This window comes from Coptis chinensis, unplaced genomic scaffold (assembly GCF_015680905.1).
Source record: "Coptis chinensis isolate HL-2020 unplaced genomic scaffold, ASM1568090v1 utg273_pilon_pilon, whole genome shotgun sequence".
NCBI lineage: Eukaryota > Viridiplantae > Streptophyta > Magnoliopsida > Ranunculales > Ranunculaceae > Coptis > Coptis chinensis.
Window position 1 is genome coordinate 31346 of NW_028238137.1, and position 72089 is coordinate 103434.

General features: G+C 36.2%; 4 protein-coding genes, 2 long non-coding RNA genes and 1 pseudogene across 7 annotated transcripts; 3 read left to right on the forward strand and 4 right to left on the reverse strand.

The window, feature by feature from the left end:
* Positions 1-26490: 26490 nt before the first annotated feature.
* On the forward strand, positions 26491-27796 carry LOC147473341 (uncharacterized; annotated as a pseudogene).
* Positions 27797-36046: 8250 nt separating this feature from the next.
* LOC147473342 (uncharacterized) lies at positions 36047-38745 on the reverse strand. Of its 2 annotated transcripts, XR_015210484.1 has the most exons (5): positions 38442-38745; positions 37916-37991; positions 36535-36695; positions 36301-36431; positions 36047-36203 (listed from the first exon to the last, which is right to left on the reverse strand). It is a non-coding gene; the product is annotated as an uncharacterized LOC147473342 (long non-coding RNA). The 2 variants fall into 2 exon arrangements; XR_015210483.1 differs by having other exon boundaries at positions 36301-36695.
* A 2816-nt stretch (positions 38746-41561) lies between these two features.
* LOC147473343 (uncharacterized) lies at positions 41562-43392 on the forward strand. Its single transcript, XM_086587567.1, has 6 exons — positions 41562-41975; positions 42060-42200; positions 42324-42847; positions 42936-43020; positions 43129-43209; positions 43291-43392. Exons 1-6 carry the CDS (start codon positions 41610-41612, stop codon positions 43390-43392), a joined length of 1299 nt encoding a protein of 432 aa, XP_086443693.1. The 5' UTR covers positions 41562-41609.
* Positions 43393-46395: 3003 nt separating this feature from the next.
* LOC147473344 (uncharacterized) lies at positions 46396-48887 on the reverse strand. The gene is made up of 4 exons (XM_086587568.1): positions 47807-48887; positions 47273-47675; positions 46974-47111; positions 46396-46823 (listed from the first exon to the last, which is right to left on the reverse strand). Exons 1-4 carry the CDS (start codon positions 48885-48887, stop codon positions 46475-46477), a joined length of 1971 nt encoding a protein of 656 aa, XP_086443694.1. The 3' UTR covers positions 46396-46474.
* Positions 48888-50312: 1425 nt separating this feature from the next.
* On the forward strand, positions 50313-51897 carry LOC147473345 (uncharacterized). Its single transcript, XM_086587569.1, has 4 exons — positions 50313-50636; positions 50731-51521; positions 51636-51715; positions 51808-51897. The coding sequence occupies exons 1-2, from the start codon at positions 50313-50315 to the stop codon at positions 51124-51126; spliced, it is 720 nt and encodes a 239-aa protein (XP_086443695.1). The 3' UTR covers positions 51127-51521; positions 51636-51715; positions 51808-51897.
* A 117-nt stretch (positions 51898-52014) lies between these two features.
* Positions 52015-52910, reverse strand: LOC147473346 (uncharacterized). The gene is made up of 3 exons (XR_015210485.1): positions 52775-52910; positions 52595-52681; positions 52015-52499 (listed from the first exon to the last, which is right to left on the reverse strand). It is a non-coding gene; the product is annotated as an uncharacterized LOC147473346 (long non-coding RNA).
* Positions 52911-63275: 10365 nt separating this feature from the next.
* LOC147473347 (cytochrome P450 71A1-like) lies at positions 63276-65358 on the reverse strand. Its single transcript, XM_086587570.1, is given in 3 exon segments — positions 63276-63663; positions 63666-64032; positions 64240-65358. Coding segments are annotated over 3 exon segments (1587 nt in total). The 5' UTR covers positions 65245-65358; the 3' UTR covers positions 63276-63448.
* Between the last annotated feature and the right edge of the window lie 6731 nt (positions 65359-72089).

Sequence of the window (72089 nt, forward strand, 5' to 3'; positions counted from 1 at the left end):
TGCCACGTATGTGGGGGTCGAAACATTTAGCATTGGTGGAGGTTTTGTATCTTGGAAGTCCAAGAAACATACCATAATAGCACAGTTTGCTATGGAGTCTGAGATTATTGCTTTGGCTAGTACGAGTGAAGAAGCTAGTTGAATACAAGGTCTTCTTACTCATATACTAGTCTAAGATAGACGGTATTAGTTACAATGATACTTTGTTGATAGCATTACAGCTATTACTGGGAGAGTCCACATTATTTTGATTTTGTGAGATCTGAAGATAACCTTGCAGATTCACAAACCAAAGCTCTAGCCAGAGATACAATGTGGATTGCTCTACTAACATGGGACTGAAGCCAATTGAAAGATGAACATCTATGATGGTAACCCAACCTAGGGACTGGATATCCCAAGAACTAGGTTCAAATGGAAGGACAAGTCATAGAATGTTGGTTGTGAGACATGCATTGTTACTTATCTGTCTTGTAGTTGGATAGTAAAATGTATGAAATCCTACAGCGATAAATAAAGATTGAGGTTTTCTGGGAAAAACTCTTAATGAAGTTCTATGGTCCTTATGGGCGGAGTGCATAGCTACAAGAACACTCTTGATAGACTCACCTAGTGAATGTGAAAGTAGAGGCCGCTTTCTATGAGAATGAGGGCTGATTCTCTAGATCATTCACGAATCCATGAGAGCACAGGGACTTTAATGTGCAGAACATGAAAGGAGAACACTAGATATGTTGTGCGTGATTATAACTTATTGTATACTCAAAACCTAAGTTTAAAACTTAGTCACTTATGACTCTTATACTTTGAGTAATTTTCACTACGTAAAGGTTTAAGTCGTGGACACCTTCATCTATACATAACATGTTGATACTGATATTGATTGCCCTTAAGTATATTTTCTATTTTGTTTTTATCAAAAATAAGTGGGGGATTATTGTGTTATTTTGAATAAAACAAGAGGTGAACTTGGGCTTGGGCTTGGACTCTCTTTGATCCCTTATCTTCTTTTTGGTAAACCATTTTCCTTAAATTGTTTCTGAATAAGTTTGGAAACAGAATTGGATATGGATTGGGAAACAGAAACGTGATAGACTTGTAGAATCCAATACTTATCGGGAAACTGAAGCAATTCCCTATAATCCGGATCTACTAAGTGCTCCACGTTTTTCCTCTATAAATACTCCTATAACAGCAACCTATGAGATATGCGAAAAACTATTTTCTATACTAAGTTGAGGGCTATTATAAGATCAGTATTGTGATTCTTCTTTTCTTCTTTGGTTTATCTGTAGTAAACAAAGGAGAGTCTATCTCGCTGTTGTATCCTGGAGGTTGACGCGCTTTGTCTGCATAAAGAGGAATAGATGTGAAACAACCTTAAAGAAAGTGTTTGATCCGTGCGTCAGTCAGCCTTCTTATTCATAGTTTGTTCTTGTTGCAGCAATTATTACTAACATTTCCATTAAAAACTCAACCTTTTATGCAGTCTTTCTTTTGTTTCTCTAGCTGCAGCTTCAAGTTTATCTTTCCTGGAGGTTCTGGTTTGATGCGTTTCTTTGCTGGATTTTCATTTAAAAATCTGAGATCATATAAAATCTTTGAAACTCTAAGATAAAAGTTGAAATTTATGTTGAAGTACCAGTGAAGAATTTGAATTGAGATGAATCTCATGGTTACTTGTGTATAAGCAGAATCGCGTCATCTGCCCCTACCCAACTAGGCTATTTGAATATGTCCATTTTCCTTGATGACACATTGGCACTGCCTTCTTCAAGCACATTCAACCCTAGGAAGCATTCCAGCCATTGGTATAGACTCCCGAACCCGGCACCCAAGAGAAAGGGAGCATAAACAAGCTAAGGAGCAAAATAAATTATAATGGAATTGTAAAGAACAAATACATAAGTCAATATTTTATAATGAAGAAGATTACAAAGTTTCCTAAATACTAGAATATCCTATATTACAAATATTGAAAGAACAACCAATGAAATCAAAGAGAATATCTCATTTATTCTTTAACACCTCCCCTCAAAAGCTGGAGCGAAGGTATCCATCAAACCCAGCTTGACAATGGAAGGCTTGAGCAACGAGAGTCCAACTGGTTTGGTGAACATATATGATGTCTGGTCTACCGATCGAACAAACGCAGGAACAATAACACTAGCTTTGACCTTCGCTCATAAAGCATAGTACAGAATCGGAAGCAAGCATTATGGCTGAGTTATTATCACATAACAATTTGGAAGAAGGTCCTACTGGAAAACCTAACTCATTATAGAGTGAACCTAGCCAAATAAGCTCACAAGTCCCCTCAGCCATCGCACGATATTCGGCCTTTGCAGAAGATCTAGAACTAACATTATGTTTCTTATTCTTCCAAAATATCAAGTGTGACCCAAAGAAAATACATAAACCAGATGTTAAATTGTCTATTTAACAAAAGAAGGGTACTTAAATTAAATTTTGTCTCTAGACTCTAGTACATCTCTAAACATACAAACTTGCCTTGTAACACTAAATATATAACAATAACCATTTTAAGACACACACAAATTAGATCTTCAACCAACAACACAAAGGTATCACCACAAACACCTTAATAATTTAAAATTGAGAAGAAATCACAAGAAGTAATTTGAGATTCTGGCAGACAATAGCGGGGCCTGCCACTAATGTTGTAAAGTGACCTTTTCTGAGAATCATTTTCATCGTTAGATACTTGTTTAGTTTTTTGCTTCTCAGCGCTTCAATCAAACTTCTGAAGTAGGAAAACAGTGAGTTCCACCTTCTCCTCAAAATTAATATTTATAGCAAACATCTGTATACTTGGTTAAGCGATAAGCCAGATGTCCAACCTCATCACCTTGTTTTTTATGAGTGGTAAGGTGTTATGTTTTGCAAGTACATTCATAGTTGATGGGGACTGGTTTTTAGTTGTAGTTCATTGTTTTTTATGAGTGGTAAGGTGTTATGTTTTGCAAGTACATTCATAGTTGATGGGGACTGGTTTTTAGTTGTAGTTCATTGAGGTATTTCATTGTGGTTTAAAACACGTGCTTAATAGAAATAGGACATATGTGGTGCGTGTGTTTCAAATATCTTTAATATAAAGAAAAACGAGGGGTCGAGTGAGTAGGGAATGTGCGTGGACGTAGGGGTATTTTGGTCATTTCATATTTTATTATTATTTTTTTAACTTTTTAAGGGCAAAATAGTAATTTAATGTTTATAAATTTTAAAAAAAATTAAAAAAAAAGTTTGTGGATCCCACGTGGGTACCACGTGCACAGTAGCTAGTGATAAGTAAAGATGTAATTGCCATGCACATAATTTTTTTATTTTCGGGCCTCAATTTAATTAAAATATTGGAAAGATGAAACATAACAAACTTTTACAGGACCAAAAACGTAACTTACCATTAAACAAAGAAATAAACTTGGAAAAAACAAATTAATTTTCTTTCTCAATCAGAAAAAAGAAATTAGAACGCCACCAATAATATAATTTGACTGTGTCTGGACATCAGCTAGGAAATAGCTTCCCCATTCGAGGTTGGTGACTTTGGTAAGTCGAAAGGTCAAACAACGTATAACACCCCGTGTTTTTATTATTTTATTTTCCTAATAATAATAATAATAAAGATAATAATAATGAAAATAGATAAAATGGATAGATGATAACTATCAGATACGGACAAAAGCCCGTAGGTAAATGGATAAGTGTTGTCCTTATTTTTCGGGGAGTTTTCTCACGTAGAGTTTTTGGAAAAAGAACACAGCGAGTGTTTTAGAAAAAAAAAATGGGAGTTTTACTGAAGGAAGGAAAGGAAGGTTTTTCTGGTATTTGGTTGATAATCGGGAGGCTTCCAGGTGAGTAGAGTTAACTCTCACCACTACTAGAACTATGATTTTCGCTGTTTAGAATTTATGAATTCTTGTCCATATAAACTGTTATTGTGAGTATTTTAGTTTTCTTTTTCTAGATATCGTCTATCTGAGTTTATTCAGAGATAACGTTTCACGGGAGTATAACAGTTTTGCGAGAATGCACGATGTTTTTCGTGATTTTTCTGTTCGTTTCTCGTCCATGATTTGTTCTATTTTTTTGTATTAGTAAAAGTCGGTTATAATTTAGGCTGTTTTGGAGAGCCTTAAATGAGCATCAATCGGCCGACAAGAACTTCGCCGATTTTATTTAAGAAAACTTTCTTTGTTGGTGGTGTGGGTTAGGTAGTGGGATTTCGATTGGTGGTGGTTGGAGGTTTTCGTAGGTCTTTGTCCGAAGCTTTTAGAGGCGTCAATGGTGTACGCCCATCCTCCGATAATTTTAGTTTGAACCGTTAGTATTAGATTTCTTGTGTTATGATGTTGGTCGAACTTCGTGATGTTTTATATTTATTTAATCGGCTTGAATGGATGGTTTTGGTGGTGGTTGTGGAATTTTGGACATGGGTGGTGTTGGCGCTTGAAGGTCGATACTTGGCGTCAAAAGCAGCGTTTTTGAAGAGTGATGACATTGGAGTTAGGTGGTATTGGCGTGTTGGATTTTTGGGAGGATTCAAATCATTTGGAATGGAAGAAAGGATGTGGATGGGAACATTGAAGGTTGGGGAAGCCATTAATGGCGGTCGAAATTGAACTAGATCTAGTTTTGGGTAAATCTAGATTTAAGCATTTGAGGTTTTCGGTGTTAATTAAAGTAGTGGGGTTTGTGTATAGGAGTCGAACCGACTTGATGAAATGGGAGATGGTGGTGGGAGGCTGTTGGAGAATATGACGATTTAATTCGGTTTTCTTTGGGCCAAAACCCTTATTGTTAATTTGGACGAAATGTTTAAGTTCTTTGGGCCAAGTTCTATTTCTTGTTGGGCCCGATTTTATGTTATTTGTGGACTAGTTTAAATTAAAGTTTTTTGGGGTGGGTTTGAGGTTAAATTTTTGGACCGAACCAACTTAAGCTATTTTGGACGTTTCTAATATTGCTTAGGGGCGATCCATTGGACTTAAAATAGATCTAATTGGGTCTTTAAATGTTTAGACTTAGGGTTCTAAGGTTTGGGTTTGGCGGTTAAGGTCGAACCATGGGCCTTAACCATGAGCCCATGAGTAAATACACCTTTGACCTTAGTCATGAACCATGGCTATGACCCGAACTTGTCGAACATGGAAGCAGCGGTTTGACTTTGACAACAATGACAGTTTGACCCGACCATGGCGTGTTGATTTTGGCGTTGACCATGATGTGTTGACTTTGACAAGGGTTGACTTTGACCCGAGTTGTTATTTGACGGGGAGTTGACTTTGACCCGATTGACCCAATTTGACCTTTTAACTTTCGGATTATGATTTGGGTTATTAAGATAGGTCTAGGGCTATTAGCATACTTGACTTTTAGGCTAATACCCTATATATATCGTGTGTATGTGTATTAACTACTATGTGATTTTGCGATTATTTTTTATGATATGCAGCGTTATGACACTTAGACATCCATGAAATTAATAGCGCGTAAACAAAAAAAATACAGTTATCAAGATACTCATTCGTTCTCGAAATGATATATAAAATAAAGTTCAATAATCGTAAACAAATTTACCACCTCTTTGAGAACTCTTGGCGCCTCAAGTTTTGGAATTTAGTTTTATATTTGTTGATGTCATAGGTTAGGTGGGCATTTATTGAATGTGCCATAAATGGCCGTTAAGCGTTATCTATGGGTATTCATTTGAATGTGCCATGAATGACGGGTATTCATTGAATAATGCCATGAATGACCAGATTCTTTGGACTGCCCTAGAGAGGAACTAAGGTATTCGCCTTGCGGGTTAGTTGTATTTCTTGAGTGTACGGGAATGTAGGGTTGGGTATTCCTTGAATGTTGCAGGAATGACCTAAGGTACATAGATTGTGAAATATGTGTATAAGAAAAGTAATTAATAAGAGAAATTAAGTTGATTGTGCGAGTGTGTTTGGGTTTACTTTTGAATGCCTAATATAATATCTACAAAGGTTATATAGAAGTTCTAACTTTCTTTGCGGGAGGAGGGTAGGACTTAATAACATTTTGTCGCGAGGGGCGAGTCCTACCACTTATCTGTGGCGGATATCGGTAAGTGTAATTCAATTATTTAGATATTAAAAGCGAGTGATTTGAATGAGTTAAGATAATATAAGTTTTGCTTAGGAAGAACTATACGGTTGAGATGGCGGAACTACACTGTCTTCAAAAGGTGAGAATGATTAGGTTATGATAGAGTTAAAGTGTTGTTTGGATAATTAAAAGTATGATAATGTTTATATGTGGTTAGTCTACTTTCATACCATCAAATTCAATTTCTTTGACCCATGTTTGCTTTGTTTTGTAGCGTGGGTGTGTTCTTAAGGAACATAGGTGGAAAGCGATTGGAATCGCGGCGTCGATTGGGATTCTCGCTGGAAGCGATCAGGGAGTTTAGTTTATTAGGTATGATCTTTTGGAAGGATGTAATAACGTATGTTACATTTTTTTATATGACATGAGAATACGATGTTGGAAATTGTTATTCTTAAAGTTGTTTATGTTTGTATTGGGATGGAATAAAGTTTTTAATAAAGTGATAGTTGAGGAATTTGGAGATTTTTGTTGTTAAGTTGATCCTGTTGTGATGTGGGTTTTAGGCTCCGATACCAAAATGTCACAGCCCGATTTTCTAAACAATTAAAAATAATGAATATTTGAACTATAAATATCTCAAACATCATTATGTTCAATTGTCTAAAAACCCAGGCTATGACGGGGTGATACAACACATGTCAAAACCTAAAACCCACATCACAACAGGATCAACTTAACAACAAAAATCTCCAAATTCCTCAACTTTCACTTTATTAAAAACTTTATTCCATCCCAATACAAACATAAACAACTTTAAGAATAACAATTTCCAACATCGTATTCTCATGTCATATAAAAAAATGTAACCTACGTTATTACATCCTTCCAAAAGATCATACCTAATAAACTAAACTCCCAGACTGCTCCAGGCGAGAATCCCAATCACACGCCGCGATTCCACTGCCTTCCACCTATGTTCCCAAGAACACACCCACGTTGCCAAAACAAAGCAAACATGGGTCAGCAAATTGAATTTGCTAGTATGAGTAGACTAACCACATATAAACATTATCATACTTTAATTATCCAAACAACACTTTAACTCTATCATAACCTAATCATTCTCAGCTTGGAAGACAGGTAGTTCCGTCATCTCAACCGGCATAGTTCTTCCCAAGCAAAACTTATATTATCTTAACTCATTCAAATCACTCGTTTTAATATCTAAATAATTGAATTACACTTACCAATATCCGCCGCTGTATAAGGGTAGGACCGCGTCCCTGCATAAAATGTTATTAAGTCCTACCCTCCTGCAAAAGAAAGTTAGAACTTCTATATAACCTTTGTAGATATTATATTAGGCATTCAAAAGTAAACCCAAACATTTCAAGACAATCAACTTAATTTCTCTTATTAATTACTTTTCTTATACACATATTTCACAATCTATGTACCTTAGGTCATTCCTGCAACATTCAAGGAATACCCAACCCTACATTCCCGTACACTCAAGAAATACAACTAACCCAGTAAGGCTTAATACCTTAGTTCCTCTCTAGGGTCAAAAGAATCCGGTCATTCATGGCACATTCAATGAATACCGGGTCATTCATGGCACATTCAATGAATACCCATAGATAACGCTAACGGGCCATTTATGGCACATTCAATAAATGCCCACCTAACCTATGACATCAACAGTCATAAAACTAAATTCCAAAACTTGAGGAGTGAAGAGTTCTCAAAGAGGTGGTAAATTTGTTTACGCATTATTGAACTTTATTTTATATATCATTTCGAGAACGAATGAGTATCTTGATAACCGTATTTTTTGTTTACGCGTTATTAATTTCATGGATGTCTAAGTGTCATAAGCGTTGCATATCATAAAATCTTTGCAAAATCACATAGTAGTTAATACACATACACACGTATATATAGAGGTATTAGCCTAAAGTCAAGTATGCTAATAGCCCTAGACCTATCTTAATAACCCAAATCATAATCCGAGTTAAAAGGTCAAATTGGGTCAACTGGTCAAAGTCAACCCTGGTCAACAGTCAACTCTGGTCAAAGTCAACCCTTGTCAAAGTCAACACATCATGGTCAACGTCAAAATCAACACGTCATGGTCGAAGTCAAACTGTCATTGTCAAAGTCAAACTGTCGTTTCCATGTTCGACAAGTTCGGGGTCATAGCCATGGTTCATGACTAAGGTCAAAGGTGTATGACTCATGGGCTCATGGTTAAGGCCATGGTTCGGACCCAACTGGCCAAACCCAAACCTTAGAACCCGGAAGTCTAAACATTTAAAGACCCAATTAGATCTATTTTAAGTCCAATGGAGTGGCCCCAAGCAATATTAGAAACTGGCCCAAAACAGTTAAGTGGTTCGGTCCAAAAATTTAATTGAAACCGGCCCAAAAACTTTAATTTAAACTAGTCCACAAATAACATAAAATCGGGCCCAACAAGAAATAGAACTTGGCCCAAAGAACTTAAACATTTATTGACTAACAATAAGGGTTTGGCCCAAAGAAAACCGACCCATGCCCAAGCCCAAATCGTCATCTTCTCCAACAGTTCTCCTCCACCACCATCTCCCATTTCATCAAGTCGGTTCGACTCCTATACACAAACCCCACTACTTTAATTAACACCGAAAACCTCAAATGCTTAAATCTAGATTTACCCAAAACTAGATCTAGTTCAATTTCGGACCGCCATTAATGGCTTCCCAACCTTTTCAATGACCCATCCACATCCTTCTTCCATTCCGGTGATTTGAATCCTCCCCAAAACCCAACACGCAATAATACCACCCAACTCCAATGTCATCACTCTTCAAAAGCGGCGTTTTGCGCCGTTCATTGGACCTTCAAGCGTCAACACCACCCATGTCCATGCCCACAACCACCACCAAACCATCCATTCAAGCCGACACATTAAATATAAAACATCACGAAGTTCGACCAACATCATAACACAATAAAATCTAATACTAACGGTTCAAACTAAAATTATGGATGATGGGCGTGCCACCATTGACGCCTCTAAAAAGCTTCGACAAAGACCTACGAAAACCTCCGCCACCACCACCAAAATCCCACTACCTAACCCACACCACCAACAACAAAGTTTTCTTTAAATAAAGCTGGCGAGTTCTTTGTCGGCACGCGATTGATGCTCATTCGAAGCTCCCAACAGCCTAAATTATAACCGACTTTACTAATACAAAAAAACAGAACAAATCATGGGCGAGAGCGAGCAGGAAAAATCACGAGAAAACATCGACTCTCAAGAAAACTGTTATACTCCGTAAAAACTGTTATCTCGAATAAATCAGTATAGGCGATATGCGAGAAAAGAAAACTAAAAATACTCAACAATAACAGTTTATATGGACAGTAAATTCATAAATTCTAAACAGGCGAAAATCATAGTTCTAGTAGTGGTGAGAGTTAACTCTACTCACCTGTAGCGCTCTCCGATTATCAACCAGCTACCAGGAAAAACCTTCCTTTCCTTCCTTCAGTAAAACTCCCATTTTTTTTTTCTAAAACCCTCGCTGTGTTCTTTTTCCAAAAACTCTACGTGAGAAAACTCCCCGAAAAATAATGACAACACTTATCCATTTACCTACGGGCTTTTGTCCGTATCTGATAGTTATCATCTATCCATTTTATCTATTTTCATTATTATTATCTTTATTATTATTATTATTAGGAAAATAAAATAATAAAAACATGGGGTGTTATACAACGAATGCAAATTTGTTCAAAATCTTCAGTTTCTTCATAGTTGTCGTACCAAAGCACAATAAACTTTCCATTTCCCAAGTGTAGAACACGTCCATCGTCAAGTTCGGACAACCATTTTTCGTTCGGTTAAATCGTAAGCAAACACATCACCCATGTAATAAGTAAACATTACATCATCAACAATGGGGTTTCTAGTACCCAACGTTTTGGTATGTAAAGAGCGGTGGAAATTTGAGTCCAATACGGTTCTTCCGCGTTGAAGCGGACTAAGCAATTAGTCCGATACGAGAAAAAGATCTCATCCCCATTAGCAACAACAGCCGAAAAGAATGGCATCGGTCGAACTATGGCCTCTTGACAAGGATCGGGAAGGGAAGCGGATGTGTTAAAATTTGGGTAAAAACCTCAGCCCAGGGTTCTAGATTCAAAAATTAGACCTAAACACATAGATTTGGCCATGTGTAACAACTAAGCCAGAAGTCGCACCTTTTGGCAAGCAAGTGCCCGTCCTCCTTTCGCCATTCAAAATTGTCATTGTCATTGCCTTTATTCGTATCAAACGAGAATACATCGGAAGATCCCTCATAATTAGGATCTTTACGATCTCCACGAGTAATACCACCCATCATAAAGATATTGGACCCAAGTGCGACGATGCATTACTTCTACGGATTTCAGGGTAAAAAATTGTGCAAACCGGAGTCAAAAGAGTGCTAGTACCGTCGCTGCTATTGCCAGGATCGATCATATACCAATTGACAGTAGGAGCTGTGCAACCGTCATTAAAACTGATAAACAACTTCTTCACTGGTTCATATTCCGAGTCAGAGTAGCGACGCACAGACACCTTTAAATCAGACAACTCTTTACCCTCTTTCTCTTCCTCCCCCATCTCCAACTTGAAACAACAATGAGGATGAAGACCGTAAAAGGCTCGTCTCCAAATAAGTCACCTCTTTCTCATCATCCATTATCTTTTGTTATGATGTTTTTTTTTTCGATAATATCTTTTGTTATGATGTGGAACCTAATCACATGGTTAGAAACGTTTGAGTTTCAAATTGGAAACTAGAAATAAGGAACCCGCCAGTACTGAATTGGAAACCAATAGGTTTCCTTGTCCAGCACGTATCCTATAATGGTTTAGGCTTGGTTTTGGAAACCAACTATTCTCACGGTTTCGGCAATTGGGAGTCTATAAATAATTAAATACCCCACGAGACTAGTGAATTAAACTAGGCACAACTAACAGAGCTCATAGTGTACGGCCGTGTTGGCGAGTATATTATTGGAGCAATATTAGTGTAAAGGCAATAGCCAAATTTGTAAGTGCATTGTGATTAGAGGTGTCTCTTTTTGCCGAATTTCCGATTTTGCTGAAATCTGACCCAAAATTGGTCTGGCTCTGGGTGTAATTTTCATGTTCCGATATCCGATTTCCGAAAAAAAAAATTAGATCGGATTCGGATATAACTCTAAAGACCGATCCGATCCGTAAGTTCTGATATATAGTCGATCCAAAATTTCTAATATTATTGCCGATTTATTCCGAAAATATGTACTTATAAACTAATAAATTTCCACTGTCCATTTCATTAGATCTCGACCGTTCATTCATTTTCTAGTTTTCGTACATCCAAAAACAAAACATACAACATAACCTAGCCACTACTTGACTCCCTCTTTTCTCCACTCCTCTCAAACACTTCTCTTCCTCACCATTTACAAGAGAATTTTTCATTTTTTTCGCCCTTGGTAAGTAGAAATCATTAGCTTTCCATAAGAACTATTAGTTTTCTATAATTGTTTAGTTTATTTTAGTTTTCATTAATGCAAATCTTATTTCTAATTATCTTACTGATTTGTTGCAAGTTGGAAGGAGATTATGATCAAGTAATGTGGTTTTCTATAGTTCGTAACATATTTAATTTCCTTTATCGAAAAAAAAAAATTCTAATGATTTTCCCATTTTGATCTTTTTGCAGTGGTATTATTATCCTTTTGCTATTGATGAGTTGATTTCATTCTCTTTCTTGAGTTTCAGTATTTAGTATAGAAGGTATTTTAGTTTATTTCTTTGTTTATTATAATATTTATGTGAAATATTGCTCGAAATTTTAGTATTTGTATGAAAATATGCAATTTTTTAAAATTCATGAGTGGCCAATTGAAATAATATATGCACGCTTGAATTGTGTAGGTATATTTGTCAGCCATGGATGAGAATGATACTCCCGTAGCTAGTAGTACGTGCTGATGTTATAAGTCATAAGAAGCAAAACTCTAGTCCAATAGCTAATAATGACGATGAAGTTATAAGTCAGAAGAAGCAGAAAACAGGTCTAAAATTTGGGTTAGTTGGACACCATGGACTTTCTGTCGTATGGAATCACTTTGCCAAGCAGCTATCAGAGGGAACCAACATATATAGTGGCACAAGTATTTGCAACTATTGTCATAAACCGGTTACTGCACCTTCATCTCATGGATCGGAACCAACAAATTATGGAATCATCTTAAGAAATGTAGAGAGTTTCCTCGTTATGAAGGAGACAAAACTCAAACAACACTTACTTTTACACAAGGTCAGCCTTGTACTTTGAGGTTTAACCAAGAAAAGTGTCGCAAAGCCCTTGCAGTAATGGTAATTGTTGATAAACTCCCTTTTAGTTTTGTAGAATATGAAGGTTTTAGGTTGTTTTGTGAAGAAACTCAGCCTAAGTTTCATGTGGTTGGTAGAACAGCCATAACTAAGGATTGCTTAAAGTTGTTTTATGAAGAAAGAATCAAGTTGAAAGTGTACGTGTATGAAGTTGGTGCCTTCTAGGATATGCATCACAACATATTTATGGACTTCGATTCAAAATCTAGGGTATATGGTCTTAACCGCTCACTTTATTGACAAAGAGTGGAAGCTTCACAAAAGGATTATATATCAATTTTCGAGAGCTTCCACACCCCCACACCGGGTGACGCCATTGCCAAGGCTATAGGAGATTATTACTTCTAAAAAGTCATTGTGTTTAGATGTCAAAACAAGATGGAATTCGACCTATTTAATGATAGATGTCGGTTAGGGCTGGCAATGGGTTGAATCGGTCTGGATATATGCAAATCCAAAACCGATCCGCTTTTCAACAATACAGACCCAAAACCGGACCCGACCTGAACAGATATTTGAGTTAGAGAACAAAAACCGAACCGAAAACTTTTTTTTGATTCCGGATCCAATCCGTTCCGAACCAATAAGCTCAATTTCAACCCGGTGTATCGAGTTTTTTATAATTGGATCCTAATTTTCGTTATATAAATATTAAATATTTTTTTTTTGCTAAATACAAAAATAAGGTACACAAATCCAAAAGACATAATAAATGATTTGAAATCCAAATTTGTAAGGGAGGATTTTCCTTTAGATAGAAACTATATTTTTATTATGTAAAAAACATATCGTAATATTACATATGTATTTTGTATATCTTATTTTGGAACTTTAAATATAGCAATGTTGCGGTAATAGAAATATATGGTGGAGGAAAATTAGGAAGAATAAGACTAGAGATTTTAATCGGATTAGGCCTATAATGGTTCGGTACATACTTAATCCAGAACCAATCCAATAGGAGTCTGGTTCTGATTTTTAAGATCCAGAACCGATCCAATATGCTAACTACCTGTTCCAGACCCGTTTTTATTGGTTAGGACCGGATCAGGTATCGGTTCTTACCCGACCCATTTCCAGCCCTAGATGCCGCAATGGATTTTGAAAAGGTTTTTGATGAGTGTGATCCAAATCATAGCTAGTAAATTCGTGGACGGCAAAAGTTCGATACGTCAATTATTCGCCTAAGATTCGAAATTTTCAACAATAATACTTTTAAATATTCGGTCCAATAAAACACTAACGGTAAAAATACGATATACGTGTTTTATATAGGTATAATACGAATATATTTCTTTAAAATTCGGCTATATATTTTACATTTAAAATTTTGATATATAAGTATATAATGTTTTTATTTTTATTTTTACAATTTTATTCATGAAAAAATAATACAAATATCATTTTATTCGCCAAACCTTATAATTCGTGAATAATTCGCGAATAATTCGGCAATTATAAGCCCAACCCAACCAATTCGCGAATTAAACCGTATCATTCAAAAATTCGCCAAATTATTCGTTTTATTCGCCAAACCTTATAATTCGCGAATAATTCGTGAATAATTCGGCGAATTACTAGCTATGATCCAAATTATAGATTTGATTGTAATCTAAATAAGCAGGGCGTAATGGGGGATATTGATTGGATGAAACTAAAAGCTTTGCACACTTTCTTGAAAAAATTTATGATCTAACAAAACGTGTTTCTGATTCCCAATATATTACTTTGAACACGTATTTTGATGAGTTAACACAATTTAAAATATCTGATCATGGATCATTTAGCTAAGCCCAAGAACGTGGTGATCCATGGCGTTCCAAATCCTACTTGGCAGTAATATGGATTAGGGATAAAATTATAATTCTAGTTTTCAAAGTCTCAAATAACCCGACATTTCCATTTGTATACTTTCATTGTCAAGGAGAAAATACAATAATAACTTTTCACAACAGGGCTATTTCAGTCCAAATATTTTAGTCCCACAGAAGAAAAAAAAATTGAACTTTCTCACGATTTTGATTCCCTGACCCACCAGCTAGTGGGAAGCAGACATTTGATACAGCAAAGGCATAGCAAATATTCTATATAACCCTCTTTCTTCACCACCACGTGGCCTAACTTTACAGTAAGTAGTAAATCAAGATGAAAAGAAAGAGGGTGCATCATTCTGCAACAAAACACTCAGTAGCAAAAACTAATTAGCCCACCGCTCTATTTCATTTAAGACAAAGCTTATGAAACAGCAAGTGTATGGAGGCCAATCAGATTTTCTTTTTCTTTTTATATATTTTTTTATGGCAAGTGAATCTCCAACCAATAAGGATTGGAAGGGCTGTACCTCAAATGCAAAGGCCATTGCCTGCTGCCTTAACATGAAAACACATGAAAACTCAAAACAGAAGTATACTGGAAGAGCTTATAGATTGCAACTATCGTCCCCTTCATAAAGAGCAACTATCGTCCGACTTGGATATTTTAGGCGTTGTCATGGACTTGAATATATATGTCTAGTTTGTGGTTTGGATATCCCAAATTGATTTTAAAAAACACAAAAAGTGAAAGTTAGTTGCCCTTTTTGATCGAAAATCCCATGGACTTGAAAAATATAATTTTTGGTAGGGTTAGAGACATGTTTTGATCGAAAATCCCATAGACTTCAAACAGTGTTATATGTCTAGATTGGTAACGCTACATGAAACATATTAATAGGAACTACTGAACTACCGGTTATAACTTAGGTAACGCGACTAACTAACCCGTACATAACAGGGCAATTAATAAACATATAAGAACTCTTTCATCCACTAAGACATTACCCAAAAATTTCTTTTATCAATCTAGAAAATTTGTCATCAGAATATCAGATGTATATCCAAGGCCATGCAAGGCGCAAATGCACCAAAACAAGATTGTAAGTTTTAAATGCAGACAAGAGACAAATGACAAAACAAAACCAAAATGCTAATATAGTATGTTATGAGAACAGAACATCAATTATAACATGATAATAGTGTGCTCCAAGGTACCTTTATAACAAAATGCTCCAAGGTAATAGATTCAGGAATAACTGGTGTGCCTAGTCGGATGTCGACAAAGCCACCACTCCCTTTCATACAAAAACACTCATTAGGGTCTCCGGAACTTGTCTCCAAAATCTTTCGTGGGTCAGTAAATAAAATGCCCTTCTGAATAGTGTCCCTATCAGAAAACCACCGTTCTGAATGCGCAACTACCATACCACCACTGGAGACAGACGCATAGTCCCCGCCTTGAAATTTTTCCATCATTCCTCCAATAACCTCTAATGAAGAGGCCTGAATTTCATCATGTGTCATACCACTATCATTCATGAACCCAGTATTACTATGCCAAACGTTGTAGTTTCCATCAGTTGTTAAAAACTTCTCCAAAAGAGATTCTAGAAACAGACATCTCTTTCGAACTTGTTCCAATTCAATTTCTAAACTACCAACACTATCTTGAGTTAGTTTCATACTTTTTTGCAAATTTTTAATAAAACACTCGTCCGAGGAAACTTGACATATATCAGGAATTTCAGATGATGATAATTTGTACTGTTCACAGTAATAAACAAATGTAAAGCATATAAAACCAAAAACTGCGACAACCAAGAGAAACTTGAGGGAAACCAAAGTGTAGTGCCTCCATCTGGGTTTTCGATCGTGTGTAGTCTAAAGTTTCTTTAAACTATATTTATCTAAAGTTTCTAAAGTCTCTCATGGCTAATTAAGAAAAAGTAGGAGATAAAATAGGAAACAAATATTTATCTTTATCTTTAAATATATATTATAGATATACCCTCACATTATAGATATACCCGACTCTAGTTTTTCCTAAACTATATTACTATATCCTTAAATATATATCTATATCTATCTATATCTTAATATTAAAGCTCTTACAAGGGTATTTTTCGAGCTCTATTAAAATTTCACGTCATCTCCTATTAAATCGAAAATTTCTCTCATATTTGAAAAACGATAATATTTTTTTTATTATAACAGGAATTTCTCTCATATTAAAACCAATTCTAACACTTCTAATTAAAGCGGGAATCATTCTCCTATTAAAATGAGAATTTCTCCCCTATTAAAATCTAGCCTATCTAATTAAAACATGAATTATTCTCCTATTAAAACAAGATATCTCTCCCAATTGAAAAAATGGGGTTTTAAAATTTAATTAAAACTTTATTTAAAACAATTTGTTAGAAAATTAAATCGGTAGTCCCAATTTTCTAAAAAAAATCTAAATGTTTTCAAAAGAGCCGATGCGTATGCACGGGCCTACAAGCTAGTCTTAGGGTGTGTTTGTTATGATGGAAACACTATGGAAAGGAAAGGAAAATAAGAGTGGTCCACATTTTCCATAGTTTATAAGGTGTTTGTTTACCTATGGAAAAGAAATGGGCTTTTCCATATGGAAACAAAATTATTGAAATGGAAAAGGTTTTGTGTCCTTAGCTAACCCCTGAAATTTTTGTGGAAAGAAAAGGAAAGGAAATATATAGATAGAGACTTACTACTAATACACCCATGACCCAACAATACAATTATTCCTTTCCATAGCTTTTGCAAACAAACATGATTATTCATTTCCCCAGTTTTTACTTTCCTTTCCCCAGTTTACCAAACACATACCACTTAAAATTATTTCCTTTCCATTCCATTCCATAGTGGACCACCCATTTTATTTCCTTTCCTTTCCATGAGTTAAAATTTAACAAACACACCCATTTTAATATTAAAGCTCCCACAATGGGTATTTTTCGAGCTCTATTAAAATTCCACGTCATCAACTTAATAGTTAACTTAAAACGGGGAAACTCTTTTCCTTTTAGAATCCAACTTCAAATGGGAATCTCCTTTCCTTTTAAAACCAAAACTCAAATAGTAGTATAAAAACTCTTTATTTCCAAATTAAAATGGGATTCCTCCCCCAATTAAAAAACACGGGTTTTTAAAACTTAATTAAAACAATTTGTTAAGAAATTAAAACGGGTTTTTAAGACGTGATTAAAACAATTTGTTAAGAAATTAAAACAGGTTAGCGATGAAAACAGGAATCACGATTTGTTATGATTGTTGAGCAAATTTTTAAAAGTGTCGGTGCGTATGCACGTGTCTACTTTCTAGTTATAGATATACCCTCTTTGCTCTATTTTTCAAGGCTTCACAGAGTCTCCAATTTGTTGTAAACTCTAATACAAAAAAAAAAAAAAAAAAATCCAAATCCTTAGATATATATTATAGCTATACCCTCACCAATCTATTTTTTGGAGCACTCATATAGACTCCAGTTTTTTCTAAACTCTATTATTAATTACGAAAAAGTAGGATATAAATAAAGAACCAATCCCATCTAGAGTTTCACAAAGTCTCCAATTTTTTCTAAACAATATTGATAATTATGGAAAAAAAAAATAGACAAAAAACTAAATTGCTAAAAACAATAGTTTCAGCCAAAAACGATTTTCCTAAAACTCTTACACCACAAAGAATAGTTTTCACACTAATATCAGGTGAAGTTTAACATAACAAAGTTTCTTTCTAGAAAATGACAATGAAACTATGAAAGAACAAAGGAAAAAAATAAATGGAGTTGCTTGAACATTTACTTTATGCATTTGTTAACCACACATGTGAATGAGAAAAAAGGAAAAAAAAAGGTAAACTAATCATAAAATAAGTAACAGTACGGGTGTACACCCAAAACAAATAAAATTATATTGTATGCACTATATATATGGGCCTAACAAATAAAGTTGGATCAATTTGATGTGTCATCCACTGTGGGATTTAGACATTTAGTCATAGTTAAGAATTTCAAAAACTACAATTCCAGCAACAATAATTACGACATATTCCAATTATAGAGTTGAATTTTATAATTTCCAATTTTAGCGGAATAACGAGAATCAATTAAAGCAGACGTGGGCTTAAATAAATTATATAACTATTGATTTTTTTTTTAATCAAACTTGGGGTTACAGACCCCCGCTGTTCATTAATTAATGTCTCAAATATAAGTGTCCTGCTTTGTCCTCACCCACAATGTCTTGAAGTGGGGGGGGGGGGGTGTTACAAAGTAGTTGCAGCCATTATAAATCTCAAGAGCTGCCAAGTAATCAATTTTTTGCGATTGACATCTCTCGAAAAATGTGAATGAAATCCACCTTTTGCATCCTAGAAACAACATCTTTGATGACCGCATGGATGTCCCAGCAATACCAAGGCGCTAGTTCCTTTCCCATCAAGATTTGAATTGCATTCATGGAGTCATAAGCAACTAAGTTTTTTCATTTTTGGATCAAGTCGCAACCAAGTAATCCTTCATAAATGGCTTTCATCTCTTGATATAACACTGACCTAGTTCCTCCTGACCCAGTGTACGCAAGAAGTACTTCTCCATTAGAGTCTCTGATAAGACCCCCAGTACCAGTGTGATCATTAGTCAGTGAAGCATCCGAGTTGATCAGCTTGACAGTGTCCACTTCCGGTTTGGTCCATATGCAACTGGATTGAATGCATTGTTGTAGGAAGCCTCAATGCCAAGCATGTCCAAGAGGGACTTTGCATCTGGATTGAGCTTCACCTGAATTAAAACCTCTTGCAGATAGACCTTCATGGTGTTCATGAGATTGGTATAGACAATTTGCCATGGCAGTGATTTATGTTCAAAGCGTCTCTGGTTCCTCTCATTCCAAATGAAGCTTATAGCTGCACAAGCAAAAGCTTTGATAATGTCAGTTGTTGCTGAGTTAGAGCTACAGATGCTCATGATATGGTGCCACTCACTGTTTGAGCTCAAAATTGATGCATTGACGCCTAATATAGATTTGACGCGGCTCCAAATGTACATAGAGTATTGGCAATCAAAGAAGAGATGATGTGAGTTCTCCCTAGCCATGTTACACAAACAACAGCTTGAGGAATGAATGACTTTCTTTATAATCAGCCTATCTTGAGTGGGAAGACTATTAGCAAGTAATTACCAAGCAGTGAAGGAATGCTTGGGCATGACAAGTTTACCCCAGACAAGGTTGAACCAAATCACTTTCTCTCTAGGGATTCTCATAGCTTCATAAGCCGACTTGGAGGAGAATAGCCCGTTAAAACTTGGAGTCCAAATAATCTTGTCTTTATGTAGGAATCTGTTGATATATATTTGTACCCATAATTATGTTTTAAAGAGGTCCCAGTGGAAGAGACATAAGATGATCATTCCAGGACCCCGTAGAGAGCAGAGAGCTGATTTTAGCATCAAGAGGCACATGCAAAAGATTTCTAGCTTCAGGCATGTCAATAAGCAGAGTCTCAGAACACCATGGGTCATACCAGACAAGAGTGTTTTCTCCATTGGAGATGTTGTATTTAATGAACCTCTTAGCATCATCCCTAGACTTCAAAATATTGCGCCATACCCATGAACAGTCTTTAGGGGCTTTGAGGTGCCAGAAAAACTGATGTTTAATATGGTTGTGCCATGTCCATGTTGTCCAGAGAGAGTTTTCTTTAGACACTAGTTTGGAAACCAGCCCCAGATATGCTACTTTGTTCCAGAGTCTAAGATTCATGATGCCAAGTCCACCTTCTTTCTTACTCATTGCAGTTCTGGCCCTACTTGCATGGTGTATGCTTCCTTCCATTTTAGGCCCACTCCATAGAATTATGTTACATATTCTTGTGACCTTATCAAGGATAGAAAATGGCAAAATAAAGTTTCTAGCCCAGTATACATGAAAGGATGAGAGAACCGAATGAATTAATTCAAGTCTGCCAGCATGAGAAAGACACCTTGACTTCCAATTTTGAATATGGTTAGTAACCTTTTCAATGAGATGATGGCATACCCTTATGCCAAACCGAGAAGAAACAAGAGGCAGCCCAAGGTAAGTGACAGGTGGCTGAGCAAGGTTAACCTCCATGATGTTAGCCAGGAATTGACTTTCTTCAAGATTCAATCCTCCAGTGATGAGAGTAGTTTTGGAGTTGTTAATATTAAGACCAGTTACTTGAGCAAAGGTGTTTAGGATCACCTTAAAAGTGAGCATAGACTGCATATCTCCCTTGAAGAAAAGAGGGAGATCATCAGCAAAGCAGACATTGATTGTGTTTGTTCGCTTGTATTTGGGATGAGCATTGATCATTCTGGAATTGAGCCCCTCTTTCAATAGTATACTAAAGATTTCCATGATGAGCACAAAAAGGTAAGGGGACATAGGGACACCTTGTCGTAATCCTCTCTTGCTTTTGAAGAAGCCTTCAGGAGAGTCATTCACAAGAATGGAGTAATAAGGTGTGGAGTAACACATTTTGATCCATTGCACCATAGGTTGTGGAAAGTTGAGACAGAGGAGAAGGCTCTCAATGGCAGTCCAACTGACAGTGTCAAAAGCCTTGCTAATGTCAACCTTCAAGGAACATCTAGGGGAGATGCCTTTTCTGTTATATTTTCTCATAAGTTCATGCGAAATCAACAGATTGTCTTGTATGGATCTCTCAGGAATGAAAGCAGCTTGATTCAAGTTGACTAAAGAGTGCATAAGAGGCTTCATTCTCTTGGTAAGCATTTTTGTAATGCACTTGTAGATGGTGTTACAGCAGGCAATATGCTTGTAGTCCGATGTCTTTGAAGGATTGGGGATTTTAGGTATCAAACATAAGAAAGTGGAGTTTATACCATTAGGGACAAAATTGGAGCGCATCATAAACATAATGGCTTTAGTGAAATCCTCCCCAACCACATTCCAATTGAACTTGAAGAAGTTAGCCGTGTAGCCGTCTGGCCCAGGGGCTTTATAATTATCCATATCAAAGAGTGCATCTTTGATATCTTCTTGAGAGTATGCTGTAACAAGTAGGGTTTCTTCTTCATTACTAATCTTTGAATCTACTCTTAGATTCTCAAAGAATTCTCTGTTATCTGTAGGTCCATGATCCTCACCTAGAATGGATTTGTAGTGATCAACTAATACTTCCACTACACTTGAATGAGTTTCCTGTCGGTTGCCTCCTTCATCAGTTATAGACCATATCTTGTTTCTACACTTTCTTTCCTTCACTATGTTATGAAAGTAGGCAGTACATTTGTCTCCATGGACCACCCACTTTGTCCCGGCCCTTTGTTTGATATCTTCATATTCATACAAAAGGAGTTCACAGCATATCATTTTTGTAGATTTCTCAGCTGCTATATTAGCAGCAAAAGGCACAGATTGAATAAGAAGTTGTAGGGTATGCATGGAGATTCTGGTGGATTCAATTCTACGAGAGAGATCAGAGAAGTGAGTTCTGGACCATGTCTTCAAGGTGTGCTTTAGGGCCTTAAGCTTCTGACATAGAATAGAAACAAGATTGCCAAGCAAGTTGAGATTCCAAGCTTGCTTTACAGTGTCCAAGTATGAAGGATGGAGAGTCCATGCGTTAGCAAATCTGAAAGGTAAAATGCTTTTTGTGCTTGGATACCAAGATAGAACTAAGGGAGTATGATCAGAGACTCCCTGAGGCTTAAAATCAACTGCTGAAGCCGGGAAGACAGAACTGCTGAGGCTTAAATCAATTGATTTAGTTAAAGTGGACGTTGGGCTTAAATAAATTATATACCAAACCAAACCAAAACAAATTACATGTGGAAAACTAAATTATACAAAAAATAACATCACAAAATATATAATAGAAAATGAAAAAAAAATAACAGTAAACCAATAATAACAAATATTTTAAAATATATATAATACTACATGAAACTAACGTCAAAGAACAATTAACGGGAAACAGAAAACAGAAAACTATATGCAAATGCATCGAACTAACCTCAAATAATATTTAACGGAAAATCGGAAATTGGATGCACATGCAAGTATTAAACTAATCTTAAAAAGTAATTAATGGACAATCGGAATATGGATACAACTACATTAAACTAACCTCAAAGAATAATTAACAGGAAATCAAAACTTGGATGTAAATACATCGAACTAACATCAAAAAATAATTGTTGGAAAATCGAAAATTGGATGCAAATGCATTGAACTAACCCTCAGAGATTAAATTAATGGGAAATCGGAAAATGGATGCAACTGTATTGAACTAACCTAAAAAAATTAACTATAAATTGGAAACAGGATGCAAATACGTGAAACTAATCATAAAAAATAATTAACGGAAAATTGGAAACCGGATGCAACTACATTGAACTAATTTCAAAAAATAAATTGGATGCAAATGCATTGAACTAACCTTAAGAAATAATTAACGGCAAATCAGAAACTGGATACAAATTCATTGAACTAACCTCAAACAATAATTAACGGGAAATCAGAAAATAGATACAAATGCAACCTCATCGAATAACAAACGAGAAATCGGAAACTTGATGCAAATGCATTAAACTAATCTCAAATAATGATTAACGGAAAATCAAAAACTGGATGCAAATGCATTGAACTGACCTCAAAGAACAATTAACAGGAAATTGGAAATTGGTTGCAAATGCATTGAACTAACTGCAAAGAATAATTAACAAGAAATCGGAAACTAGATGCAACTGCATTGAACTAATCTCAAAAAATAAATAACAGAAAATCAAAAACTAGATGCAAATACATTAAACTAACCTTAAAATATAGTTGTGTTATATATTGTGGGAATGTCTCGATAAGTATATATAGTTTTGCATTTAAAATGGTGTTTATCTTATCTTTTTTCTTATGATTGGGAACACCTTGCTATTTGAGTAGCTTCAATATGAACTTCGTCTTATTAGACAATCTTACAAACCTTCGATCAAATTTCTATTATTAAATAACAAAATGAAGTTGAAAGGTTTTATCAATGACGAGTTATTTTTTTTTACTAGAGAGTACGTGGGGTTTTCATGTTATAAGAAATTTGGATGAGTGATCAATACAATATTTGTATATAATAGTTCTGCATATATAGTTGCATATATTTTTTAGAATAATTAATGTGACAGGACCCGTTCGTAGATAATCTTTGAAGATCCCACATAGTGAGTCAGGTATAATTTAAAGAATAATTAACGGAAAATCGGGAACTAGATAATCTTTGATGATCCCATATAGTAAATCAAGTATAATTCATTTTTATGTCATGTTTGCAAAGACACTACAGATGGATTAGTAGAAAGTCGGTATTACACACCACATTGGATAATTAAAAGAAAATTAAAAACTGGATTCAAATAGAATGAATTGAGCTCAAAGATCAAGTAATTAATGGGAAATCGTAAACTTTATGCAAATACAATAAACTAAACTCAAAAAGTAATTAACTAGAAATCGGAAATTGACTGCAACTGCATTAAACTAACGTCAGAGAATAACTAATGGGAAATTAGAGTGTTTTTGTCTTGACATATTTGTGAGAACCTACTTAAGAACGCTATTCCAAAGTTTCATAAACGGACCTGTTATTGCATTTCATAGCATAGTTCATTATATATATATGTGTTTATCCGTAGATGATTAATTATTATGCATGTATTAGCTTAGATTTCGAATGGATTATTCTGTATTCATTGCTAGTGAGATGTATAGATATTTGAAAATAAATAAGGAAACAGTAAATTTATTTCTTAGTCGTTGTAGTATAAATGAAGTTTGTGAGTACCTTTACTGGAAAACTCTCACAAGACTATAACTCGTCCACTAGGGAATTTCTAGTGGTTTAAGGCATTAATGCATATGATCAATGCAATCACACTCGGCGAAACGAGATTATTTAGAACTCCATTTTTGGTCACTTATTTTAATTTATCATATTTGCTTGAGGACAAGCAAAATATTGTTTGGGAGTGGTTTGATAAGAGCCCAAAACTGTAGTTTTAACCCCTTAATATGTTTGGGGGTGGTTTTATAAGAGTCCAAAACTGTAGTTTTAATCCCTTAATAATATTACATTTAGACCAATTATGTGTATAATAAATAAGAGTTAGTGTACTTGTTTACGTGCTCTTGTGTATTTCAAGTCTTGGAGTCAAATATGTGAAGAAATATGTCACTTTTGCAAGAGAAAGGAGCAAAGATTGGTTACTAAGAAGTTCTATGATTAAAGCCTAAGTTTCAAGGAGAAAAAGCCTTTTGAAAGCCCAGTCAAAGCTGAAAAGTCAAAGTTAACGTGGGCAAAAATAGAGCAGAAAAGTCAATAGAACTTCCGCAGGCCGTATCTTTGGACTCAGACTGCAGAATTAGGCCTACTATATGTCAAAATGATCGGCTCCGAAAGAGCTTTCTAATGGTTGAGGCCTTTATCAAATCAGAAAAATAAAAATAGACAAAACAGCTGTTGGAGTAATTTTCAGCAGAAAAACCCTTTTTGGACTTAAGTAATTAGGTTTTAGGCTTGATTTAATGGCCCAAAACATAGCTCCAAAACCCATGTACGAAATTGTAAACCTACCCCTCTCCTATATAAAGAGGACTAAGACTAAACTCAAGAGAATCCCCTTTTTAGTTAATAAATTAGATAATAAATTAGTCTTCCTCTTTAGTTAAACCATAATTATTGTTTTATTAGCCTAATCACCATTAATAAAGCCAAGTTATTTATATTGTTTCAATTATGTCTATTCTTCTTCTTATTCTTTTAATTATGAAAGTCTCATGATTCATAGCTAAACCTCCATTAGAGGGGTTTGATAAAGCCTTGATGAAGACTTGATGTGTTGGTGTAGAATAAGTTGTAATAATCTATTCCACACTAGAAGGTAGTTAATTCACCATGAGAATGGGTTTAAATTGTCTCTCATACTAATTATTAGTTTGTAGAGATTGCCATGAATAATTAGGGATTAAAAAGACACAACCTTTATGTGAAAATATAAAGATTAGAATTACAACAATTCTATGCTAGCCTATTAAGTTTTAATCAAGGTGAAATCAAATCCCCCTAATACCTCTCCTCTCATTCACATCTTATAATCAAATTGTCATAGTATAAATTAGCATATCGTAATGAGCTATTTTCACTATATTAGTATAATTTAATCAAATGCTCTTATTGATATTATAGAATTGTTAATTTAGTGAAATTGTTACGCCTAAAAAACTAGGAGTAGAACAAATTCTTTACTCCACCATATCGCATGATAAACGAGAGTAGAACTTTGATCAAAAGAGTAGAATAACTAGCTTTCTTATTCCTGACATAAATAATTATTCATAGGATAGAAACGTGGCTTTTTACTTTTATCACTCGTATATTCTGTTTCTTTGGATAGGGTCTTTTGTTTTTGTTCTAAGTTGTTCAAGCAACACACGAACACTTCTCAATTAGACAGTGAAGGGTATTGTGACTGGCATAACCTAAGTAGAAGGCTTTCAGAGCATCTTCTTTATTGGAATAGTTGGTATGAACTAATGAAGAGATTTGACAAGAATAAAACAATTGACCAAAAAATGCAAGAAGAAATCAGCAAAGAGAGAGAACATTGGCGACAAGTGTTACTATGAATACTTGCTTTAGTGAAAGCACTTGCTAAAGGTAATTTGGCTTTTCGTGGGAAGAATGAGAAGATTTATGATGAGAATAATAGAATTTTTTTTAAGTTTAATCGAAATGATTGCTGAATTTGATCCAATACTAAAAGAGCACATTCGGTGCATTCAAAGTAAAGAAATCCATTATCATTATCTTAGCCACAAAATCCAAAATGAGTCGATAGAGTTGTTAGCAAGTGAGGTGAAGAAAGCCATTGTCCAGAAAATCAAAGAAGCCCGGTACTTTTCAGTAATACTTGATTGTACACCGGATATTAGTCATGAAGAGCAAATGTCGCTTGTGATTCAATTTGTAGATGGTACATCAAGTTGCCCAAAGGTTGAAGAGTTTTTTTTAGGATTTTTGAAGGTGAATGACACATAAGGACTAGGCCTCTTTGATACACTCAAAAATATTTAGAACACTCTTGACCTTGATATGGGTGATATAATAGGGCAGGGTTATGACAATGGATCTAATATGAAAGGAAAACACAAAGGAGTTCAAAGTAGACTACTTGAAATAAACCCTAGAGCCTTATACACCCCATGTTGTTGTCATAGGCTGAATCTTGCTCTTTGTGATATGACTAGCTCTTGTTCAAGAGCTATATCTTTTTTTGAAGTGGTTCAGCGAATCTATTCATTATTTTTGTCTTCCACAAAGAGGTGGAAAGTGTTTAAAGATCATGTGAAAGATGTGAAGCCCAAGTCAGGTCTCTCACTAAAAGTCGTTGTCAGCAACACGCTGGGAGAGTCGCGTAGACAGTGTTCGTGCAGTTAGACATCAAGCTCCAAAAATAAGAGATGCGTTGGTTTACTTGGCTGAAAACAGTGATGATCCTAAAACAAAGAGTGAAGCTGAGTCACTAGCGATACATGAAATTAAGAGTTTTGAGTTTTTGCTTGCCATGGTAATTTGGGATTATTTATTTTTTGTTGTTAACTATGTTAGCAAAAACTTTCAAACTGAAGACATGCAGATCGATGTGGCCATACATGAAATGAAAAAGACTTATTTATGTTTTTGAGAAGTATAGAGAAACTGGATTCGAAGCAACCATGACATAAGCTAAGGATATTGCAACTATGATGGAAATTCAACCAGTTTTTCATGAAAGGCAGATCATTCGCAGAAAAAAACAGTTCGACGAGAACGTTAGTGAAGAAGTGACACAATCAACTGAATAATCATTTCGAGGTAACTACTTCTTATTCATAGTCGACCAAGCTCTTTCTTCATTCAAGAGTAGATTTGAGCAGTTCGAAGTGTATGAGAAATTTTTTAGGTTCTTGTTTGATTTAGAGAAGTTAAAGGTTGCATATATAAATAACTTAAAGACTTCTTGCATTAATCTTGAAGAGTTTTTGAAGCATGACGGTGTTTCTAATATTGACTGGATAGATTTATTTTTAGAGTTAAGAATCATGAGAGAACTTTTACCAAATAACACAAAGAAAGCAATGGACGTGCTAAATTATTTGAAGTCACGGGATAATTGTTTTCAAATGTTTGGGTTGCATACAGAATTTTGTTGACTATACCAGTTACTATCGCATCTGCAGAAAGAAGTTTTTCAAAGCTGAAATTGATCAAATCTTACCTTCGATCGAACATATCTCAAGAAAGATTAAATGGATTAGCTATGTTATCTATTAAAAAGTCTTTAGTAGAAAAACTTGATTATGAAGACTTAATTAGTGATTTTGCAGCTAGAAATGTAAGAAGACTAGCTTTTCAGTAGTGCTTAGTTTTTGTAATTGAACTTTGGTGTGAATTTGTTGATGTTAAGTACACATTTGATTTCGTAAGAGTACGAAGGAATTTGAACTTAATTTTTTATCAAATAAGAAAAAAAAATTGGCTTATGTATTTTTCATCATTTATCGGCAGAGGCCACACTTTAGGATCTCGCCTAGGACCCCCCAAAACTCAGGGCCGCCCCTCTTTCTAGCCAAGTGGGAGTGTAGCACCTTTCTTTACGCACTAATCCGCTCCAGAGTTCATTCCTCTCCAAGTGCTTGTCACCATTATAGTTGCTCAAGTCTTCAATTTGTTCCATTATGACTTCACCTTCAAATGTACCTAGCTTGTCTGAGTGAAAGACATTTACTGCTGCGGTAGAATCAGATTCCACCCATATATTGCGCCATCCTAACTCGATAGCTTTAGACATGCCCTCAACTATTGCTTGTGATTCTATTGCTCCAAATTATCATCGATATAACCCACGTACACTAGAAAATGGATCCTATTAAATAAACCAATTACATTACAACTAATGATAGCTAGGACATAAGGACATTGGTCCTCTAGTTTTGTTTTGGTTGGTACTAATTGGACTTGAGCATATTTTCCTGTTACCAACAAATAGGTTATGGATTATACAACAAACAAAGTTGTATCGTTGCAACCGTGCAAAATTATCTGATAGATGTTTATTGCAATTGGCAAATTGTGTCAAATTACACGAAAGTGGTACGTCAAAATTGGCAAGGCTGGATGCCTGCATGCCCAAACTTCTTCGGGATTGAGTGATTGACTTTGACGTTTGTCGGTCTCTTTGAAATTTGCGGTATATGTTGATATTCCATGGATCGGCTTGGGGATAATGAACATATATAAGGAGACCTAGGGTTTTCTTTTCAGATTGCAATTTTTTGAAGAAGAAGAATGTTGAATGAAGAAGGCAAAGTAAGAAGGAGAAACGGAAAGACGTCTTGTTTTGGGGATGGTGGTGATTCTTCAAGTAATAGTAGCAAGGGCGAATCAGCTTCTAAAAGGTTCAAAGACCACGAAAAACCGATGAAATATTTCTTTGAAGATGTGAAACAGTGGAGATTTCCCACGAGTGCCCAAAGAAAAGGAAAACCCTTATGGAAAGTCGTCATCGTACATTCTCTTTATGTTTTGATACCGTTCTTTGCTTTCCAATACAATAAATACCCTGAAGAAAATCCTAGTTTCTCTAAACCTGTGGTTGCTGTTGAGTCAAAGCCTGTTATTCCGAAACTTCGAGTTTGGGAAACACAGATGGATCAGAGGGTGGATGGTTTAAAGAAAGGAATAGAGCAAGTTAGAGAAAGATGTATGTTTTTAGTAAAGACAAATGAAAAGAGACTTTGTCTCAAAACTGAAAATTAGATTTCTTGATTCATTCTGTCTGTATACATTGTCTATTTATACTAAACACTTAACAATGAAAACTAAACTTATTACAAAGAGAGAAATGTTTGTTACAACTGCCTAACTAACTCAAGCTGACGTGGACTCTTTCTCATTGCTTTTCTTGTTTTTTCCGCTGGCCAGTATTCTCTTGCTTATTAGCCTCCCTCAAGCTAAAGGGAGCTTGCCTCACCGAAAGCTTGTAAATTAGCTCCCTCGAAACGAGAAGTGGCCAAACCTTTTGTGAATACGCCCCAAGAACTTGATCTCATTGACAAACATATTTAATTTCAAGAAGTTTAGCAAGAACCAACTCTCCGACATAATGGTAATCAACCTCCAAATGTTTGGTCCTAGCATGAAAAATAGGATTATGGAAAGAGATATAGCAGAGATATTGTCACACCATAGCAAAGGAGGATTTAACAGAGGAATTTTCAGATCATTAAGTAAAATGCAAATCCAATAAATCTCACCGGTATGGGCTAAACTTCAGATTAGGACTTCGATCGCTCGATCTAGAGACAGGTTGTTTGCTTCTTAGCACTCCAAGAAATAAGATTCGACCAAAATAGATGCAAAAGCCGAAGTTGATCTCCTATCGGTTGGACATCCAACCCAATCAAAGATCGAATAAAAAAGAATGGCAAGAGAACCTTTTGTGAAAAATAAGCCTTTATCAATTGTACCCTTGAGATATCCGAGAAGTCTTTTACCGCAATCATATGATTTGTAGTGGGAGCATGCATGTATTGACAAATTTGATTTTACGAAAAGGAGATATCAGGTCTAGTCCATGTAAGATATTGTAAACCACCCACAATCGACCAGATTCGAAAGGATCGAAAAGAGGAGAACCACCGTAAGGATCTAACTTGACCGGTAGAACATGGAGTTGAGCAAGGTTTTGCATCAGCCATCTTTGCTCTCTGTAGAAGATCATAAGTGTACTTAGTCTGAGAAAGAAATAGACCAGTAGAATTTCTCTTAACCTCCATGCCTAGGAAAAAATTAAGAGAACCAAGATCCTTCATGGCAAAACTTGTGCCAAGTTGTTGAATGAGAGAGTTGCAATATAAAGTGGAATTGCTTGTGACCAGAATATCATCAACATAGACTAGAATGTATGTAGTAATGCTATCCTTTATTCTTATAAACAAGGACGGATCAGCTTTGGACAAAACAAAACCAAGAGAAAGAAGAGCATGCACTAGAGCTTCATACCAAGCTCTAGGAGCTTGTTTCAGACCATACAATGATTTTTGAAGCTTGCAAACATAATTTGGCTTTTCTGCATCAACAAAACCTTTGGGTTGCACCATATATACCTCTTCTTTAAGATGCCCATGTAAGAATGCATTGGAGACATCTAACTGCTTGATATTCCAATCATTTTGAACAGCTATAGACAATATCATTCTTATGGTAGATGGCTTCGCCACAGGACTGAAAGTTTCAGTGTAGTTAACACCAAGTTGTTGACTGAACCCTTTTGCAACAAGCCTAGCTTTAAACTTGTCTAAGCTACCATCTGCTTTCTGCTTTAGTCTAAAAACCCACTTGTTGTCAACAAGATTTTGCATAGGATCTGGAGGTACCAGGATCCAGGTTTTGGTCTGTAATAAAGCATTATATTCATCAGCCATAGCTGACCTCCAGTTAGGATCTTTAACTGCTTGATTGAATGTTGTCGGAGTAGGTGGTAAGTTTTGTAGTGTTGAGGAAAGAGCAATAGGCAATGGATGTTTTGTGGCCATGTGAGCTTTTGGTTTCGAAATGCCATTCTTTAACCTAGTTTGCATTTTGTGAGCATTTGTAGAGAGAGAAATGTCTTGATCAGAAGTAGAAGAAGATGATTGGTGAATTTCAGGAATGAGAGTGGATAAAGATGGAGGAGATGAATTATGAGTAGAATGAGTAGATGAATCAGTGAACAATAAAGAAGAATGAATATGTTTTGTTTTAAGAAAAGGATGAAATGAAAGATGAGTGTCAGAGTTTGGAGTAGAAGAACTAGCAAAGATTTTTGATTTATAAGGAAATTCTGATTCATTAAAGATAACATGTCTAGAAACAAACACTCTTCCAGAAATTGGCTCAAGGCACCTATACCCTTTATGATCTAAACTGTAACCAATGAAGACACAATGTTTACTTCTCATGTCTAATTTATTATGAGAATAGGGTCTAAGCCAAGGAAAGCAGCTGCACCCATAGGTTTTCAAAAAAGTATAGTCAGGAGTTTGCTTGAAAAGTTTTTCCCAAGGACTTAAGTTAAGAAGAGTTTTGGATGGTAGTTTATTGATAAGAAAAGCTGAAGTTTGAACAATTTCCAACCAATAAGAAGTAGGAAGATGGGATTGAGCTAGAAGAGTTCTTGTCATCTCTAAAAGGTGTCTGTGTTTTCTTTCAACCACACCATTCTGTTCTGGTGTGTGAGCACAACTGAATTGATGTTTAATACCAGATTGAGTTAAGAGGTTTTGAAAAACAGAACTGGAAAACTCACCACCACAATCAGACCTTACACATTTAACATGATAATTAAGTTGATGTTCAATAAGAGTTTTGAACTTGACAAAGCAAGAGAAGAAATCAGATTTCATAACTAATGGAAAAACCCAACAATATCTTGTATAGTCATCCACAATGGTTACAAAATACCTAAAACCACTTATTGAACATATTGGTGAAGGCCCCCAAAGATCAATATGCAACAGTTGGAATGGATCATATGTGATAGTATTAGAAACAGAAAAAGGTAATTTGTGACTTTTGCCCAATTGGCAATCATTACAAAAAGAAGTAGACTTGCTAGAATTTTGAACAAGAAGATTGTGCTTGCTGAGGACTTGATGAAGTGTTTGTGAAGAAGGATGGCCCAATCTTTGATGCCAAGTAGAGAAGGAAGCTTTATTACTGAAGAAAGCTGAAGGTGATGAATGAGTGACAGTGTTGAAGGTGAAAGGATACAGTCCATTGTTAGACTTGCCTTGAGAAAGGATCCTCTGTGTAGTATTGTCCTTAACAATAAAGCCAGCGGAATGAAAGGTGAGTGAACAGTTATTGTCAGTGACAAATTTGTGTACAGATAGCAGATTATGGGTCATGTGAGGAACATGTAAAATGTTGTGCATATTAAAGCATGCAGAAGAATCAGTAGAGCACAATGTAGAAGAACCTGTGTTTAGAATGTTCAAACCTTGACCATTGCCTACTCGAACTTTCTCCTTTCCCTTATAGGAAGAATAAGATCCAATATTTGCTAAATCTGGAGTGATATGATGTGAAGCTCCCCGTGGTTCCAAGATACCAAGATGGAGAAGAATTCTGCTGAGGAGCATGTGTACGTAGCATAATAGGCAGCATAACTGACTTGAGGAGAGAACTCTGAACTAGATTGAAAATCTGAGCTATTGTTATGAAACTCTGAGCCATAGTTCTGAAAATCTGATCCATCACAGTAGTTCTGAGAAGCAAAAGAATTGACATCTTCATAAGCATTATAATCATTGAAATCAGTAAAAGAAATGTCTTCAGTAGGGTATTGTGATGAAGATGCATTGTCACTGATGCTTGCTAGCATTGCCAATTTGGCTGGAGGAATCTTGCCAGCATAAGCATGACTCATTCTATGATGACAATCTATTGCAAGATGTCCTGTTTTGCCACAAACTTGACATACTGGTCGATTTCCTTGATGAGCAGAAGAAGCTCCACCTTGAGTGTTATAATTTCCTTGATGTGAAGAAGAAGCTCCACCTTGAAAACTTGGATTATACTGCTGAAAACCTCCTCTTGTAGGAACAAATTTGCCCTGCTGACCACTATTGTAGTAACTATTGTTACCTCCTCTGAAATTATTTCCACTATGATAATTGTTTTGATATCCAGAACCAGACCCTCTGTAATTACCTCTGTTAGGTTGATAACCACCTCGAAATGAACCTTTATTGTACTGAAAATTTCCATTGTGAAACCCCCTTGTTGTGTAAAAGGCACGTGAGTTGTCATGAGGCGAGACATTGTTCATATCTTCAAGTGACAACTCCTCACTCAGTAAAAAACCATGGAGCTCATCAGGAGTTACAGATTGTTGCCTTGTTCTTATAGAAGTAACAAAGGGTTTGTAATCATTTGTCAATCCTCTCAATGTATGAAATACTATATCTTCATCCTTAACAGTATTTCCAGCAGCAGCTAAAGAATCCGTGACTTGCTTAATATTGTGAAGATACTGAGCTATAGAGAGATTCCCTTTCTTCATATCTTGAAGCTTTCCCTTTAATTGCATAACATGAGCAAGAGTAATAGTTGCAAATCGCTTTTTCCGAGTCATCCATAATTCATGAGATGAATTCATTCCAATAACATATGGTAACACTTCTAGAGACATTGTGGCATTTATCCATATGAGTAACGTTTGGTCTCTCCGCATCCATTCAATATAACCAGGATTAATCTGATTTGTGAAATTTCCTCTAACATCTCTTAAAAACTTATCAGGACAGGTTTCTCGTCCAGTAACAATGTTTAGCATATTAGAATTACGCAAAATAGGCATAAAGACATTCTTCCACATGATATAATTCTCTTTATCTAACTTTAAAGGAACAATATTTCCAATATTCTGAAAGGAAAGATTCTGAAACAAACTTACTAATGAAAGTGGTTCTGCCATTGTGTGATCATGGAAATTCATTGGAATGTTGTTGAACTGATTGCTAGTAGGTATATTTGATTGATGTTGACGCTGATTTTGATTATGATTCTGAGTATGATCTGTTGATGGTGAAGATGTTCCTTGATTCGGATTCTGTGCTGATGTAGAAGGTATAGCTGATTGAACAATTCTTGGAGCCATTTGAAGAACAAAATTCTCAATTTGAGATTGATCTTGATGAACTTCGGTTAATTTGTGAATGATCAAAGATGAAAAATTGAATAAATTTGATGAATTTTGTATTGAATCAAGAATTTGGATGAATTGAATTGAAAGATTTGTTGTCAATTTGATGATCAACAATGAAATTAAAATTTAGGGTTTGGATCGATTTAGATCTCTTATGAGCTTAATGCTCGATACCATAAAGACAAATGAAAAGAGACTTTGTCTCAAAACCGAAAATTAGATTTCTTGATTCATTCTCAATCTCAGATACATTGTCTATTTATACTAAACACTTAACAATGAAAACTAAACTTATTACAAAGAGAGAAATGTTTGTTACAACCGCCTAACTAACTCAAGCCGACGTGGACTCTTTTCTCGTTTTTTATTGCTTTTCCGAATCTGGCAGTATTCTCTTGCTTATTATTTAGAACGTGAGGTTGAGAGAGTATTATTGTCGAAGAAGCAGCAGCAAAACATCAAAACGTGAACAGGAGGGTATGCCGGTATGCTGATAGCCTGATACTATACTTTCTTTTATCACTTATTAGCATTATCATTAATCGATCGTAGTAGTATAGAATGGCCTGTTCATATATGATTATCCGTAATTTAAACTTAGCTTGCTAATTCTTTTAAACTTGGCCTATTAGACCTCTTATTCATTTTATACAACCACGACGATAATACTGTTTTAAGATCTGACGCTCGTCTTCATTTTATCACACCATGGTAGAACACGCTCTGAAATTGGGATGAAAACGTGATCTATTCCATTTTATCAAATTTAAAAACCGTGCTCTATCAGCTAATATGTAGTCATATAATTAAGATTGCTGCTTGCTGGTACCAACTTTTCCCCAGTTTTTGATTCTAACACTTGGATAGTCAAGTTGGATAGTCAAGTCAATTAACGTGGTAATCTTTGAGAAAGATATTTGGCACGAACCATAAATCCATAATTACATTTAACAAATTTTTTTTTCCGAACCTAAAGTTGGCTACCAATGAGAGTAGAGACAATGGTTAAGTGTCCCTAGCTCGCTACACCGGTGTGAACATTTTATTTTGCATATGGTGGCAAAATGCCAAACCAGTGTTAAGTTGTGAGAAATTAACACTGCGGTAGCAATATAGGAAAATGGCATACTGCAGTATAGGAAAGTCTGTAAGAAATTAAGTGGCATGCATCTGCCCCCTAGCTCGGCCACAGCCCACATGCACGATTCATGAAGGCAAAGGAGTCATTCGAATCAGAAATAAAACTAGCATCCTTGGGCTAAATATACCAATGATATCAATTATTTTCGATGACTGATTAAAAAGAAACTTTCACATGTAGGCTGTAGCTTGCAAGTAGGAGATTAGTCTAAAAGGAAAACTAAAAGCAAAACAAAACAGCTCTCAAGAGTCATTAACAGTTGGAATAATACTCAAAACTAAAACTGCTACGCTGGTATGTGTTACCAATGAGTATGAGTAAAACAGTATCGATCTCATCCATTTACTTCTCTGTATGCATTTCTAACTTCAAGAACATATTGCCTACTCTGTATGCACACGGCCACTACAACAGAACTACCACAAAAAGACACTTTCAAAGCGTCTTTTATGGAGAAAAACCACGCTTTTTGAGTGTCGGATGGTGACCCGTTTATAGGCATGTCTTAATTTTTAAATGACGCTAACCAAAGTGTCTTTTATCTTGGAAAACACACTTGCCACTTGAAAAAAAAAAACACTCCTAAGATAGCGTGGTTTTTTTAATAGACACTTATGGGGCGTGGTTTTTTTATTTTAGTTTTTTAAAAAAAAACAGAAATTCGACCTGGACATTCAGGCTCAGCAGAGCTTTCTGAAAAACAATTGATAATGCAATTTCTAAAAAAAAAAAACAATTCTTGGAAAGTGTAGGCAAAATCTGTCCACGACTCACCATTCCAAAAAATGATACAATCATCAGCTATTCTAGTATATGCAAATCAACAAACAACAAACTAATTGTATATCATTGTACGTCATTGACTAATAACTATCAAGTCTTGTATATCCTTGTGTGAGTATAAGATGTCAAGCTAGAAAGTGCCTCAAAGTCCTGCAAGACATAAAAATATACATAGAAGTCAGTAAAGAACTTGAGTAACAACTCCACAACACCAATCATCATGAAACACAATACTCTGGGTTAAGACTTTGGACAAGGTATTTGATAAGACAAGATGTTCAATGTAATCGATAACACTGAGTCAACAAAATATTCTCCCAAAGTGTTCTCATGATGCTAATATTAAGAAAGAGTGAAGTGAGACAAGATGTGTGCCAACTGTAGGAAATTCAGCCATATGTCAGAGAACTGCACAGGAAAACAATATAGCAGAACAGGGGCTGTAAGAGATAAAGAACAATGGAAACAGCAGTGACATAACCAGAAAGTAGTTGTTTGAAGACTGATCACGGTGTGGAAGTGTGGGGCACAACACTATCTGAGCATGTGCCTAAATAAGAGCTATTTAGGATCCTTTGTGTTTAGAGACTTGGTCTCTTTCACCCTCATAAAAAGTTCAACTCTATTCCTCTTCATATGACACTGCAATAGGAAACTGCAATTTAATTTCAAATTGAATTTACCTTCTCTAAATATTCATTCACAGAACAGTAGCTCAAGGAGTGCAACTTTGTCCCATACTCCTATAAATTACAATGTGTATGTTACATAAGATATAGGATCAAAAAAGAAATTTTTTGACCTCTCAAGAACAATTTTGATATAAACATAGGAATTGCATAGAGAACTTCAGTAGGAGAATCCTGCCTAGCAGTTCCTGAAGGTGGTGAAAGTTTCACCGTTCTCATTTACTAAAAAGTGAATTTACAGGAAAAACTTTCTTTGTGCTATCAAACACATCCTTGAAGAAAAGATTTCTCTTCAGTGTTTACTATTGAAGATTTTTCCAATAGTCCATCTCATTTTTATACATTGCTTTTTCTTGCCTTAGACTTGGTTCAAAACTTATACTCGTAGCTATATCATATCACCAAAGATGAAGAATTCTAGAAGTCTACAAGAAGAAACCTAAATAGCAGCTGTACAAGTTACAACTTACAAGTAGGCTGAATATGATACAAGCTTCATTGTTAGAATAGAGTTGTCCAAGTATGCTAAGAACTAAACACATAATAAAGTGATGCCCATAAAACGTCAGGGGATAGCAAAACCAGTGCTCAAATACAACATGGAAGCAATTAAAAACAGAGAATAAGACCATATAAACTTCCATACAGTTAAACATCCCCCTGCTAAAGTCATGGATAGAAGATAGAGATCCATGAACATCCATCACATTTAGAGAACCAACTATATAATGTGAATCCAAGACAGGGAGAGGTAAGAAAGAGACCTTTCCCCACCAAGTTAGTGGCTCGTATAGTTTCAAGTCATATTGATGCAGGAAACAAGAGATATTATCTACCCTTTATCTGTTATTACCAGAGAAAATTTCCTTTTATATCATAACCAACATATACATCAAGCACCACAGTCCACAGATAAACCATACTATTATAAATTCACTTAAAACAAGTTCATACTTTATTGATTTAGACTAAACTGAAAGAGGGATTACATTTACATAACATGGAAGTATTGCCCCAGAGCACATAAACAAGCCTTTTCACCAAACATTCAACAAACCCCAAAAGGGGCATTTCTTAAAATCTCATAAAAGAAGTCCAACAAAGTTCCAAAACTAAAAAACAAACAGATCTGAATATAACCCAAGTAGTATGAACCAAAACAAAAGTATATACCTTTTAGTTAGCTTCTTAAAATACCATCTCTTTATACTTTATCACCTCACAACAGACAATAATCCATCACTCTTCTCTGCCAAAAAAAAAAAAAAAAACAGAAAAAGTCAGTAAACATATACAATTTAAAAACCAACATAAAACAACCCCTTCTTCCTAAATCAAAAAAACACTAACAAATGTCAAAACAGGGAGACAAACAAAGACTACTAATATGTATGGAAAATTGTGTATCCCCGACTTCCCCACTAGATAGTCCCTCTGATTATTCAAAAGCATCGATTATTTTTTTTTAAAATTTTACAAAAGCATCGATTATTCAAAAATACCTAAAATATTTACAAAAGCATCACTCATTCAAAAATATTTCTCAAATCAATGTTAAAATTCAGGTAAATAAGATAACTAAATCAAAATTATTCAAATCAACAAAATCAATGAATTTAACAATTCGATTTGAGGAGAACAGAAAATATAATGATAAAACTAGGGTTTCTAATTAGATTTGAGGAGAATGAAAACTCACCTTATTGAGTAAAACACCTTTGACAACGAAAGAGAGTGGAATCGCCTTAATCTTTTTTCGTAAATCACCTTTGAGTAAATCACCTTTCTGAGAAATGAAAAAAAAGAAATGAAATGAAAAAAGAAAAAAGAGTCGGTGTTTTTTATTTCGTTTTGGGCTGTTTATATTGGCCTTTTCTTTTTTAAGTATTTCAAACAAAAAAATTAACGAGACTTTTTGTAATATAAACGGCGCTGGTTACGGGTCCAAAGATTCGGCGCTAATATTCGCGTCTTTTAACCTGTCTTTTATTAACCAATCTGGTGTAGTGGGCGAGGATAAGGATGGGAGGTTGGCCAGGTCCTGAACTCTTCAATGTGACTAGCATCACTATTATCCTGCAAGTAAACCCACTTCCAATGCACCAGCAAACGCTTCAAGATGGACTCACTGGCCTGCACGAATTTTGAGCTGTAAAAGAAAGTTCTAAAGCAGCTACACAAAAGTAGTAATTGAACAGCAAAGGAAACACTTACTTTAGCGTACAATGCAAAGAAGATAACAGCTCCAACTTTGAACTTTGAATGATGATTGCCACCAAAAAATCCCATATACGCAATTAAGACACCTTCAGTAAATCCACTAGTATCCACATCCAGTTCAGACATTATAGTAGATATGATTGCACATAGCAAAAGTGAGATACAAACTAGGACGACAGTAGACGAATGTGATTCAACCCAACTACTAACTCCATAAACTCCAACACCAAAAAGCCATGTATGATTATGATGATTGTGCACATACTCAGAATTCAACAGTCCTAACAGTTTTCTTAGTATGTCCCCTGAATAATATGCCAACAGAAATCCAACTAGAGGTAGGTACATCCCAAAACTAATTGTCCACAAGAGTTTGATGACAAACATTGAGATGACCATTGCTGATGGATCTGGTGAAATCGTCGTTGGAAAAGGCACAAGGGTAATTATGTATCCTGCCAACCAGAACCAGAGGGCGAACCTTCCAACTGAACGAACTCCATTTCTGATGTATCCATACGAAATAGCCATCCCTTTCTTCCGGACGAACAAACTAAATGACCAGAAGGTAGAAATTAGTTACATAGACTATCTCACAAAAATAAAAAATAAAAATCCCCATCAGCCTTCAAACCTCCATATATGACTCCAACCAGCCAAACATATTTCAATTCAAACAAGGAACGTACTTAAGGAATTGTGTTAAGGTACCTCGGTATATATCAAACATATATATATCATGCCAGGCAATGAACTTTAAGACTACATTCGGTTCCTCATACTTAACAAATAGCTTACTACAAGTATGAACTTTATTCATTTCACATAAACGTACACCAAACAAGCTAGATGAAACCAATATATAAGAGCAAAGTTCTTTACTCATTTTTTTTATTTACATACCAAACTCATTTTTGCAGCACATTGAATATTAATACAACAAGCAAGTGAAGAAAAAACTTATTTACATCAAAAAGAAAAGAAAGTTTATATAAGTAAACACATGCATTGTATATGAAAACTGGAGCGAGCTTGGGTTTCAAAATAATAACCTGATATATTATTTGCTTTGCTCCTTTTCTTGCTTTCTTCTTCTTCTTCTTGGAATGAAACAGAGAGTGTGTGTATTCTTTGCTCTGCTGGGTCTTAAAAGAAAGAGAGTGGTGTGCTAATTGTTTTTTGCTACCTCACTGTTTTTTGCTAACATAAAGCTCTTTTCATTTTGATTTCTGTTATCACGCCATGTGGCAGTGGGGTAAGATTGGGTATGTAGATTCTTGCTACGCTTAGTTGTAACAAATTTCCGCTTCCCACTATCTAGTGTCAGAGAATCAAAATCGTTAGGAAGTTTTAACTACTTTTTTCGTGTGTGCGAAAGGGAAGTTTCTAACATGTGATTTTCTATCCTGACTGAATTAGCCCTGTTGTGAAAAGTAACTCTTTGCGTATTTTTTTCTCAGAAAATTAGTCTAGAGGGGTTAGTTATAAATATTTAGTAGTCTTAATACTCCTCTTAAACTTTTTAAGAATTTAAAACCCCAATTTGACCAGAATATGGAACTGACACCTGTTACCCAATTTGACCATGAAAAGTCGAAAATATCCTCACTTGTAAAACAGCAAAACCGACTAACTACCCAGTAGTGGGGAAATTTTTTTTTGATTTTCACACAAAAAAACAAACTGAATCAAAAATTTACCAAAATTCTCAGTTTGTGAGAGATCAAAACCGACTAAATACCCAGTAGTTCCTTAAATTCTCGAGAAAATTACGTTTGTGAGAGTTCAAAAATGAAGAAGACGTCAATTGCGAATCGTGATCAAAGGTATGTAATAAATTTGTTTCCAATTTTAACAAATATTAATATTTTCATATATAGAAATTTATTAATAGTGAATTCAACATATAGCAATTAGCATCTTCCATTAATTTCTCATTTATTTCCAAAATCATAATTTATATTTTCGAAAACATTTTCAAAAAACGTAGATGTTTCACTCACTTTCCTTTTAAAACTTTTATTTGATTGGTTAGCAGTAACTGTCATTGTGAAAAAAAAAAATGAACTGAATTGTTTACAAGCATTACTTACATTGTAATTAGTAAATAAAGGTTTCAATTTGTTTTAGGAATGCGTATGCCAACTTTTTGAAATGTGAAATTTCTGGCAACATTTAAAAATGTAAAATCACTTCATTGGTCATACATTTCAAAATGCAAATTCATTTTGTATTTCATTTTAGCAGTGCAGATGAGGAAAACTCATTTCAGATTTTGAAGATGATCCAAAACATAAAGTTCGAAGGAGATTCCAAAACCGGTTGAAGAAGATAATGGAAAGTAGCTCATTTGGGGAATATCGATGCAATCTCAAGGGACTATACGACTTAATCAATGGGATCCGGGACAAAATCAATGAGCACCACTTGTACTTATTTAGAGGTACACCTTTTGGGAGTTTCTTCATGTTGTTCTACGAAAAAAGATTCGATAGGGACTCTATCGCGACCAAAACAACAAGCAAAGATAAATCTAAGTATAGGAACATACTCTTATGAGGAAGATGCCTTCAGAATTGGTGATAAACTCTTGAAACTATCGGAGAAAGATATTGCATTAACGTTTGGGCTACCACTAAAAGGAAAAATGGTACAAGTTTTCCCAAGGAACACATACAAAGCGCCAAAGAGTGATTTCTATTTGAGGAATTTTGAGGGGGAAGGAGTCTTACAGAAATCTGTTGTGGTGGATGCAATAAATAACTCATTAATTAGACGCGATATGTACGCATTGGGAGATTTTGTAAAACTAGTTATAATGTACATGGCTGCAACCATCTTCTTCCCAAGTGCTGCAGGGACATTAGCAAGCTCATTTATCCAACACGTTGATGATTTTGAAACCATTAAGGGCATCTGCTGGCCTTCTGTAATCCAGCATGATTTAATGAGCAGAATAAGAAGCCATCGCTCAAAGCCTACAAAGGTTACAGGATGTGTTTTGCAGCTTCTGGTAAGTAAATTTATATCACAATAATCTAGCTATAATACCTAGGTTACTTGTTAATTTGTTAATAATAATTTTTTCGCACTGTAGTATTGGGTGTGTGAGCACACATCAGTAATTCAGCCACTACAAATAGATGCAATCACCTATCCACGTGTTGCAAGATGGAACTTAACAAAAATGACTGAAGCAATATCCAAGGAGATGCTACTGAACTTGCCAAATAACAAGGTAAACAAATTTGTAATATTATATATATTTGGCTTAGCTATGCTAGTATATTGATTAGTGATTGTAACCAAAATACAATTTTGTTTTTATACTGAATAATGCTGATTATACAAATATTTGCAGGTTTCAGAAAAATGTATACTTGCCTTAAATGACGAAGAGAAAAAACTGATTGGAGAGGCAACAATTGAAGACAATGAAGGTGGAGAGTTATATCGACTAAGGGTTGCGATTGGAAAACTGGAGTTTGAGAAGCATGTGCTGCTGGAACAACTCATATTGACACAAACAGAAAATATGGAGTTGAAAAAAAAATTAAAGGAGTCAGAAAATGATTTAAGCATAAGAGAAGACATGGATAAAGTCCTTTTGGGTGATGATCTGGTAGAGAAAGAGAAAATAAGATTGTCAAAGAGAGCGACAAAGCGACAACAGACAGACAATGTTTACTCTGGCTCGGAATCAAAAAAATCAAGAACCGAGTATGGAAAAGGGAAAGGAATAATCGATGCTGATCATTATGAAACACCAGTACTAGATATATCAAAAGAAAAAATGAAAAATGTATGTAAAAGCCCGCTGTGGAGGTATCTGAATGGCGACCAAAAGTTAGTAGTTAAAACTTTCTTCAATCAAGCTACTAAAAGGTAATTTCCATCTGATTTTTTGGTTAATCTAAATCCCTTTGTTATATTTCTACTTTTGATTTTGTTTTATCAAAATTTGATTTGGCAGCACAAGTGCATGGACAAGCGATGATCTAACCATTAAAGGATTCCTACTTGAAGATCTAATGTTTAATCGATTCATCAGTGACGAGGTAATATTTGTGAATGAATTTTAATATCTATTCTAAAAACTAATTTACATAACATCAAAATTAAAAATATTTGCACGTTTATTAACATATAACTTTTTGGTTTATAAGATAATTGATTGGTTCACCTCCTATTTGAGAGAAAATGACACAAACAATGCAAAGAGCAAATTCTTTGGAGCAATGTGTAAGGTAAAGGTTCTCAAAAATCCCAAATGATATATTAACCGAGTTAATCATTTTCTTATATAGTAAATGTAATTTCTTTTTCAGACGTTCGTAGCTCAAGGGAACGAAAAATATGTGAAGATCTTGCTAGAAGATGTTTTGGAAGAAGTTGATGATGACGTCAATTCGCTTTTTTCTTTCCGATGAACACACCGAAAACCATTAAGTCGAAAGAGGGCTACCATTGGACACTACTCAGACTGGATTGGGATACTTGGGAATGGCTCCTTTTCAATTCAATGAAGCCAAGAAGTGGATCAAACAAGTACATAAGAGATGCTGAAACAATGGTATGACTTTGATTTTATATGCATCACAAATACTTGCATTTCAGAATATAAACACCAATATGAAGTGACAAACAAACTCTTTACACTGTTTCATTGGGCTTTCATTGCTAGTTTGAGGCACACTAGAAAAATGTTGTTATGCCTGTTGGTTTGACTTTAACTAGTACATTGTTGGTTTGGTTGGTTATGCCGAGTGTTTTGAGGAAATTTCTTAAGTATTCAATGCAAGGACCTGCTGCATTGAACAACATATCTCAAGAACAAATTCCTTATGAAAAAATCTTTTGGGGTGCCATGGAAGATCCTGTTCGATATCTTGTGGCTTTCATGGCGTTCTCGCAGATAGGCATGATGATTGCTCCAACCATTGTTGCATCTCAGTAAATTGGACAAACTTGGAGGGGAGCAATGATCATTGCATTTGTCTAGTTTTTCCATCGGTGGAAAACAAACGTATTTAGTCGTGCTTTATCTACTAAGAGTATAGTAGCAGTTGATCGAGAAAATATTCTAGCTCTTGACAAACTCTCATCTGACGGATTTCTTTTTTGGTGTACTTTAAACCTGTGTTAGTTCTGGCACCTTATGTATAAGGGGGCTTGCATTCTGCATATTTCATTTTTGTTGCCTTACCTACAGTGCCGACAATGACTTTGCATTTTAAATTGCATATAGTGTATCACAAATTAAACTTGTCGACACTAGACCCTAAGCCTAAACCCTAAACCTCTACACACTAAACCCTAACTCACTATAAATTAGACCCTAATAATAAACTTTAAACCATAATAAACTAGACCCTAAGCTTGAACCCTAAAAACCTATAGACACTAAACCCTAATTGCATAAACCCTAAACCAATAAACTAGACCCTAAGCTTGAACCCTAAAAACCTATAGACACTAAACCCTAATTGCATAAACCCTAAACCTCTAGACACTAAACCCTAAACCAACTCATTGCATTTCATAATACTTGGTCGAAACTACTAAATAATAAAATGCATTTTGTGAAAAATGCATCATTACGCATATACATTTTAAAATGCATTAGTATTTTAACGCTGGTGGTTTATATTTGTGCAGTATGCATTTTAAAATGCAAAATAGGTGGTTATAATTTATTGTTAATAAACTTTTCTAAAAGAGGCTCCCTGACCCAATTTCCCAATTTCTTGATTGTTAATCTGCCTTTGTTATTATTTCCTAGTCTAACTAAATGATTGAATTTACAGAGAAATAAAGTGACCGAGTTGGTTAACAAAAATCGCAGTAAAGAAGGCAAAAAACTGTGGCCTATTGATTCTCCGATTCAAGTTATGGATTGCCCCAACAAGAATCATCATTATGCCCATAGTCTCAATACTTTTAAAGTTTCTATAAATTATTGACTCATTATGAGGACTCTAATATCAATTATGATTTCAGGGTGGACTGTGCAATTTATGTATGCAAGTTCATGCAATGGTCGTATAAGAAAAAGAATGCCTTCTTATTCACATCAAGCAATTGTGGAGAAAAAATTCAAAAAGCTCGTGCAAAGTTGACATACAAGATCCTGTCTGACAAGAAAAGAAGTTGGAGCTTAAAGCCTGAATAAAATGCGGTGATTAGAAGGGAAGAATGAAACACTTGAAACTGAGTGTTTCGATTTTGGATTTCAAGTTTAGTTTATAATGTATGTGAACTTGAAATTTTGGAATTACTGTATATTGTTCCACTAAAAATTTGATTCCTACAACAATGTTTATGACAAACACACTTTGCTATTATACTAGGGAATCATTTCGATCTGCCGCGACTTTGTCATTGTTTATATAGGATCTGCTTCATTTTTTTGCAATCAGGTAATAATTACAAGGAGAAGAACATAATATCAAATGTTTGTTTTTTCAAGACGATGTCAAAACATCATTACTATAAATAGAATATGAAACTCTTTTTGAAGCATTATGCTAATGGTTCTCTCGTGTATGAGAGAGAACAAAATGTATCTATTTGGTTTAAGAGCTTGTATATTTGTATGTAAGCTTGGTTTTGGAGAAAGGAAAAAAAGAGAAACTAATTCAAGTTAGTCTCCATGTTGTGTCTTTCTAACCGCACTAATCTATGCAGTCAAAAGCGAGGGTCTATGCTCATAACAACTACCATATTTAGGTGGCAAACACTTCCCATTTCTTGCTACCGAAAGCATTGACAATGACTCGATTCGCCTACCCCTTTGCAAACTGAAGGCAACTTATGTGGTTTCCTTTCTCACAAGTAAACGCGTTCAACACCATTTACAGAAACATTGCATATCTGTCAAGTTAAGGAATGGTTTGTGTAATCGGTTGAAGGAGGAGACCACCTATGATGCTCGGGAAGCCTTGCCTCGCAAAAGCTTCGAATGTTTCTAGGAATTTTAAATTGGTTACCAACATTTGAAGAATCCATACGAGTTCATAACTTGTGAGGGTCTTTGTATTGCTTGTGTTGTTCCCACATGCAGACGCGTTGCCTTGACCTTATGATATGGAAGTTTTATTGTGAGGACAACTTCAAAGAACTCCCAACCGAAGTTGTGGTGATCGAACAAGTTGGAAGTTTTCAAAGTTAGTAATCACCCGGAAGAATTTGTCGCTATGCATGTCTTTACTTCACTATGAAAATTGCAAAAGGGAAGAAGGATTTCAGGAAGAAGAGGATGATAAAAAAAAGGCAATATAGGCGAAAAGCCCATTATGTTTTAGAAACCTACTCCAAATGCGGACTAAAATTACAATATATGCACTGCATTCGTAATTCAAAGTTAACATCGTCAAGAGTAACCAAAATTTGACAACTCTCGCAATTTTCTTAAGGTATATGAACATAAACAAGAAACAAATAATAAATTGATATAACAAATCCCATATTGACAGAAATAGAACAAATAATACATAAATGTTAATAAATTGACTAAGATATTTCTACAGGACAAGTAGTACGATTATGATAAACCTTTTGATTGCACCTACTGCACTTGCGAAGCTTCCTAATTTTCACACCCTTACTCTCTATTCTTTTGTTCCTTCTACGACCTGGAGTTCTCCTTGTTTCAGGGGGCAAAATATGAGCACATTCATTCACCTCTAGCGGCTTCTCGTAATCAGGAACCGGCTCAATGGCATGTGAGTACGACTCACGAAATGCATTCACTAAAAAATATGAATCACAGAACTTATAAACATCTGCACCAATCCGCAAAATGCATTGTAAAGCATGCGCACAAGGAAACCCTTGAATAAGCCAACGTCTACAACTGCACCTAAAACAACTCAAATCAAACGGTGAGACCGCCGAGTGAACTTCAAACACAAAATCGATGATTTTGTCACTTTCCATGTCCGACCCTACGGTAATGTTACGAGCCAACAACTTCTCCATTTTAGGACACGACTTAGAACTCCATCCCTACATTTTTCCCCGGCGCTTAGACATCATATCCATAATCTTAATACGAATTTTATCAACCATTGATGTAACCGGCATGTATCGTTCAGCAGCTATCCAAGAATTGAAGCATTCGGCAATATTCGAACACATCTCTCCGTACCTTATTCAAAAAGAAAATTTTACCAATAAATAATTAAATTAGATAATTAAAAAAGATAAGAAACAAAATCAAATAGTAGAATATTAAAATGTATCCAAATAGCAATACTTAACGTGATTAAGTAGTATAAAAAACAGAATTACTATAATAGATATAAGTACCTATTTCCTGGAAAATATGCATTAGCCCAATTCTCAAAGGGCACATCATCATTCAAATAATTATAAACTCCACTGCTAACAAGTCTCAAAACCTCCATCGCTTTCACAAATTCATCATGAGTTGCAGCATAAGCACAATCTGTAAACAACTTCTCAATGTAGGAACGCCTTGTATCCATGCTTGAGACTTTTGATACTACATTCTTCTTTAGATGCCAAAGGCAGAAACTATGGTATGAGTCAGGAAAAACCTTTGGGATATATGTAACCAACCCATGATGCCTATCAGAAAAAAATGTAATTCTCCTTTGAGGTGAAACAACCTTCTTCAAATTCTCTAAAAACCACTCCCAATTTGCGTCATCTTCTGAAACTACTATTGCAAAGGCCAATGGAAATATCCCTAAGTTAAGAATTGGAATACTTAGAAGCAATCATTTAAGTAACAAAAAAAAAAAAATTTGATGCTCAAATATTAAAGCAAAATTACATACTATTTAACTAAAACATCTATAAAATGAATTTTGAACATACCTTGATCAGCATTTTTCGATGTTGCCGATAACAAACAACCCTTGTATTTTGCTTTCAAAAAAGTGCCATCCAAGCAGACCATAGGACGGCAATAATTAAACCCATGAATACATGCCTCAAATGATATAAAAAGTCTCACAAACTGGCGTGTATTCTTGTCCAACTCCAACTGAATATGACTACCAGGGTTGGTTCTCTGTAAAGCATCAGTATACCATTCCAACAGTGTATAAGAAAAAGCATCATCTCCATATACCTCCTTCATAGCCAATTCTTTACCTGTGTACGCATAATAATAAGTCAAATCCAATCCATAATCTCTTTTGAATTCTTTTATTATGTCTTTGGGTTTCAACAACGGGTTGTCCTTCACTTGATCAAGAACAACACTCTTCACAAGTTGACTCGTCATCCTAGGATTCAATGAATCCTTAAAACCAGCACCACATGTATGATTAGGTTCCATTTTAGTAATTTCAAATAATTGGGTAATCTTAAACCTCGCAGTTGCACGAATTCTCCAAGGACACCCCATCTCCATATAGTTACCACAAACTGCCGTCACTAAATAAGGGTTATTCTTTTTCAGCTTGTAAACAAATCCATTCTCATTGCAATATTTCAATAAAATATTCCTAAATTCAACCGCACCACCAGAAAACCTTTGTCCAACCCCAGTAATCAATGTTGCCCACAAACTAGATTTCAAAGGCTTGCATACTTCCGGAGTTGGTGCAAATAACATGCTACAAATCTCAACCTCATCACAAATCAAATTTTGAGTTGAGTCATCCAAACCAACAAAAATCTTAAAGGAGGAAATTCCTTTTGCACAAAGAAATAAAGCTAATGATTGTAACTCTGCATCAGTATCAATTGAAGACTTTTTCTCATCACGAATAAAATAAAGCTTACAAGCCAATGGGGTAACATCTCTCCATTTATCATATATGTTGCGCTTTAGTGCGCTAACTGTAGAATCCAACCCAATACGCAATAGCAAGTGTATCATCTGAGATATGATATCACAAAGAAAAACATGATCATCCTTTTGAATTGTATGTGTATCAGTATTTTCCATTTCAACTGCACGAAAAAAAAAACGTTATTATTATGTTTGTATGAAATATGAGTGAATTAACAATTCAAAACAATTCCATTTTAACACAATATGCAGTTATATGAAATATGAGTGAAATAACAATATGATGCATTTTAAAATGAGAAAAGAGTCTGACCTTATTAATATCGGAGTTTGACAGAATTTATGAACACTAAGATTGTGGAAAAAAAATTAGAAATAAAAAGAATGAATTTTAGTGAAGAATATGAATTAAACAAACTGTGAAGTAGTTTTTTTTCCTTTTGTTTCTATCAAAAACAGTTAAAGGGTAAAAAGAGAAGACGTAAAAGTTTGAAAAATAAAGTTTCGCGGGTGGTCTCGAGTCGTAACCCCAATTTCGAAAACATTTTAAAAAATAACGACTTTTAGTAATGCAAAAAGTCCAATAAGGTATTAAAACCCAAAAATAATATTTCTAGGTCTTTAAAACTAATATTATTTTTAAAGCAGCTCTCTAGCCCAATTTCTTGATTTTTTTCTCTGATAACGAAGTAACACAAGTTTAAATGCAGGGTTATTAGGGACTTTTGAAGCAGAATTACATCTTTGCCTGTAATTCTTTAGAATTATATGCTGTTCATGTAATCCATAAACATCAATGGTTCAATACGTGTACCTTACATATACTGTAATACTGTATCTTCGAGCATAAAGCCCAATCACTCGTGCTCCCTCTTCTATTCAAACGGCAGTGAAATCAGAACATTGAAAGTTGGACATGTATTGCCTTCAGGTGCATTTTAACATGGGAACCTATCACATTACAGAGAAAATCTGGTCCATGAATTCAAGCACTATGTACAAGTGTACAGCGGATGAACGGAGGGGTTCCAAATATTGGGCATGGAAACAAACTCATCATAGTTACCACACTTCAACTACATTTGATTTTGATAACTTTGAGGGCACGATCTTCCAACTACATAAAATATAATACATTTCCACTAAAACTTTTACATATATGAAAATTTTACCAAAATAAACGTTAGTGTGAACCATTTGATTTCACCGTCAATTGGAGACAGCATTTGGTACAGAATAATTTGATTTTGTACACAGATGATCTATACACTATGATGATTGCATCCAGATTCCAGAGCGTCGGCTTGATAGTGCAGTATTCAACTTAGTCTAAGCCCAACCCATTAAGGTTCCAATCTGGGCTCGGGTCAGGCCCGCCACTAGGTAGAAGAGAACAAGACCACAACGGCTAGTTCTAGTTACCGTTGCGAGCATTTAAATTCAAAGTTCTATTCTCCTTTAGCAAAAAAAGCCATTTTCAACTACATTTCTGAAATCAAAACGCTGCAGCTCAATTCACAACCATCGAAAGCTCTCTTTGAATCCATCAGTTTCACAGGATCTAAAAACACAAGCTAGAAAATGGTCTACACTTACACACCAACTTACTACTCTTCTCTCCATGATACAATCACTTCTCTATGCAAAAACATTCTTCCCTTCTCTTTTAAAAAACGAGGCTTACCCACTGCCGAGAAAAAGCTTTCCAAACAGCAATCAGAGAATCTCAAATGGCAACAAGAATCCTTCCACAGGATCTTGAACTTAACAGGACTTCACAAGGAAGGAATGGTACCAGAAAAAGATGTCTCGGCATATCGGTCCCATCTTCTGGACACGCTCATCGCGTCGCCTGCAGATCAAGAACAGCTCACAATTATCAGAGATAAGTTAATTTTCTTACAGGTAATAGCCTTACTGAAATTTGGCAGCTGAGTTTCCATTTTGTTTTTCATTTTGGTTTGTGAAATTCAGTCTTTTGGATGATTTTGTTGTTTAGGAGCTACTTTACGCGAAATGTATTTCGGTTGATGAGTATCATTCTTCGAAAAGGCCTTTGTTACAGAGACTTGCAGTTCAAGGAGCTGAAATTGAGGCTAGAGATGTAATTGTAGCAGGGCAGATTGCGGAGAATTCAGAAGAAGAATGGTCTAATATTGATTTCAAAGATGAAGAATGTTTGATGGATAAGGAGAACTTGGAATCTAATAAAAAGTCAAAGCATAGATCTCCAATGAAACGGATTAAGGGAGCAGCTTCCATGATTAATTTCGTCTCGCCTCATAAATCTAGTAAACACAAGGCGAAAATGGGGATAGAAGCTGGCAACCATTCAAATGCAAATGAAGCTGGCAAAGAGAACTCATATTGGGGAGTGCCAATGAAGGCAAAATAAAGTGAAACCGCGTCAATCCTTATGCCTGAAAGCACACCACTGCAACCTATTCAGGTTGAGAAGGAGAGGGGTAGTACTGAGAAAGTGAAGAAAAAACCGTTTCGTACTTTGTTTCAAAGAGAAGGAAATGGGAGTGAGAATAATGTTCCTGGTCCTGAAGAAAGAGGGGCTAAATCGGCTAAGAAGCAATGGGGATTTGATGGACTAAAGAAATGGAAAAAAAATGATTCGGAAGATGAAGCGGCTCCACTGCCCTTGGGGGAAAGATCAGATGACCAAGTTTCTGCAACCACTTGCCACCTTGTTTCTAGCCCCATGGCGAAGGCCCCGACACTAAACTGATTAAGAAGAAGATTCATTCTGATGGTTCTGCTTCCGATTTCTTTATCGACAAGGTTAGGTCCTATCACAAAACTTTATTCAAATTCTTACCGAGTTTCATATGTTCTTTAAACTTGTATAGGAATTTCATCAACCTGATTTTGGGCTGTTGCACATTTTTTTTGAAGGTACTTGGAGAGAACATAAAGAAAGAGCTGTCGAGAATCCAAACAGAACTATGCACAAAGAACCCGAACCTACAATTCTCGTAAGTGTTTAGCTCTTTACTTCCACGTACAGTGTATTGATATATGTATTTCTCCTTTATTGTTACTTAGCGTCTGTCCGTGTTTTCATCAGGAACGATCAGATTGAAGCAATTTCAACAAGGCTTCCTGTCGATAAAGCAGACCTGAAAAAGTTTTTTCCCAAGTACGCAACTTACTTCCGCTTATACTAGGGGTGGAACTCGGGCGGGTTGGGTCGGGTTGAGGCCAAACCCGAGCCCAACCCGAGTTTCAAATGTATCAACCCGAGCCCGGTACCAAGTCCTAGTCGGTCCTGAAATTTCCAGCCCAAGCCCTAGCCCGACCAAAATATGTCAACCCAAGACCTACTCAGGTTGGTCGGGTTGGGTCGGGTTTTCGGGCTTTTCAGGTTTTTTGATAAAACAGTGAAAGATAGGCCGTGAATCAATCACATGTCAGATACATTGCCATGAACATTATGCTTAAAGGAACAGCAGCTCACATATAGCCTTAAACAGCCAAAGCAAAACATATAACTAAATAGCAAAATGACAAAGCCATTATGGAAAAGTTAAATAAAACAACTGCATCAAATTGATCAAGTTCCTCATAATGAAGATTTAATAACATTTACTCTTTTGGAGTTACATAAACTGAGATTATTCAATATAAATTAAAATACAAATCTCTAAAGTTCATCTCGAACAGCTTATTTTATTGAGATGATGTATGCATCAACAGATCAATGCCTAGCTTTATTCTTATAGTTAATGAACCATCCACGTACATTCCATTGCTAAGTACCTGAAAATATTCCAGAAAAATACTATTAGACATGGTTAGCAACTAAAGGCATGAGTATCACAGTAACTTACTCTTGAATTAAATAATCCAATTACCTAACAAGGTAGACTAAGCTGAACCATTCCTACTGAAACAACTATAAAGATCAACTCAACCGGCATGGTTGCCTTCGATAATTTCAACTGGAAAATGTAAAATGTAAAGATATTAGAAGGCAAGATTTATGTATGTACTAAAATTATTATATGATTATTATAAAGTAAAGTTGTACATACCTTCCTCCTCATCATCGAAATCTTCATCCTCCTCAAGTGGTGCAGAAACACGAAACCAATCTTGCCCACAAACTAAGTTTTCAACAAATCCAGGTTTCAGTTTACTACGAAAACGGTCAAGTATGCGACCTCCGGTACTAAAAAGTCGACTCGAAGCTCTTGTTGACATTGGAATGGCCAATATATCCCGCCATATGAGAAAGAACTTCGGTATTTGGATTGATTTAGCTTCCACCCGGTTCAATACATCAAAATTCTCATCATCACTTTCGGCTTCCTCACCAAGGTAACGTTCTAGTTACGATTTGTTCAAAGTGCCTTTCTTTGTTCTTGCAAGAATTGCCTATAAGCTTTCTTCACATTTCTTTGCTTTCCCAAACGTAAATTTAGAACCACTATCACTACCTTTGTCTTGAGACTTGTTTTCATCAACAGAGTTAACAAGCAAAAGCGGAAGAACGATATTGTTAAGTAAAGGCGAACTATGCGACTTTCACCTTGTCAATCTTGTCTTTAACTGTAGTCTCATCATGAATTTTCAGAAAGCAAAACCTCACATATTCCAACTTGTAACAAGGATCCAAAACTATAGCAACAATTAAAAGCATGTTAATCTTATCAATATTACCCCAATATTTGTTAAACTTCAGCTTCATTTTTTCAGCCATGTTAGAGAAAGAAACAGTTTCACTTTTTGACCACTCATCTAAAAGTCCTTCAATGGCAAACACCTCATGAAAGTATGCATTAGAAGTTACATACCTATACCCTGACAAGCGTTTTGTTACCTTGTAAAACACTTCTAAGAACTTGCACAAATGGCTCATTTGTCCCGGTCATCATCGGTTGGCATCTCATTCCCAATTTCGGTTTGAAACTGTGAATCTTGCTCTTCTAAGCGATCAAGCGCCTTTTGAAACTCCAAAGCAGATTGTAACATGAAGAATGTTGAATTCCATCCTGGTTGGGACATCCATACACTGCTTGACACATTCTTTGGAAATTTTTCATGCTCAACACATTGGTTAAATCTCTGCAAGCGTGAGGGTGAACTCTTCACAAACTTAACACAACTGCGAATTCGCTGCACCTCATCACGAACTTCATAAACACCATCTTTGACAATCAGATTCAAGATATGAGCACAACAATGCATATGAAAAAATTCACCATTCAATAACAAACCATTTTTTTTAATGAACTTCCTCTTTAATGATTGGGCTGACCACATCATTTTGAACTCTGATTATCCACAGTAATTGTGTTTAACTTATCGATTCCCCAAGATAAAAGACATAACTCAATAGCATTCCCAATATACTCACCCTTATGTGGAGTTGGAACAACTCGAAAATTGATAATTTTTTTATGTAATTTCCAGTCCTTGTCAATATAATGTGCAGTGATGCACATATATCCAAGATTCTGGATGGATGTCCACATGTCAGTGGTAATGCATACTCGCTGATCAGTTTCTACAAACATCTTTCTCAACTTTTGTTTCTCACTCAAATACAATCTCGTGCAAGCTTTCCTAATAGTAGGGCGGGACCTGTGCTGAAACCTAGGTTGCATAAGATTGCAAAAGCGTCTAAAGCCTTGATGCTCAACAAAATTTAATGGTAACTCATCAATCATAATCATGCGAGCAAGGCTATCTACACATGCTTCTTGATCAAATTTCCAACTAGAAATATTAGTTTCACCATCACTATTAGAGAATGACAACACAGGTTGTTTTTTATCCTTACTTGAACGATTGGGATTCAACTTACAGCTATTTGTATGTCTCCATAAGGTGCTAGTTCCTTGTGAACTAACAGCCCCTAGACCTTTCCCACAATACTTGCAGTTTGCACGACCAGAAGATGATCCATCAGGCTTCAACACTTTCTTGTAGTGCTCCCAAACATCAGAAGTTCCTTTGTAAGGCTTTTTACGTTTCTTTGCTTCATCCTCATGCTTAACATCAATCACATCAACAACAATTTCTTTGTTGTTCTCGGTATTATTATTTTCTGCCATTGAGAATGTTTATCCTGCAAGGTACAGATGAACAAACAATAAGACAAAATATTTATTTTGGTTTCATACTTAGCAAAATATTGTGAAGAATTGAACAAACAATAATACAAAAACGAAAAATACAGTAAAAAGAGAAGAAGAGATAGGAACAAACAGGCAGCAGAAGGAAATCAAGGAATGATTCAATTGCAAAGAACTCGACACCTTTTCACAATTATATATACAAATAGCACCGAAGTAGTTGCAATCTTTTGACGAAATCAAGGGGATTTGATTAATTGAGAGGGAAAGTAACGTGATTGATTGATTTGATTCCATAATCCAAGGATATTCTCAATTTTAATTTTGATAAGAATAAATCTACTGAAGGAAAGTGTATAATAGAAAGAAGGAATGTATATAGGTACACGGGCTCGGGTTTCTCGGTTATTTGACATTCTAACCCAAGCCCAGCCCAAAACCGAGTCGGGCTTTCACTTTGCAAGACCGAGCCCGGACCACGGATCTAAAATGGAAGCCCAGGACCAGCAAAAGTTGGGTTTTAGCCCATCGGGCTTGGGCTAACCCGACCCAAGTTCCACCCCTAGCTTATACTACAAATTACTTTTTGGGCAAGTTTAATCTGTTTTATGGATGTATCATTTGTGCTAAAGAGTTACTTACTATCACACAAATACCAACACAAGCATGTCATATTGTCATATAATTTTCACAAATATAACAAGGTATACCAGTTTTAGAGACCGGAGGAAATATCAAACATAATTGCGAGGCGGGGCCAATGTTCAACACATTTTCTCATTTATATGCACAAGCGAAAAATAATGGCGTTGATAAAGTAATGATCATTAAGCAATTTTCAGGTCATGGATTTCGTTTGAAAGACCTATGATTTTAATCAAATGGATTGGTTTTGGACAAAGGGATGTCGTTGTTTAATGTGTTAGGAAAATGTTGTTTTAACCAACGCTAATGAAGCAATTGGACTTTCATATGAACTGAATTTGATTAAGAATATATTTGTTACCAAGCTGAATGAAGAAGCAAAATCTTGTTGGTTTTGGTCGTCATGGTGCGACGGTATGTGTTGGGGATTATACCAATACTAATCGATTCCCATTACACGATAATTTGTATTTGAACACAATCAACTCAGGACAAAATCTAAATATCAACTACAACCTATACTAACATGCCCAACTCGGCTAAACAACTATTAACAACGGATAATAATGTAAAAGCGGTAAAAGCAAACCACAACACAAAAGATTTACCGTGGTTCGCCAATGATGCCTACTTCCACAAGAGCAGTTCTTTATAAAGTGGGAAGGAAGATTACAATATCTCCTTTCGGTCTCACCTTACTAGATCACTCTTATCTCTTTACAGGGTTGTATCTCTGTAAAGGTTATCTCTCAATCTTGATACCTTTCAAGATTGGGTTTCTTTTTCTTTGCTTTTGTCCGGTTCTTAGTCTTCTAGCTTAGGTTTTCCAAAACCTTGATTTTGGTTTTATATCCAAAAACCAAATTTCGCGGAGGGAATCTTGTAAGCAAAGGCCCACGAAATTAGAATTAGAACACTGGCGCTGGCGCTTTGATTTCAATCTACTAGAGTCTAGAGTCCGAGTCGCCGGTATACCATACGAATTGGTCGCTCTAGATTGGAACTGGCCAGATTGGCTATTTTTGGCGGCGCTTCTAACATGTCGCGATGCGAATTAAGCCCCATTTCTCTCGGCTCTGTTTTCTCTCCTCATGTGAGGGATAACTCAACAATCTCTCCCCTCGAGCGGTGAGGGGATACCTCCATGCAATTGCCAAATCAGCGGGAGGAGTCGCTACCATTCGGTAGCCTGACAAATATCAAACTTACCTTTCGGTAAGACTTTGGTCATCATATCCACCCCGTTCTTGTCGGTATGGATCTTCTCGATACACAAATGCTTGTCTTCGAAAGTACTTCTCTAATCCGATGATAATGCACGTGTATGTGCTTGGATCTAGAATGAAAACTTCGGATTCTTGCTCAAGTGGATGGCACTCGGTATCACATAAAACTACAAACTGTTTTCGCTTTTAGCCCTAGTTCGTCGAAGAACCTCTTCATCCATAGCATCTCTTTTTGCAACACTTCGATTGGGCGTGTAATAGACTACGGCCAGTGGAGAGGGCAACACACTTTTGCAACTTAGATTGCCAAGAAGCTGCTCCCCCCTGCAAAAGTAACCCGATAACCGGAGGTGGACTTCATCGAGTCAACATCACCGCCATATCTGCATCGGTGTAGCCTTCAAGTAAGGGCTTACTTCCACCAAAGCACAAACATGATTTGGAAGTGCCTTTGAGATATCTCAATATCCACTTAACACCTTCCCAATGCGACCGGATTTGTGAAATCGCTTACAACACCAACGGCGAAGCAATATCCGATCTAGTACACACCATGGCATACATCAACCGCCGGCTGCGGATGCATAAAGGAATCTTTTTCCATCTAACTCTGCTCATGCTCACCCTTAGGACACATCTCTTTGGTCATGCGGGGGCCACCAAGCGGATAACCGGCGGGGCCGCTTTTGATCCATGTTGAATCTCTTCAACACCTACTCAATGTAGCTTTCTTGAGAAAGCCATAACTTCCCACTCTCTTTCGTCGCAAGTGATCCACATCCCAAGTATCCGCTTTGCTTGACCTAGATCCGCTTCATCTCAAAGGACTTACTCAAGTCTTTCTTTTAGCTTGGATATCTTGTTGATGTTTGGGCCAACTATCAACATATCATCCACCACATCAAAGAATAATAGCTTTATGAAATCCCATCCGGAAATCTCACGAACAAACAAACACACAATGATCGGGAAGCGGACTTCTTGTATCCTTGCCGCCATAAAGGAGTCAAACTTTATGTACCCTTTCTCGGTGCTTGCTTCAACCCATACAAGCTCTTTTATCGACTTGCATACTAGGTGCTCCTTGCCTTTGACCTCAAAACCCTACGGGTCCATGTAGACATCTTCTTCAAGGTCTCCATGAAGAAAAGCTATCTTAACATCTAGTCTGCTTTCAACCTCTAGGTTCATACTTGCGGCCATACCCAATACCACCGGGATAGAAGTCATCTTCACTACGGAGAGAAAATCTCATCAAAGTCAATCCCTTTTCCTTTGCGAATCCCTTCACAACAAAGGCGAGCTTTATGCCTTGGGTGAGGATTGTTCTCCTCATGCTTGACTTTGTATATCCACTTATTCTTGAGAACTTTTCTCCGTGGGTTTCTCAACTAACTTCATAAGTGTGATTCTTATGCAAAGAATCCATCTCGTCATCGTGACCTTCAACCACTTTTCTTTATGCGTACCTTCAAGTGCCTCTTGATAGTACATAGGTTCTCCATCATCCGATGGTAGAAGACGCACGTATGTGGTGGATACTGGTTGAAGCTAGTCTCCCTGTCGGACCTCCTTGCCCCATCTGGCGGTGCGGGGGGGAGGATGCACGCGCTTGCTCGGTGGTGGTTCATGCATCTCATCGCATCTTCTATACCAATAGGTTCTATCCCATCATGAGCAATAGGATTCTCATCATGAGCTTCAAACTCATGGTTCTCTGCATTCTCAATGCATACGCGACGTTCCACGGTAGGAACTTCCGGTTACGAATCAACAAGATCATTGGTGAAAGCGTAGCTTCTCACCTCCTCAAAGTCTGCTATGGTTTGGTCTTCTAAGAACACAACATCCCGACTTCGGATTACCTTCTTGTTAATCGGATCATAGAGTTTGTAACCAAACTTTTCATCTCCATAACCCGGAAAAATGCACCGCTTGGCTTTGTCATCAAGCTTGGATCTCTCATCCTTCGAATATGCACAAATGCCCCTGCACCCAAATACCCTCAAGTATCCATAATCAATATCTACGCCTCGACCATACTCTTTCCGGATAATCACTATTCGAGGCTTTGCGGTGACGGGTTGATCACATGCGCGGTATGCGCATTGCTTCTACCCGGTAGCTTCTAGGTAGCTTAGAGTGAGATAGCATGCATCTCATCCTCTACAATGGTGCGGTTCATTCTCTCGCTATTCCATTCGTTATGCGGTGTCTTGGGAACGGTGCGCTTCATGGCGAATCCCATGACTCGGTAATACTCTTCAAATTGCCCAATGTACTTCCCCCATTATCCGGCGAATACACTTCAACAACTTCCGGTCTCTCTTTCCACCATGTTGTGGAATTTCTCAAACACGCCAAATACTTCATCGCGGTCTTCGACTATAGGCCCATATCTTTCTTGACGCATCATCAATGAATGTCAAAGTCGAAGCTCCCGGTGGGACTTTCTCTCATAGGACCACGTAAGTGCGGTGGTGCACTAGTTGAGGGCGATTGTGTCCTTTTGTGAGGCGGAATCTTTGGAAAGACACCGTGTTGCTTTCCTACCAAACGATGAGTACATGTATTTAAATGTGTACCTTTAATGTGCACGCGACCTTTTGCTTAGCAAGAACTTCCATCCCTTTTATGCCCATGTGACCGCGATCTCTTGCGTGCCGCAGTTCGGATGAAACTTCTTCTTCTACCGCGTTAATTCGCGCTACACAAACTAGCCGTGTTTTGTAAAGAAAGCAAGTTTTATTTCCTCTCGGTCGCTTCTGATGGAACCTCGCTTTCGGTTTCCATACCCGTTACCAAACGAGTTTACAAAGCCATCGTCCATCATTTAATTTCCCGAAATTAGGCTTTAACCGTATGTCGTGGAAATGTCTTACATCCTTGAGTGTCAAGGTATAGCCGACATTGGTTTCTACATGAACATCTCCAATGCCTATAATCTTGAGACTCCATCATTTACCCATCCTTACTTCACCATATTTCACGTTGTAGGTAGTGAAGAATCCCTATCGCGGTGTGGCGTGATAGGATGCTCTGTATCTATCACCCACTCAGTATCGACATGAGGTACTAAGGCGGCCACACCCGCCGATCGACCTGATCCCACTAGGTCGTCGACTAGTGCGGTAGTATCTCTGCTGTGTTTCCGTTCCTGCGCACCATGTCTTCATGTACGGTTATTCTTCTCATCCCTCTTCAATGTTTACGCGACTCATATCCGAAGTGGCCTTTGGTGGCACAATAGTAACATTGCCCTCTGCGCTTTAGGAGTTCTAGCTTCACCCCTAGATTTACTACATCATCACCTCAGAAGCGAGATGGTTTTCGTTTCGACCTCTCCCCGTTTTCTCGTGAAAAGGATCTCGAGTGAGAAGAGCGCGCTTTTGCACTCCTTCTAGTCTCCTCATTCAACAAAGGCGTGGTAGCCATCTCCATGGCAACAATTCCATCCTTGGTCGCTCCATGAGAAGCGCTAGTGTCTCCCAACTTTCGGGTAGAGAGCCTAATAGAAACAAAGCCTCAACCGTCTCCCAAAATGATCTTCATCAAATGCATCTTATTGATGATATTCGTACTTCATTAAGATGCTCGGACATTGAAGAACCTTCTTGGTACTTCGCGGTCCGCAAACTTCTTAACGACTAGCACTTTGTTTCCACCCGACTTCCTCTCATAAAGGTCTTCGCGAGTTTCTTCCCGCGGTGAAGAAGGTTTGTAGTCTGTTGGGACACATGGTGAAGGACACTTGTCGTCAATCCACTGTCCGAATGTATCAATCGGCTTTTTACGTCAAGCTTTTTCCACTCGGCCTCATCGATTTTTTACGGTTTTACTCCTCATTCTCGATGGGAAGTGCCAAGTCCTTGCGATTATAGCAAGTCTTCCATCTTGGCTTTCCGGATGGTGTAGTTCTTCCTATTCGGACTCATCATACGCAGTGTTCACGGAATGATCCATCTCTACAAGTTATTTAACCTCAAATCTTTTGTCAGGAATTTCGTCAAACACCTTCTGACCAAGATTCGGATAACACCCTAGGCTATTCCAACCAAGGCTCTGATACCACTTGTTGGGGATTATACCAATACCAATCGATTCCCCACTACACAGATAACTTGTATTTGAACACAATTCAACTCCGGACAAAATCTAAATATCAACTACAACCTATACTAACATGCCCAACTCGCTAAATAACTATTAACAACAGATAATAATGTAAAGCAGTAAAAGCAAACCACAATACAAAGATTTACCGTGGTTCGGCCAATGATGCCTACTTCCACAAGAGCCAGTTCTTTATAAAGTGGGAAGGAAGATTACAATCTCTCTTTTCAATCTCTCACCTTATTAGATCACTCTTATCTCTTTACAGGGTTGTATCTCTGTAAAGGTTATCTCTCAATCTTGATACCTTTCAAGATTGGGTTTCTTTTTCTTTGTTTTTGTCTGGTTCTTAGTCTTCTAGCTTAGGTTTTCAAAAACCTTGATTTTGGTTTTATATCCAAAAACCAAATTTCGCGGGTACTATAGCAAAGGCCTACGAAATTAGACCTAGGCGCTGGTGGCGCTTCTTTCAGCGGCTGGCGCCAACGTCTTGGAGTCCGAGCTGGTCGCTTCTAGCATCTTGGAACCGGCGGGGCCTCGACATGTCGCGATGCGAATTCGCCCCGTTTCTCTCCAGCTCTGTTTTCTCTCCTCATGTGAGGGATAACTCCAACAGTATGGTGACGTTGTCCTAGATGTGGTGAAAAAGGAATTCAAGGATCATGTTGGTGAGACGGAGAATTTGAGACAAGGCACTAGAGATAAGCAAGAAGATTCTACAAGATGGGTTTCTTTCGATGACAACAATGAGAACTATCATCCTAATCTCTTTGCTAGTCAAGATCAGTCGTCTGTCTTCACAACTAACTATACTCCTAACGGCAGTAGCACTAAATGGTTTGCTCCCAGTAGCTTCTTAAGTGGGAGTGATGGAGATAATTTGAGATCTGAGTCAGCTTTCTCCCACAATTACAATCCTTTCTGGAGTCCAAAGGCTGATTTATCTAGACTATGATTGCGAGAAGATAATGAGAAGGAAGTTCTTGTTTTGGATGAAGTGAATTTGATTAAGCTGTTCCAACAATAGTAGTACATAGCATGTTTCCTGTATTTAGATACTTTAAGTGTATGAACACCTTTTATTCCTTATTTTGTCAAGATACACATTTCATCATGTGCCTGTGGATATACTATAATACTAGTGATTGCTAGCTAGTGGCTAGCCACTAAAGGCAGTCAGCGATGGTGAAGTTCAGATTAGTTTCTACCAAGATATGTACAACGGGACTAAGTAGCCTCTTAAAAAATGTTTTTCAAACATATTACTAAATTATAATCCACACAGAAGCAAGCACGAATAGACCTTCTAGCGAAAAAAAAAAAAAAAAACAAATAGACCACTGCCAAGCAAGTCTCAAGGCCAGGCAATTTTTTTTTTTTTTGAAAAGTTAAGTTGGGGTTAAGGCTGACCCCCACCTGTTTTATTGATAATCAACTTGTTACATATGGAGTTTCTGAGGCATCATCCTCATACATACCTTCCCTAAGAGTATAGTCATTAGAAAGAGGTTCGACAAAAACACAAGTTCTAAGGCCTCAAGCCTAACACCAAATCTATTCAAGTACACCATTACTAGAAGTACCTCATTCCACCTACTTTCCTTTCGAGAATTGTTTTGCTAAAGCTGGGTGATCTTTCGAAACATGCTTTTGGGCCTTATCAAACTCTCGGAAGAAGGTTCCACAATGGATGCAAGCAAATGTTTGACCCATTCGCTCATCCCAAATCTCTTTAATATAACCATCAAGATGCTTAACCTTTTTCCTGGCCAAAGCAGAAACTTTCTTCATCATGGCAAGAGTGGGATCATCAATTTCACCAGGAGATCGTTGAACGTGCTTCTTAGTTTTCTTTTTCTTCTCAATAGTTCTCCATTCATCTCCATTAATCAGAGGTGTTACTGCCAAATTTTCAGAAGTGGACTGCCCCAAATTTTCAGAAGTGGACTGCCAATTTAAGTGAAAAGACTTCAGAGAAACACTTGTAAATCCACAGGCATTATGACAAAATGGACAGTGGACTGCCCCAACCATGCGCTCTTCACATATGAAAAACTTTTATGACATGGTCATGTCTTGGCCAGGAGCAGAGGATTATCTACATGAGAAAGATCTTTGCAACCAGTGATCATCCTCGCTCAAATCTCTGATATTCAGATTATGACAAAATGGACTGCCCCAACTGGCGCACCCTTCACATATGAAAAACTCTTAGACATGGTCAGAAATGTCTTGGCCAGGAGCCGATGATTATCTACATGGCAAAAATCCTCGCATCCAGATGATCCAATTGACACGAGGGTACATAACATATAGTGGATTCTTCCACATTGGCTCAGCAAAATATTGGACTTGCTCTAAATTGATGAATGAGTTTGAGGGTGAAAAGATATGGAGGCCGGCAGCGTCAGAATTAAACTGGATTTCACGAACGCCAGCTTTTGAGACTCCGGACTGGGAGTATCCACACAGACACTAAAGAAATTTGGATATATATAACGATAATGGCTGAACCAAAGCTGCAATTACTAGTAGTTCAATAGCAATTATGTTTACGGAAGCTCCAGTTGGCCGGATTCTACAAAAACAAAAAGAAAACAAATACAACAACAAATAGGGAACACCTGGTAGGCAGGTAGCAATACTAAGAAAAGTGAGAAACTGGAACCAGATGAAGAGGATATTTGAGGTTAACCCTAAGTCCAAAATCTTCGGTCATGTCTATATCCATCTTGTTTGGCAGTTCCCAGTCAAATCTATGTAAGAAATTTGCTAGAATGGATTCAACAGATGCGATGCCAAATGAAATTCCAGGACAAACTCTTCGACCAGCTCCAAAGGGGATGTATTCAAAATCTTTTTGAGAAACCTCTCTGGCATAAAAGCATCTGGTTTATCCCATATTTTGGGATCCCTTGATATTGCCCATATATTGATTATTACTCTTGTTTTAGCAGAAATATGGTAACCTTCTATGATTACACTTGTGGTAGATACTCTTGGGAGGGACAAGACAACAGGAGGATGCAACCTAAGAGTCTCTTTAATCACACAATTGAAGTACTCCATTTCACTTATATCATTTTCGTAGACTGTAGGATTTTTTCCAGCGACTCTTCGTACTTCTTCTTGTACTTTCTTCATCACATCCGGGTGATTGATAAGTTCAGCCATTGCCCACTCTAAAGTTGTGTATGTAGTAGTATCAGTTCCGGCAACAAACATGTCCTGCAAACGGGAATGATGAAGATTGGTTATAGACTTAAATATTCAGTTAAGATACAAGGTTTACACTAACTCGGCAATAGTTAATAGAAGTAAATTACTTTTCTTGCTATGATTGTCAAATTAAGTGGCTCAGTTCTCGAATCAATGAGCACAGCTTGAGATTCTCTGCTGGTTTAATAGTTGAGATAGCATCCTAGAGATTCTTACCAGTATAACTGATCTAAGATTTTCTCGAGTAAATTCGATCTTTGACGATGAATCTTCAGCATATTCAAGCAAAAGATCTACCAAGTCCTTTTGATCTGCTTCATCGGCCTCATCCTTTTTTGCCATCAGATGCTCCTCCACTACTTCATTTAAGAATTGATGCATTGCCTTAGAAGTATTTCTCATTTTTCTCTTAAGCCCAGTGAGCACATCAACCCATCCCAGAGAAGGGAACATATCCTCCATGCTAAACTTTCCAAAGAGTTGCATAACATCTTTGGTCAACTCTGCATATTCACTCCTCCCATGCTCTCCTTCAAAACTCCTACCTAAAGCTACCCTTGAAATAACATTATTGGTGACACCCGCAATCAAGTCACTTAAATTGACATCCCTTCTCATGTCACATGCCTGTTTAATCTTGTGAGCCATATTGCGTATTTCTTCGTCCCTAACAAATCTGAAAGAACGCACTCGCTTGACGCTCAAAAGATCTATAACACACATCTTTCTCACTTGTCTCCAGTATTCACCATGTGGTGCAAACGCCACATCTTTACCACCATATAGAAACTCCTTCGCTGCTGTTGTAATTGGCCTATTTGCAAATATACCGTCGTGTGTTTTCATGATTTCTCTACCCATATCGGCTGATGATACCACTAGAGTTGGTGTATAGCCCAGATGCAATAGCATCAATGAGCCATACTTTCGGGAGAGAGCTCCAAGGGACCGGTGCGGCAGCGTACCAAGGCAGTGAAGGTGTCCAATGATGGGAAGTTTTGGTGGAGCAGGAGGTAAATTAGTAGACCTTGCCACTCGAACTCGATTGAACCAAAGTAAAGAGACGAGAGTGAAGAAGAGACAAAAAGAGAGGGATGCTGGATGGCTAAAACCTGTTCTTTGCTGGTTTTCAAACCATTCTAGCACCATAGATGGTAGCGCCATTATTATGTAAACGATTTTTGCACTTAACTCACTGATGTACGTGACCAGTGAGAACATTAAGCTCTACTCTTACAAAAACTTGTCAAGAGTAAACTACTAAATCACATTCTACGTTCTGTAATCCTACTAATACTAGCCTTGGGCACGTCGCCTCTCTCTCTCATCTCATACTTTTTTTACGGTCTCCTTCTCATATTTGTTTGTGGTGGGCCAACCGAACATAAAAAAAAACAAAACGGGCTCAAAAAAAAAGAAACAGGAGGCGTCACGAAAGACAGAACGAATATAACCGAAGACAGCGTATTTGGCTAACTGCCCCACACTGTTTAGAAGTAGTAGAGATCAAGGTTCAAAATATCGATATCGATGAATATATCGGTGTACCCAAAAATCGATATATATCGGATATATCCATTTTTTTGGTGATCAGTCCAAACTATTTAAAATATCAGAAATATCGGAAATATATCGAAAATATATTGGAAATATCGGATTTATATTAAAAAATGGTCAAAAAGTCAAATGATATATATCGTAAATATCGGATATATCGATTATATCGGCGATATAAACTTTTATATCGGAAAAAAAAGGTACTATATTCGGTGGATATATATCGGAAATATCGATATCGGTGTACCAAAATACCGATATATATCGGCGATATATCGAATATATTGTCGATATTTTGGTCCATGGTAGAGATAACAAAAATCACTTTGCCAAAAAAATTTAAAAAAAATATATATATATATATAAAAGATCCGGCCTATATATATATATAGGCCGGATTTTAGAAGTACATACTTAAAATAAGTATGTAAATAAAACATCACCTAGAAAATAAATTCAACTTTAGTTTTTTGTAGGTATTATCTACATACCATAAAGATCATCTCTACAAAATGTGAGCTCATTTGGAAATCTCTAACCTAACTAAAAATTGTTATCATTTTTAAAAAGAAATCTAACGGTCTAGAAAATAGTATTTTTGCAATCATTTTTTGCCTAGGTTAGAGATTTCCAAATGAGTTAAAATTTTATAGAGATGATGTTTATAGTGAGTGGATGTTATCCACAAAAAATTAGATTTGAATTCATTTTCTATGTGAAGTTTTACTTACGTATATATTTTAACTTAAAATAAGTATGTACTTCTAAGATCGGGCAGGTTCTGTTTACCATACTTTTTTATACCATAGTTTATACCACATCCCCTTACAAGCTGAGTTAAGTGCTAATAATTTATAGATATGATCTGCTAACTATTGATAACATCTCTACAAAAATTCGTCCCATTTAGAAATCTCTAATCTAGTTAAAAATCGTTCTCAATTTTGATCTTTTTAAAACGGTTCAGATTTTACAATTTTACAATCGTCTTTTCAAATAGTTAAGCACTATCAAATTAGTTGAAATTTTGTACAGGTGATCTTCATGGTTAGTTGAACACATCTACTAAAAACTAAGTTATTGTATAGACCCCCACTTTGTGGCTCATTAAGCCCGCGAATCCAGCCCAAATCAATTAATCCCAAGGGCTTAATCCTAGCTACACCCAATAACTAGTATATTTATGAATATGTCCAAGTTCATTATTGTAGAATATAAGGATAGAGATTCAAAGAGATAAGAATTTTTTTGACACAAACAAACACAGTCCTCGTAGGACTCAATCTCTTCATTCATATAAAAACTTTTTGTTCTCATAATGTGAACTACGTTAAAACTTGGTCCCTAGATAGTAGATCTTGGGTACGTAGGCAGCCATTATCTTGGTTCAGTTTCATCTCCCCCAACATCAATTTCCTCTGTTTCTTAGTGCATTCTTTATCATTTGCTCTCGTTGTGTTGAAGCAGGTTATTGCCGAAACAGTTATAATTCACGATGTAGGTAAAGTTGTGGGGCATGGTATAAACTATTGTATAAAAAGTGTGGTAAATGGAACCTGCTCGTGTGTGTATATATATATATATATATCGGGCTCGCTACGTTGACATACTAAATTGACATACGCATTTCAAAAGCAGATTTTCACATTGAACTAAGGGCTGATTTTTGGTAGAAATGACTTACCTACTATGGATAGTATCTCCACAAAAAAAATCAGCTCAATTGGATGTCTCTAGTCTTGTCAAAAAGGTGTTTAAATTCTGGAATAGTATATATATATATATATATATATATATATATATATATATATATATATGTGTGTGTGTGTGTGTGTGGGGTGGGATAGAGGCACATTCACTGTAGCCACATTCTAGGCACAGTGAATCTGAACCATCAATCTGTGGCCAATCCAACGGACATAGTCTATTTTAAATTACCAAATCGAAATAAACGAAATTTCAGAAAAAACAAATTTTGCGAAACATAAAAACGAAATAAACAAAAAATCGATCGAACCTTCTTCTCCAAAATTAGATCGAGAATTTTTCTCCTCTCCAAAATTCACGAGTAGGTTCTCTCTTTCGACTGTACTTCTTTCGTTCAAGGTAATTACTCTATGTCTCATTGCCACATCGACTTCTCTATTTAATGTCTTCGTTATTTAAATCATTTTGTTGTTATTCTTCTTGCTGTTGAGGTTCCAGTTTTCTTATCCTACTGTTACTCTCTTCTTAAGTTGGGGTAGAGGAACAAGTGGACAATTGGGTCATGGAGATAACACTTGCTCATTGCTTTATTTACTGTGTTTCTTTGTTTTTTTATATAACACTTGTGTTTAATGGACTTGAGTGTTTTTTTTGTGTTTTAGATACCGGAAGAGATTTTACTTGTGGAGATGGAACATTTGGGCAACTTGGGCATGGAGATTATGGTGCGGTGAAGGAACCTTCATTGGCTGCTTTGTGATCAACGCTGCCGACATCGACTCTACTCGTACATTGCCCAAAGCGTCGATGGAATCGCTAGCTCTATAGCTTCTACCGATTGCCACAATTTCGTGCGGTAGCTTCTACCCGGTCCGTTAAAGAAGGCAGGTATCGTCGGGAAATATGGTACCCGTTATGGTGCAAGTTTGCGAAAGCAGATTAAGAAGATGGAAGTTAGTCAGCAAGCATACTTTGCCCGCATGGAGATATCAAGCTTACCAAACAAAGTCTACAAGCATACTTTTCCCACATGGATTTCTCGCCGCTAGTGTCTTCGCCATTGGTTAAGATTATTGATTTTAGGGTGTTTGTTATGTTGTGGTGTGAGATAGAGACAGATCTTGCGTGTTTCGATAAGTCTGAGGTCAAGTCAACGTTATTTGATAGCTTGAAACAATGTGGGTCTTTGCTTTCTGGAAAGGATGGTAATGTAGAAGGATGTTTATATGCAGTAGGTGAAGATTGTAGGACTACAATTTGGACTTACCAACAAGATAGTGAAGATGGGATGTTGGATTCCTTCCAACCTGATGAGCAGCGTAGGAAAAAGAAGAAAGCTTCTTAAGCTTGCTGAATAGGTTGCTTGTCCCTTCATTTGAACAATCTTTGCTGGTTTCCCATTCTGTAATAGAAGAAAAAGAAATAAATAAACATCAACCAATGAAAACCTAGTCTTATGCTGCTTTTTGATATCCAAAACATCAAGCAATGAGTAACAATCACAGTGCTGTAAATACTTCCCAAGTTAATACAATAACACCATTCTTTGTATAGCCAATGAAAACAAAAACACCATTCTTGTACATAAGAACAACCTTTCAGGTAAAAATGTGACACTACATATTGATCCCCACAAACATGAATAGCACAAATAATTAAGGAAAAGGTCAAATTAAAACTGAACCACAACGTAGTCAAACCCTTCAAGGAAATTTGCAAAATTATTACATGTACCCAATTTGAATAAAGGTTACCCAATTTCAATAAATTCACTACACAGAAGGTTACCCAATTATTTGAATAAAGTTCATACACGCGGTTGTCTAATGTTTTCTTCAAATACAGAAACTTGTAGTTATTAAGGCAAATCAAAACTATCAAGATATATCACTTCAAAATAGCACACATGAATTATGTAAAGAACGAGCACCTCACAAATAGCACGCCATTACAAAAACAGAACCAAGCTAATTAAACAACAAATCCAAGAGACGTTACAATATAAACAACATATTATAGGTTTATTTCAAACGAATACAAGCTAATTAAACAACAAATCAAACGAATTAAAAGTGGTTGGTACCTTAATCTAGAAGCTTGGTACGGTTTGGAGAAGAAGAAGCCGAGAGAGAGAGAGAGAGAGAGAACCCAATTTCGCGTTTTTGGTGATTTTCGTTTTTTGGATTTTGAAATAACACGAAATTTTGAAATATCAAAAATTTTGGGTGAATTAGATCATCAGATCTTGAGGTGGGATCGGACGGCTGAGGAGAAGTGTGAGATAAGAGTGGCAATATTAGAGTGGCACTCTAGACAAACCGTATATATATATATATATATATATACCTTCTATAAAAAGTAGCTACTTAAGTTAATTTAAAATAAGTACGTAGGTAAAATTTCACCTATAAAATGAATTCAAACCTAACTTTTTATGGTTATGAAGTACTCGCCATAAAGATCATCCCCACAAAATTTCAGCTCATTTGGTAACCTCTAACATAGATAAATATTGTTGTGATCTTTAAAAAGAAATCTAACGGTCCAAAAATGTCGAGTTTTTGCAATATTTTTTGTCAATGTTGGAGGTTTCCAAATGAGTTAAAATTTCATGGAGATGATCTTTATAGTGAGTATATCATATCTACAAAACATTGGGGTTGAATTCATTTTATAGGTGAAGTTTTACCTATGTACTTATTTTAAGTTAACTATATATATTAATTCTCTATGAAATTTTAAGTATAACTAAAAAGTAGCTACTTAAGTTAACTTAAAATAAGTACATAGGTAAAACTTCACCTATAAAATGAATTCAACCCCAATGTTCTGTGGATATGATATACTCATTATAAAGATCATCTCCATGAAATTTCAACTCATTTGGAAACCTCCAACATTGGCAAAAAATTATTGCAAAAACTCGACATTTATGGACCGTTATGCACATTATAGCCACATTGTAAATTAATTCAAGCAAAATTATAGACTTAAAAGTTGAATTAAGGGCTGATTTTTTTTTGAAGATATGATCTCCTCACTATGGAGAATATGCTCACAAAAATTTAGCTCATTCAAAAAAGTTTAACATTAGAACATGCTCACAAAACTTTTAGACCATTAGATGAAAAGTTCAAAAATGAATACAAATGAACACTAATTTGTACATGGTTAGACATATCCAAATATTATGATTTTTTGTGAGAATGATCTTCATAGTGGGGAGATCATCTCCACAAAAAAACTAGGTCTTAATTCATTTGTATGTCGAAAATGTGGCTATAATGTGCTTATAATGAATGTGCCTCTATCCCTAATATATATATATATATATATATATATATATATATATATATATATATATATATATATATATATATATATATATATATATATATTACAGTCTAGTTTTTAACAAATGCTCTGACTTGGAAATTGATAACAAATGATGTGGCGGTGGATATCAACGTTAGGGGAGGAAAGGTGTCCGGACCACTTATCATTAAGATGCTATATGCATTCACAAGTACTCATGAAGAATGTCTTAGTTATCTTTTTTGTGGCATTGTGAGCATGCTCAAACAGTTTGGAAATGGGTGGCCTCTAAATTTGAGTTTAGATAACATTGCTCTTCCTTCACAGAAGCCATTAGTACTTCTAAGTCTAGAAGCCTTATGATTAAACAACTTTGGGATGCCATTGTCACTTCTACTATGGTAACACTATGGCACCATCGTCATTTGATATATCATGAAGAAAAGGTAGTTAACTTCAACCTATGCACTACGAGAATAAGAAGAATGGTTAGGGCCGCTGCTATGTTGATAATTGGGCACTCCTTCCATAGAATGGCAGATCTGAGGATCATGATCTCATGGAATCTCTTGGTACTCCTACCAACCCCCCCCCCCCCCCCGTATTAGGAAATGTTGGACTTCACCTACAGAAAACACAGTTAAGATTAATTGTGATGGATCAATCGACAATTGGAAATCCTGGTCCGGCTAGGATTGGTTAAGTTCTACTTTCAAGGTTGCTTCAGAAGATTTTCTGCTCATAATGTGGAGAAAAATAGGTGTCAACACGAACCATATGGCAAAGTGCTTAGCCATCGTAGAGAGTGTGGAGATAGCTATTCAAAGATATTGGAAGAATGTGTAGGTCGATCGAATCAGATTCAGTGGTAGTGGTTTCGACATTTAGGTCAGGCAAACTTCCATGGTAGCTTAAGGATAGATGGAACAAATGTATATCTGCAATGCACTCGCTCATGATCATATCAACTTGGAGGGAAGCGAACTTCTCAGCAGATCAAGCGGCAAAAAAAGCAACAACTATATATGTCTTCCGAGTCCCGTTTTCTGTATCATGGCAAGCCTCCATGGTTATATAAATGGGAGGCTTGTACAAGTACTTACTTTAGATTTGACTGAATGGGTGAGATGCTTGAAAAAGTGTTGTATTGGAGGCCTACCTGGTAGGATTGCAATTCACTCCCTCAAAAACTATTACCTGGTAGGGTTGCAATTCACTCCCTCACACTGTGATTTTGGTTTTCCTTTCTTTCTTTTACGTACACTTTCACTTTCTATAATCTCCATCCCCTTTTTCCTATACTTAATACAATTCTCAGCTCACTTTAAAAAAAAAAAAAAATAGTTTAGTTTTCATTTAAAGGACCCAAGAGAATTACAGTCTAATTTCACGGAATGGTTCAATCCCCATATTCTACTAAATCTAGTACAAGTCTCACGCCTTTGCCTTAGACTTGTTACCTCTAAAGCACGGACGCACCTACTAAT

Bases quoted from the DNA above. Each gene is read 5' to 3' on its own strand.
- LOC147473343 (XM_086587567.1), top strand. From the start codon at position 41,610: ATGGTACAAGTTTTCCCAAGGAACACATACAAAGCGCCAAAGAGTGAT. The intron at 42,201-42,323 runs GTAAACAAATTT...AAATATTTGCAG, and splicing joins TGAACTTGCCAAATAACAAG to GTTTCAGAAAAATGTATACT. The intron at 42,848-42,935 runs GTAATTTCCATC...TTGATTTGGCAG, and splicing joins TTCAATCAAGCTACTAAAAG to CACAAGTGCATGGACAAGCG.
- LOC147473344 (XM_086587568.1), bottom strand. From the start codon at position 48,887: ATGGAAAATACTGATACACATACAATTCAAAAGGATGATCATGTTTTT. The intron at 47,112-47,272 runs GTACTTATATCT...TTTTTGAATAAG, and splicing joins GCATATTTTCCAGGAAATAG to GTACGGAGAGATGTGTTCGA. The intron at 46,824-46,973 runs GTAGGGATGGAG...GAGTTGTTTTAG, and splicing joins TCTAAGCGCCGGGGAAAAAT to GTGCAGTTGTAGACGTTGGC.
- LOC147473345 (XM_086587569.1), top strand. From the start codon at position 50,313: ATGGTCTACACTTACACACCAACTTACTACTCTTCTCTCCATGATACA. The intron at 50,637-50,730 runs GTAATAGCCTTA...TTTGTTGTTTAG, and splicing joins ATAAGTTAATTTTCTTACAG to GAGCTACTTTACGCGAAATG.